This window comes from Plectrocnemia conspersa, unplaced genomic scaffold, assembly GCF_051122295.1.
Source record: "Plectrocnemia conspersa isolate PC_06_02 unplaced genomic scaffold, ASM5112229v1 ptg000013l, whole genome shotgun sequence".
In the NCBI taxonomy this organism is placed as follows: domain Eukaryota; kingdom Metazoa; phylum Arthropoda; class Insecta; order Trichoptera; family Polycentropodidae; genus Plectrocnemia; species Plectrocnemia conspersa.
The window spans coordinates 13,015,664-13,069,450 of record NW_028277177.1 but is presented as its reverse complement, the minus strand read 5'-3'; the positions used below and the strand labels follow the sequence as shown (position 1 = coordinate 13,069,450).

The window sequence follows — 53,787 nt, the reverse complement described above, 5'->3', positions numbered from 1 at the left end:
ATAACTGTTTTAAGTGAAATATACGAAAAAAACCTAACAAGTAATTTATTTTAAATAATACAAAAGTATTTTATATCAACAACAACAGTGACGAACTAGCAAAAAGATAACTAGTTTTGCACCTCAGGAAAGGCAAAAAATATCCTGTTTTGCATCTCATCTAAACTTTAACCTTGACTTTTAAAGCTCCATAACAAATATACAGACTAATACTTATACAAATATAGGTCAAAGTGGCAAATAACCACCTTTGCTTCTGAATTTATTACTCACAAGTCACGGTGGTGGTAGGAGAGGCATAACCGTGCGCGTCAAGCAATTTACAATAGAATAGACAAAGTTATTATTATGTATCTAGTTAAGTTGTTAGATTCCTTGAACACTAGTGGATAGTCTTATCACAAACACTAAGGGTTGGTAGCCTTATTATGCTACTGAGGAATTTAGATCCACAAAATCTCACAATGAAACATGGTTGGTTGTTAGGGCATTGAATTTGAACATAAGCTAACACTCAAGGTTGGTAGTCCCATCATGCTACTGGGGAATTTGGACCCACTAAAAACTATGTAATGAAACGTGGATGGTTGTGAAGCTATTGAACTCGTGTAATTGATGCTACAAATACAATGAGGTTTATACATAATTGCCCAGTAAAGTGCGACCGTCATACAAAGGTACATTGCCAAACAAAAATACAACTGAAATCGTTATTTCGAAAACTCAAGTATTTTAAGAGCAAGTAAATTCATAATATTATTCAGCAGGCGTATGGTGACGGATGGCAATTAAACACAATAGAAGTTTATTGAAAGACGAGGCTCTGCTATCTATCGTTTTCTCATCGGGATAGACCAAAGAATCAGGAATGTCATTTAGAGGGGAGCAGGTGGGGGGGTATTTACCCCCCCCCCCTTTAATTTACCCAGAAAAAACGCATGTCATTTAATGATATACTATGAATTTTAATAAATTCTAAATAATAATAAAACGACCACTGATCCCCCCCCCCCTTGGAAAATCCGAATTTGTCCCTGATTCTAAATCTGAAATTCTTGAGTTATCCCTCAAATAAACAGCCCAGCCTCGAATTTATCCCGAAAATATTTTTTTTAAATATGGCATTTCAGTGAAATCATATTGGAATACATTTTCATCTGTAGATATATACTTGTACCAGTGAAAATATCATTTATCTGGCAGGTTCTAATAAAACTATATGATTTCAACTTTTCCATACGTAATAATATATACATTTACATACTTATCATAATTTAGTTAAATGCGATGTAATTAATATTATAGTGAATGTGTATTTTTCTGTGTAAATATATTTTCACTAGTGAAGTCCAAATACATTTTCATCACTATACATATATTTCTACTAGCGATAATATAATTTAACTGATATGTACTAGTGAAATTATATGCTCCTCTAAAATGATTATGAAACTCAATTTGACAGCTGCGAAACGTATTTGCTGTTCAAACCCAAACCTAATCTATACGCATTAAAAAAAAACAACTAGACTTAATGAGAGTTATAAAACAAATTAATGTTTTATTAGGTCAAGTCCAAAATATAAACTAAGCCAAATTAACTCTAAGTGGAAAATAAATGGAAGAAGAGGTACAGACATTGCATCTTGCTAGAAAGTTTGTCTGCACTTGAACGCGATAACGAGCGTTCCCATTGCAACGGTGACGACACGATTTTATTGCTTTTGACATGGATTTTTGACTTCTGAGAAGAGATACTTGTTTTTTGCGCTCTTCTATCGGTCAAAATTTGGTTTAGATATGCTTAATTCGATTCTCACTTATTGTGAGTCGTAATTTTGTTATAATTTTTTTATTGCTTTTGACGAGAATTCTAATCTGAGAGGCAGGTGGCGTATGTCATTTTATGAAATTAAAATATTAAAGAAATGACCATTGACTGGCCAATTTTTGCTGAAAAAAAGCCGTCCTTGCAAAGAATAAATGTTGCTCTCGCCGCCGTCACGTCATTGTTTCCTGAGTTCCGCCTAGTTTGTTGTCAAATAAATCGGGGCCCCACAGTTGCTTTTGATCTTTATGTGTATTAAACGTATAAGGCATATACAAAAAACGTACAACCTGATTATTTATGAACCGTTAACGCCATTAAAAAATTAAAATAAATTTCACACAATTCAAGTCCTCTCTATCAATATTCGTTTTGAATGTCGTAGCACAATTGTAATGTTAAACTATCGATGTTATTCAAAAATGGAGATAAAAATATTATTTTAAAGCATATTAATTGATAAGCATTTGTTTTGTATTGTTTTTATATGTGTAATTATTATACGGTGTTTAAAACAAATTCATCACCTAACATGAAAATTATTTTACTTTTTGAGACACATTTTGTAACTGATTTTTATAAAATATTAAAATTAAAAAAAATAGTAAGTCCAGCCTGTATATTACTTTTCTTAGCAGTTATAATCCTTTATAATGTTTCAATGTTTTATTCAAGTCTTCGAATTTGTATACCAATGCGCAATAACTTTTTACACATTAAGTACATATATTTTTTTCGTAGTCTGATGGACATTATGCCACTGTTAAGTATTATAAATTATAATTAACATACTTGTCTTAATCGAGTTCGACAAACTTTCGAGTTCGTTTAGTTCATTAAAAATAACGGAAGAGTGATATTAATACGAAAACTATCAGGAATTGTCCCAGTGACATTGTAAATGTCTGTCAGGGTCAAAAAGTAACTTAATTCATCACGTAATGTGCACTAAATCACCAAACGTCCTGTATGTTAATTTGATTACGTTCCAAATTTGTATATATTTTCTTCATTATTATTTACAAGAGTTGTGAATATATTAAGCAAGATAAAATTGTTATTCAAATTATTCATAGTATAATCTTTAGGTTCACATCACTCAAAGGCGATGAATGTAAAAAGATTACTTTGCCATAACGTTGGCCGCAAAAATGAAATAAAACAATTAAATTAATGAGCAATTAAATATTTTCTGAAGAAAATAATGATAGAGGGCTAGAGGCAAAAAATAAACTGCTTGATATATTAGTGATAACCAACCTTTTAGGTAAAGTTTTTTTAGGGTTGTAATAAAATATTACCTATATAACAAGAAACATTAACATTAGTGATATTCAAGTCGTAAATTAGTATTTTTCGAAAAAAACGATGAATTTATAATAAATATTATTTCAATAGAAACTTGACAGTTTATGAAATTTTAAACAAAATATGTTCCATTTACGAAAATAGTATTTTGTAAACGTTTTAACAATGAACGTGTCCGTGCCTTCGAGTCAAGTGTTTTTATTTTATAAACTCAAAGTTTGTTGTTATTTAATTTAATATGTTGTGCAACATTTGATAGGTGTTGTTCGTGGGTGCGTCCGTAGGCTGCAGACATATCCAAAATGGACTTGGTCTGGATTCCATACGTCGAGCTGGATCAATGAATGCGAAGAGAGAAGCGGTCGCTTCAGCGATCTTCGATGGTTTAAAGTCGAGTCAGCCTCATCTTGGTTGCAGACCAAGTTTAGAGGAAGTGTGAATGCCAGTAGTGTCAGGATAAATCTCTGAGAGGAAGTTCTCAGTCAAAATGTTTTAGCGGAAGTGATGAGAATAAGCGATTCTCGGTTATCCGCGTTCCAGTTTTTATATCTATGGCCTCCTCTAAGGTAAATTTTGTTTTCCGTCTTTTGCTCGGTGAGACGACCAATTACAGAAAGATTGCCGGTTTTATTTTACACAAATTGCTGTTGCCCGATAAACAAATTACGAACGATCGTTTTGAGGAAAAACCTGAATGCACGAGCTATCACAGCGATGGATATTTTAATCCTTTTCGATTTATGGCGCGTACCTTGTGACTTAAGCCGTTAAGAGATTTCCCACGGCGTTGTCCCATATTAACAAAGAAGCCCATTTTTTCTTATCATAAAGAAATATCGCTTCAAATCTGTTTATAAACATTGGGTGTTTTATGGTTACATGGCTTAAATTTCCATACAATATGAATCTGCTGTTTATAATAATTCCCATACCACCATAAACTCGCCATATTTAATTTGTTCAAACTCAGTTTAAGAGCTTATTTATATTTATAATAAATTTATATTTCATAAAATTTTCTAATGTATATGAATATATTTTACACACTAATGTTGTATTTTATATTTAATACCATGCAAATCCTACCGCCATTTTATAAGACATTAATAAAAAGATTATAATATATTTAGTAAAAAAGTATGGCGATAGTCAAATCGATAGAGATTTATTTTTTAATACATAATTTCTGTTTAGATACACAATTTTTATACCGATGACGAGTTTGGAGTTTTTTCCACAAGAACGATATTAATATGCAATTAGCTACAACAACATAAAAAGTTGAATATTTTTAATAAATAATATTCTACACTTGAAATGTTTTCGTCGTGCATAACGTGACTCGCCAAAAACTTGGTATTCGAGAAAAACACAAATTAGACAAATAAACACAATTGATCCATGATGAAAACTGACACATTTGACACTTGAATGCGATCAGACAAATTGATTATAGTTCAATCGCTAGTATAAAAATGCGAGAGGAGTTGGATGTTAATTTTTTTTTTATTATTTATCATTGGCGAAAATAAAATACAAAAAATAATCAAATAATAAATTATCGTTAAATGACGTATGATTGCATATAAAAAATAATAATACAAGTGTGTTTTTGAGAACCTTGCAGATATTCAAGGTTAAATGTTTTTAGGCTTTAGAGTAATGGGATGTTTTTCGGATGTTGACCGATGCAATGGGCGTAGAAGAAAATATTGAAAGACAAATAAATATCAATCCTTTACACCAGCGTGCTCCAAACTTTTTCATATCTCAGAATAATATTTTTTACTAATAATAAAAATAAGAAAAAATGGCGCAGCTTGTACCCTCCTCATAATAATATTATATTGTATACAAGTAATACCATATTTAAAGCATTAGATTAAAAACAGGAAATAGATAGACCTGATTAACAAATATTTATGTACCTATTATTACGTCATTTCGAGTTTTTGTAGAGTTCATCAATTGAACCAATCATCTATTCACACTTGGAATTAAATTATGCCATCATATTATAATAAAAAAACAGTTTGACTTTTGAACCTTTTAAAATTTGTTTTGTGTAAAAATGGGACACCATTGTGGGAAACATTATACCAGCTTAAGTTGCATAGTACCCAACATAAATCAGAAAGGATTGAAATATCCGTCACCTTGAGAAAATATAATGCGTGCATTCGGGTTTGTCCTCGAAACGGCCGTTTCTAATCTGCTCTAGTGGCCAACAACAGTTTATTTAAAAAAAAAACACTCGACTTTTTGTAATAGGTAGTCCTACCGAAAATATTATTAATAGTTATTAAAATATACAATAATTTTTAGCACAATTGTAAGACTCATACCTATTGATATTTTTTAGACATCTCAGATTGCTTAAGCTTAATTTAAATGATTTGTTTTATCGTTTATTAAATCCATATTTTACTCCTTTTAAAGTTTTACTACCCTTAAGCATCTAAATGCATTATTAATATTCTATATATTTTTTTCTCAAAAACTATTATTATATATAGTGGTGCGGTGAAATTTTTTTTTATAATAATTTAGTTTATAATTTTAAAACGTTTTATTTTAATAGTCAACGCGATTCACATTGTAAAAATATGTTTATATTCAATGAATGAGATATTAAATAATTTTTTAACATCACAGACCTTTAAAGAATCCACAATATTGGAAAATTATGATCAAATAATTTTTAGTTGAGATTAAAATATTTTTTGATCGCGGACCATAGTTTGGACAACAAGATTTACACACTACTCAAAAGCTAAAAAATGCAGACAATATAGGGGGACTTAAAAAGCTTCTGAGAATGGTTATTAACTGCAAAAAGTCCTTGCTCCGCGGTGTAGTCAATAAAGCCGCGATTGATATTTTTCTCCCAGGTGTCAGTTTTAACCTTCTACAGTCGTAATAATAAAAATGATTGTTTCTCAATATATGATTATTATTTAAATAATTATTAAATTTATATTGATATCTTAAATGCTTTATATCTCAATGATTAAAAACTAAGATATTGTATATAATGCAATTAACTTTTTTCTGATTTTATGAGGTTATGCTGAATTTCATAGCAAATTGAAATTTTCTAAATCTTCTTCCTCTTTCTTATAAAAAAGTACTTAATTGTAAAAAAGTTATATAAAAAATCTAAGAATAATATTTTTTCCTTAAATTATGTATTCACAGATATTAAATTTTTGTAAAAAAATACTCTTCTATATCAGCGTTTCTCAATTACATTTAGTCACGTCTATACGTTTTACAATATAAAGAAATATAAAAAAATGGGGCAAACAGGCATTATTGTTATATCTAATGTTTAGCTCTCACTGACATAGTCACTAAAACCTCGTCACAAATAATCGAGATTACCTCTCATTGGCATTATTTTTTAAAATACAAAAACTAAAAATGTCTTAGACAATATATGTATCAGGGCTAGTGGGTCCCATTTTGGGATCCTGGACTTTTTAAATCCTGATATTAGTAAACATAATACCGTAAACTTTAGAATTGTTTGTTTTTTTCATGAACAATGGAGTTGGTTTTTGCTTTTTAAATGTTTGATACACATGCACTTGTCACGTGCGGAAATACCGGATGCTTACAACTAAACAATAACTTTTAAATAGCGCATATCGCAATAATAACAAAATTATAAATGTGAGTGTTAAAATTAATTTTATATAATATAATATTAAATAGAAAAACCGACTGCTCATTAATTGTAATAAATATCGTTTTAATTTACTTTTGGTATAATGTAATATTATGTATTTTATTGCATATCCAAACATTGTTTACGTGCATGAATGTTTTAGAGCAAAAAAATTACTTAATTTATAAATATAGTTAACATAGTATATTTTTTACGGGATTGCAATATTGGCTCAGAACGATTTAAGAACGTAGTTAAAGTAAGCTTTTGCCCAAGTATATTTTTATCTTATTTTAGCTATTATATTTCAAAAAAATATGTGGTTGCCTCGATTATATTTTAATTGTGGGGACCACATAGAGCTAACTCTTTCTTGAAACTCGTGTAATTACTATGACCAAAAGTGATTATTTAACAATAGTGCGATTACACGACGGCTCTCGTTACGACTAGAACCAACACAATTCTTCAATCTTCTTCCGTTACACAATTCTTCTATTTCGGAGATGTCAATTAAAGAAATGTCGCTTTCTAAAGGCGTATACTTATTTCGTTTTTCTAAGAAGCTAGTGCGGCGATTGGCTGGATGATCGCCGCTTGATTGTGATTGCTATGCAAGCTTTGGGAAAGAATTTCACGTGCATTCGAGATGATTCTATCCAAACAACCGTTCGTAATCTCTGGCGGCTAATGGTAGTCTATTAAAATAAAACTACCCAACTACCATTATTTTGCCCGTTCCACCGAAAGGTGTGGAAATCAAAATTTCTTTTGAAAGGGGTCATACGGGAATGTGGACAACCAACGATCATTTTCCCTGACACTTCTATCGATATTCATACTTAAATCTCCAATTTGGACACATTAGTGTGTGGTTCGTACGAACCACACTAACGCCTGAAGACTACAGACACATCGAAAAACTAACATATAAAAACTGTACATGACGATCTTTTATTATTTATATTGTAACACTACGATTAAATGAGAACAAAAAAATAAACACCCCTGACACGAAGGTCAAAACTATATTTGAAACAAATTAGCAATGTTTAGCGAACTGTTTTTATTAATTATAAATTATTTTTTAATATTATTTTAATTAGCAAACGACGTAGAGAATCAAACGGGTTACAAGTCCAAACTTCTACTAATGCGCTATCACGGCCATATGCATATGTTTTTGTTGTTAAAATTATTAAAATATTGTTTCTATCAAATCCGGGATTCTTAGACATTATTATTCACGAAAATCCTGGATTACATTTCTCACTTTGAAAAATTACATTATAATTATAGGTACAACATCAACGCACAAAAAATTATTTACATATTAATATATGTAAAATAAATTTATTGAATATTTTTTTAAATGCCTCTTATAATGTACTTTTTTCTATTTTTTTTTTAGCAAAACGTTTATTATACTTAAATATATTTATCACCATCATAAGTAGTATTTGAGCAAAGTGATAATTGTAATTTACTGGACTAAATATAATATATTTTATACAACTATAACATGGCAATCAGGCAAACGAGAAAAACCTGATTGAGACATGATCAACCATGATCATAATATAAAGTCGAAAATTTGCTTGTCGTAAAAAGTAGATGGCTCATGCCGGGGTTTTCGATTCCTACTTACTATATCGATAGATTCTTCTCTCCTCAACGCTTACCGGTTTGTCCATTTTAAAAATCAAGGGCTCAAAGTTGGTATAAGATTGAGCATATCTAATTTATTTTGTTCTTAAAATCGATAACCCTGAAGTGATCCGAAAGACCACGTACCTATTACTAAAACTTTTTTTAATAATTAATAAAAATCTTAAATATAATTAACCCGAGTGGAAAGGGTTATACGTGTGCGACCGTGATAAGTTCAACCTGCAAGGCCGCCTTGTTTATTGTCCTTATAGCACCCTGTCTGTACCTTTTTTAAAATCTGCATTTGGAATGTAAAAGGCAAATTAAAATTATATAAATGTCTTTATTTTAACTCAAAACTCGAGATCGGCTTAACCGATTTTGATGTAATTTTTTATGGTATTGGTAGGCCAGTGATCTCCACTAAAATTTCATTACTACTAAGATAAATGACTCAGGAGCTAAAAATTTAGTCGATTAAAAATAAAACGACATACGAACGCAGGCAGATTGCTCGGGAATTTTATTAAGCATCGGCTCACTCATACACAGTTTAGTAACCTTTTCAGACTCATGAACTTCAAATTTAATTTAATTTGAATACAACAAAACATTTTTTCATCGATATTTACTTGTAGGCGCGAAGGCCGAGCAGCGAAAATATTTAAAATATTTTTCATTATACTTTTTATAAAAATGTTAAGGTGTAGAGACCGTACGAGATTGCTTTTTTATTGTCAATCTGTACTGAATTTTGTGTTTATAATTTTTTTTAAGTACATTGTTATTTTCACACTAGAAAATACCATAAAAGTATTTTAATATCTCGTGTATCGGAGAAAACAATAAACATCTCGTTAAATATCAGTTTTAACAACAGGAGTATGCGTTTGAATGGTTCCAGATATTGAGCTAAATGTTTTTTAATTATACCTTTGCCATCATCGGGAAGCAACCGCAATGGTTTCACTTATAAAACGCCACCCAGTAGTGTTTAAATATATATATTCTTGCTTCATTAAGGTTGGTGTACGTATAGGAATGCTTAACAGCACAGCCACTGGTCTAAATAAACATTTTCTCTTATTCTTTCAAGCTATATAGAACTATGCACTTGCTCGCTTCAGCGCTCGACTCAGTTTTCTAGACACTAATGATAATGAGCAGACCCACAGAGACCAGAGAAACTTGCGCCTTTCAAAAGGCACGAACAAGCACTTCATCAAGGACTTTCTACAAGCATCACCAATGCAAGGTGATGCTTGCTTATCCAACAGCGTATCAACTTGGACACTTCCTCATTCAACACCCTCACCCGATACTAACACCTGCATTTTATTCGTACATTGGTTTAATTTATATGTTACTTAGTAGACTTAATACTTTTATACAATGCGACCTGATGGCCTTTACTCATTTTTTATATGTATTTGATACTCATACGTATGTACTACACATCTACACATATGTCTATACATATGCTAAAAACACACAACTAAAAGAGATGTGCGCCATTCCATATGAATTGTTTCAGCTCCTTATAACTATCACCGATAAACATCATAGTGTTGCTTTTTGAGAAGCTGAATATATTCGAGAAAAGTCAATGAGTATTGGATTGTCGACACCGCCCCTCAGCAGCACAAGTACACGTTATTTCGAGAAATCAATGAATTGAATCTCAACGCTCCTATCAAAATATACGCTAAAATACATTCTCCATTTTATATATGTATATTTATATCTGATAAATTTCTAATGGATTACTTCGTCTCGCTGGGATTACAAACAGTAGAGATAATGACAGAAAGATATTTTTAAAATGTCATTTGATAGAGAGAAAGACAGTTAGACAGACAATATAACAAATCTGATCTTAGTACATAAATATTTAAATATAATAGCATGGTGCAATACAAAATTTGATTCAAGACTTATATTTTATATGTATACAAAACAAGACTAATTTACGATTTTATTAAATATTTTTTTTTACTAAAATTGAGATTTCACTAATATTTTTTTTAAGAACAGCAGAAAGGCGTAGCTGTCGTGTGAGCCACTGCCACAAACTTGTACTTTTTTTATAAAATAATACTCATGTAATATTCGTGACAAAGGCGCATATATTATTTTAAGTTTAATCAAAATCGTGGCGAAAGAGCGACTCTTGCAAAAGTATAGTTTCAAGATTTTCTCAGACATTGGCCTAATTTTTTAAATTGAATTTTTAGAACGCTTATCTTAATTTTAATGATTTATACTCATTATGAAATTAAAAATTTTGGCTAAATTCATACTAGCAAAAATGTTATTTTTCTTGATCAATTAACGTTGCGTACGTTGATAGAGCGAAACAGCTTCGTCACAAAATTTATAGCATGACGTAGATCGGCGTGACTTAGTCTAAACAAAATACGTTAGTTAGAGCGTAATTTTTTATTAACAGGATATTGGAAATTCTTTGGACGTAGTTTTTTATTACCTTTGGACGAAAATTGAATAGTTAATTCGACTTAATTCGATACATTGATTTTTTATTTAAATCTCTTTATGAATTGACAATAAAGATTAATTAAAAAAGATATATTACTATTTATACCTAATAAAATTTATTACACATAAATATTAAAAAGCGTAGAATTTTTATTTTATTTTGATCAGTAATTTAATTAAACGGTTAGTAATTATTTAAAAGTCTGTTTCTTAAGTAAAATACAAATATCAAATATGTAATGTATGTACAATTAATTATTTTTGCTAATAATAGTCGCAACCGGAGCTTTAATGAACGTTTATGAACCAAAAAGTTTCTAAGCGTTTATGACAAAGTTATTGGCCATTTATAATTATTAACTGCCCATTTTTGAATTATTTTAGTGCCCGCTTTATTTAAAGGTACTGACAATATGTTTTTAAAAAAAACTTGTTACCAAATAAATAACTCATAATTTAGTAAAAAAAATATACATATGCCAATAAAATCTTTACTTCAAATTAAATGAAAGAAGTATGCCTAAATTTTTCCATTTTTTTTAAGTAAATATTTTCTGCTGACTTGCTGATCACGCGTTTATTTTTATATATGTAGAAGAAAAGTGTATTTGTATTTTTAATAAATATTAAATTTCTGAAAAAATAATATTTTGTCCAGCCATGAACTTTAAATTTCGGAGCTGGTAGCTGGACTTGAAGTGAAGTGGGAAGCGGCTGCACTTTCGGTCAAATCTCGCTCTCCTCTCGGTGTAGCTCTGCTTGATGTAAGTTCGGATGAACTCTCGTGTATCTCAAGTCAGGAGTATTTGGTGGAAGTTCTTGATGAAAGTTCTGACGGAAGTATATTTTGAACGGAAGTGAATGGTGTGCGCTATGTATGGGTTTTTAAGATGGTTTCATTTGTTTGGCTCTAGTTTCTCTCGACATTTGCACCAATTACCACAGTCTAGGGATGGAATTAGACTTGCCTATTTCCGTTATTTTTCTTAAAAGAATCGTTGTGTGACTGTTGGAGTTTAAACAGATTGAGATTTGTCCACACTGCATTTGTCGTTCCGGGTAGCATTTTCTACAGGTTGTCTGCCTTGTTAATGCGGAATTATTACTTTGTGTTTATAAAAGTCTCTCAAAGCTTAGACCATTTGCAACGGTTTGGGGGTAGAATTTGATTTGTCATTTTCTGCGTTTGAACAGCTGGAGATTTTGCAACACTGTAATGCATAGCTTTTCATCCATTTTTACATCGGCTTTAAGTTTTTGTCAATACAATAGTTGTAAAGGCATCAAACGGCTTTTGTATGTGGTCCATTTGAATGACTCCTAACTGAATCTCCGATCGTCACGTACGTTGCCATAACAAAGATGTGCGGCAAGATGTACTATTGAAAATTAAAATATTATATTTTTTATATATAAGTTAGCGTTGTTGGTAATGTGCCAGAACTCCTGAGCCTTATGCAATTACTGAATGGAGACTGGCAGAAAAATATACGCAGAAAAAAACTTCTGTTGATTTAAATTGATTTCAGATTATTTTTACTTTATTTAAATTTGTTCCTATATGTATAAAATAAATATAAAAATGTGATGATCATAAAATATGATCTACCATGATTACTTAGACAGTTAGGTAAGAGACTTAATGTCAAGGAAAAAAGAAAATAGTTATTGATGAATAATATTAAGTATTTTCACACGAACTTTTTTCCTATATAAATTAATTATTTTCTAGTGAAGATGTTTTATTAAATTTAAATATTAATATAAATATAAAAAAAAAGTTGTTTAATAATGATTGTTTCGATATAATAGCAAAAAATCACTTGAGCGCTTCTCAAACATTATCAATATATCCAAAATGCATGTGCAAAAGAAACTTTACTATTGTTTAATGTTTAATTTAATATCAGCGTCGATTGACCACTTTTTACAAGTTCGGTATACATACATACATATACATATGTATACGTGTATTCGTCCACACACAAAGCGTGCTTTCGGACCCGTGTGATTTATATATAAATTGAAAACATGTAAACACAGTCCTTCAGTCGTCGGTCAGAACGCGGGGCAAGTTTACGCCAGCTTATCCGCTTGCCTCCAAATATATATACATATACATATATATATATATAAATATATTTTTATGTATAAATAATAAACACACGATAAATTACAAATAAAATCATCATTATTAATAATAAATAAAAGATAATAATAAAAATGATTCGCAAGGGAACGATATGTTTTGTAATGGTGAATTTGATAGTTTATGTGACGAGTGCTGCACTACGTGAGTAAAAATATTTATTTTAAATAGTTAAGTACGTTTTAATACAACTGTGATACATTTGAGAAGAGTTAAACATATTTTATAATATGCTAGTAAATCCGACGGTATTAAGTAAATGTTTATTTCGACCTTAAATGCTTACTTCGAACAGTTTTTTTATTTATAAATTATGAAATTTTAAGTGGATTTTTGTCAAGTACATATATTATAATAACCATAAAAATCAACCTTCAAAATTGATTATCGCATCCTACATAATCAAGATTAACACCATTACATTTTTATGATCTAAATACACATGGAGTATTTTCTATCAATCCCTAGGTCGAATAAATCACCAGACTCGATGGCCGAAAACCAGTTTTAAAAGCCATCGAATTAGCATGTGTTAAAACTATACGCGGCATTGGTTCATTCATGTTATTTTTATTTTAATTGTGGGTCAAAAATATTCCGTTTGCAAGATTTATAGAATCAAAAATTATGTTTAATTTAATAAATATCATAGACAATTTGTATTATTAAGAAGCCTATAAGATAAATAGATGGACTTGAACTTGAAAACACAAAATATAATCTGTTTTTAATAGATTAAATAAATAAGCTTTAATAAATATATTTTATATAAAACATATAAATACTACACAAATATTTACTTAGAAGATTTTATTTAATTCCTATAAAATACTAACAAATTTATGCAATGATTGTTAATAACGTTTTGACGCGATAATATATTTTTAATAAAAATATATGAGGCACACTATACTATTATACATATATTTAGGACTTTTTATTATCGTAGAACATTAATATCCTATTGGCTTTATTATGTACCGTACATATTAAGAGAAAGAATAAATAAATATATTTTTCTTTTACAGCTTCAGCTATAACACCATGCCACAGAAGCGACCCTCAAATTGATAATTGTATATTGGCCGAAAGTAAAAAGATGTATAAATTAGTATATAACGGATATCCACAATTAGGCATTCCGGGCATGAACCCTCTGGAATTGCACGATTTTACCATTAACAATGGTGCCACCGGTATTTCAGTGAATGCCACCGATGGATTAGTACTTGGGATCCAACCAACTGACCTCAAAGACTTTAAGTATGTATCATATTTTTTTTATGTATATAAATCCCTTGTTCGCATTGAAACGAATGACCATTTATTTTCTTATGATACAAGACTTTGATATTTTAATTACTCGTTAACTTCTAAAAATTCTAAAAACACAAAAGAATAAATGTTATATCTATATGATTGTAGATCGAGCTTAAGCTATAATGTATAGATGGTCAATAAACATGATAATTTATTATTGCGGATGTTATGAACAGAAATAAAATAAAATAAGAAGTAATATTATATAACTACACTTAAGTTTTTTCCAAACCTAAAAAACTGACATTGGAGTCAATCAAAAAAAGGTTTTTATTATTACATCATGTATATAATTATACAGTTCTACATAGGATGATTTTTTTTATATGATATATTATTAATTAATGAATATATTCGTTATCGTATAACATCATCTAACATTCACGAGCTGTTGTTGTGTTCCATTTGAGGTATTATAAATACATATGTACTATTCATAAAAAATAGCTTATTATTTTATTTTATTTCTTAGAGATATAATTCAAGGTTTAATGAATTAAAATATCTAGATGGGTTATATTATATTATGGATTCGAGAATTTTTTTTATTTATATTTAATACATAGATTCTTAAATGTTATCGTAATTATAAACATAAAACAATAAAATATAATAAAATTTTATATTGGCACACACATACCAAACAGGTTTACGAATTATATTCGACAAAGTATTCTGATTAGCAGTTTGATATATAAAATACAAGGAAAACGTCATTTTTTACTGAATCTGTTTTTTTTTTTGTGTGAAAAAAACATTGAAGAAATTTGCAATTTAAACGCAATTAATATTGCGAACAAAGTTCTTCAAGAATAATATTTCAAAGTACGATAATATTGTATTTTTTTTACTTTTTTTATAGGATTAATTTCGAGAAGAAGACTATTAACATAAGATTGGTGCATAGTATAAACTTGGATTGTAAATACGCTACAGCTGGAAGAATTTTGGCTATACCTATCGTTGGAAAGGGAAATCTTCGAGTAACAGCAAGTAAGTATTATATAATTCACGTAGATAATACACATTCAAACGTATATTAAAATATTATTACATCTTAAAGCTGACCTTGATTGGAACATGTCGTTAAAATGGGAATTGACAAAGGGAAAAGACAATAAAGAACACATGAAGATAAAGAAAAGCAAAATCAAGTATGAAGTTGCTCTGGCTCAGTTTAAATTCGACGGTCTGCTGAATCATGAAATTGGTAATTAAATTAATAATTTTTAACCTTTATAAATGCAATTTGTAAAACTTTTTAATAAACTTTGCAGATGTCGCTATGAATCAGTTATTGAACGAAAATTGGAAAGAAATTGTTGCTGAATTAGGTGATCCAAGTCTTCAAGTTTTACAAAGGAAATACACAGACATAATCAATCGATTCTTCAACAAAGTTTCTTACGACGAACTCTTCCCTCAATGATAGAGAATAACCCCATTGTTACTATTATATTTAATAAAATGTGATTTCCATTGTTGTAATAAATTATTTCATTTTTATATATTTGTATTAAGTGTATATTTAATAAATATTGACATAGTAATATTAACGATTTCGTAAATTATTTCGCTGAATGTATGGCACATATTCATATGCATACATTCAAATATATAGTATATATTTTTTTTATAAAATCAATGCTAACTGCTTAAATTATTCAATGTTGAATAAGATTTTTTTGCTGAATTAATCTTCTAGAAATTTTAATATGTATGTATACATATACATACTCGTTAATATTGCTAGTGAATTATAATTATACAAAAAATAAGTTGAAGTTCCTGTTTAAGTTTTTATTGTTATTATTATCATAAAACGCATCAAGTTTTTTTATTATTAATATTATATAATAAAACAAATCAAAAAACCTGTGTAGTGTTTACTACCATTATTATTGTAATTATTATAAAACGCATATTAGGTATGTAATCATGTATAGTAATAAATGATTTATATTTTTAATAAAAAATATTTACATTATCACATATAGATATCAAAGTTGCAAACCTTTGATTGCAAAGGTCTTTATTCATTGATTCATATTTATATTGAAAAATATTATATTATATATTAATATTTATTTTTCAATTTTATAGAAATGAACCGAAATCTTTAAATTGTGTACGTGGATCTATGATATTTATATGAAAATATTGAAAATTTCTAAATTTCTATTTATTTATACACTGATAATTTAGCAAATAAAATCTATTGAGAGTCGCGATCGCGTCCCTTATTCTTACCCGTTGCGGCCAGGAAGTCAGCGCTTGAGAACGCTCCTCATGCACAAGCCATCCAACTTCTCAAGTTTACTAAGCACAGGGATGTTTTTGGTGACAGTTATCAGGAGCTAGAAAAAATTGTAGGACGGTGAAAAATTGTAGAATTTTAGTCCTTTCCGACAAGAATTTTCATCAAGAACTTTCAGTTACCCCTAAATTATGGCACACGAGAGTTAATCCAAACTCTCACCGATCAGACTTCGATCCAAAGTTTAAAGAATTTCAGACGCATACATGGCTACGAAAATGTAGTGTTTAGTTAACTCTATGTGGCCGTTATCGCCAACCAACCTCCGTTCCGCGAGTTGTTGATGTTCAGCGCCCCGTTGTCATGCCGCCCCCGTTGGCCCTAAGTCCACCCCCGTCAGCCTAGTCATTACAGAAAATATACAAAAAAAACAATAATTTAATATAAAACCACTTTATCTTATTCAAAAATAAACCTGTCGAAACCTAGTACCTTTTTTGATTAGGTAGATTGTATATAGTGCAATGTATTTGCACAATTCTGGTCACAACAAATAGTTTTTATTCAAAAACTTGACTAACTTTTTGAATAAAAACTATTTGTTTTCGAATGGATAAATGAAAAAATCAAAGTTTCTTGTATTATTAAAATATAATTAAGATTCTCAAATTCAGTTTCATTAAAAAACTTTAATATTTAGGATGTCCTTCATTTCAAAAAATTCGCTTTACAAACAAACCGTTTAGTAAAATCATCATATATTAACATACAAGAGCCGAACGTAAACATTGACCAAAAGAGACTATCCAAAACCATAAACGATAGTTATCGTAACAAAAACTTTTTAACTTCCAAGCAAATACTATAATATTATTGTTCTTTCATTTACATTATATGTTACAATTTATTCCTTGCTTATTTTCTATTGCTTGTTTTAGACCTAATTGTACTAGCGAAATATATTTTTTGGAAAAGTAAATTATTAGCAAGTAATACAATTGTGTAGAATTGGCAGGGTCATCCAACTCAAGTTTCATATGTTAACAGCACTGTAAATCAGATAGCTGTCAATAATGACGCGTGTTCAAAGTGTCAAATGCAGGGACGTCGTTTCAATTTTTCCAGAGAAAGTTGGCCAGACAGTGGTAGTTTTTTTTAATATTTCGATTTCGTGAAGATTCATAGTATTTTTCATTCAATGAAAGAAAAAATAAAGAAAGTTATAAAATTTAAATTTAGTTGGGTTTGGTTAATTGTATGTTAGCAAATGTACGTTTCGCAATTATAAAATGGAGTTTCATAGACTTTTAGAACAGCATATAATTTCTCTAGCGCCTATCATTTAAATTATATTTTCGCTAGTAGAACTATATATATATCTACTGGTGAAATGTATTTTTACTTGAAAAATACACATTTACTATAGCATTTCCACATGGCATGAAAATAAATAATGATAAGTACGTAAATGTATGTATATATTACTATGTACGCAAAAGTTGAAAACATATAATTTTACTAGCACCTGCCAGATAAATTATATTTTTACTGGTAAAAATATATATTTACGCGTTAAAATATATTCCAGTGTAATTTCATTGAAATGACATATTTAAAAAATATTTTTGCGATAGATTCGAGAATTTTTTTAGATTTTCTTTGAGGGATAACTCGACAATTTCCGGTTTATAATCAGGGACGGCATTTAAAGAAGGGGATAGCATTTCAAACAATATGCATTGTTTCGCCTAAAAAACAATTTATCATCTTTTGGATTTTTTATTGAAGCGACAACAAAAGTTTCATTTATAGAGGTTGACCCGGGAAAATTCTCATATATTAAAAAGGCGGAATTTTTATTATATTTAATTTGTTATTTATTATTTTTTTAAAAATGGATTCGTTCAAGCTTTTGTAAGTGAATATATAAAAGGCTTGCCTCTTAACCAAAGAGAGCAAAGAGTATAAACGCAGAGAAAAAGGGACTCACTTCGATGCATATTTATGCTTTTCTAGAGGTACCAACATCAGTTGTTCAAATACTGCTACGACTTCTCTGCTACTGTAAAGACGACTCTATATCGTACTTGACTATCTGCTATCCATCTCTTTCGCATTCAACACCGCCGCCCGATACTGACACCTGACTTACATCTGCGAATAACCATAAATAATAACTTCTGTAATAAATATATGTAAATACTCAAAAATTACTTCTACAACTTTACCACTGCAAGGACGCCCTTACATCGTACTCGACCGCCTGCGACAACCTTTTTGATCAAACTGGACACTTTTGAATTTGACACTGCCTCCCGATATTGACACCTGGATTACATATATATTTAACTATAAAAAATAACGTGAAAAATAATGTGTTTATATCAAACATATTTCAGGCATTTTACTAGCTAATAAAGTCACACCACTCTGTATTAGTATTTAGTACACTTTTTCTGATATTTTTTATAAATAAAGCAACAAAATAACATACAACTATTTATTAATCATGATTTAACTGTTGCTTTTCGAATTATATATGGCGTGGTGATGATTTATATGTAATTACAGCTTTTAAAGGTAAAACATATTTATTTTTAAGTTATATTCTTACAGAATACATAAGCCTAGCTGCAGCTGTAATCTCAAGGGAGCGCATGTCCTTTCTATAAGGCAGATTTTTCCACGCCACTCTGATGAGTTAATTTTGCCTTAACCGACCAAGGGCGAAGCCCTGAAGGTGAGGCTTACTTCTACATTGGTCCTTGAGAGTGATTCAACTACAACTGATTTCCTTGAGCAATGGTTTCATCAGAATTGTCAATAATAAGTCATTCTTTATCTTGCCGCTCATTGGAATTACATTATTTTTTCGACTAAATGACACGTGTTAGCCGCCATAACATTATAAATAATCGTTATGGCATTGCATATATATTTTTCAATTTTGTATTCTATTTTTTTGGCCCATGAGTTGCAAATTAATGGAAAGTATATTTGAAATTCAACATATAAATCAAGTTTTCGTTTTGTTTTACTATCTATGATTCCAAGTTATACAAGATTATGGCACATTATTGAAAATTTCATGACTTTTTACGCTCATGTAAGCAATAATATCATAATTTTTAAGCTGTTAAAATTTAATATATTGAGTATGGACGTTATAGTAAACCTAATTGCTATTGAAATATATAATATAGTTTGCTTCTATGTAGAAGCAATAAATTAAATTTATAAGTAACGATAATCAATATGTTGTTGCTTAAAAAAGCGAAAAATCTTATACATTCAGTTTGTGAATAATAGTTACTTTAAAAATATATGTTAAAAAAATAACAATGCTATTTACATTATTAAAAATATGAATTATTGTGTTAGGTAATTATCATGACTCAATTTCAGGGAACACTGAAACTGGTTTTTGCGAAGGTGATGTTTGCAATTTTTCTTCCCCGCCATATAAAATGTTTGCATTGACCGATTTTCCGTTATTTAACTTCAAACTCAGCCGCGAAACGGACAGAGAGATCAGTCGTCATGAAAAGCTCCATATCATTTTTTGTCGTATTGTCACTGGCATTTACTGTGGGAATCTGTCAAAAATTACGTGAGTGAAAACATTTTCATACTAAAGTGTATTATGTTTAATTGTGTACACTTAATATAATTATAATTTGATTAATAAATCATAACATCAATATTTATATGTTTGTATATACATGTATAAAACAATATATTTAATTATTTTAAATATTATATATATAATTGTTTTTATACAATAATTGGTACAAAAATGCATTTATAAAATTTAATTCGAATGCGTTTAAACTTTCATTTTCAAACGCAACTTGTTTTACTAGATTGATAAATTAATATTCCTCTTAATTTCCTCGATTAAAATAAAAAACAATTACATAATGTACATGGCCGATTTTTAACTTGTTATAAGCAATAAGTGTTATAAACAATATGTATAACGATTTCATTATTTTATCTCTATTATTAAATTTTAAACCGTCTCTCAGTTGCAATACAGGTTTTTTTGATTACTTAATGCTCGCACATGAAGCAAAGGCATTTCGCGAATAGTGCCCTATACACTTTCAAAGATTAAACCACTTTCGCGAAGTTAGCTTTCTTCTTCCGGAAGATGTAAGAGATTTGTAATTACATTTGACTGTTGAGTAACAGTACGCTATCCTTACATAACATTGACACAAACAATAATGATGTTTTCAACAAAATGTCAACTCGGTCCTTTCGACTTCGCAACTTCACAAAATATTCGTAACATCAAAAAATACTCGTTTGGTTAGGAAACTAATGGTTGTCATGGTCATTATTATCACAATTTCAGTAGCACATCATTATCATATTTGTGATTGTTAAGATGAAGCAACTCATTAATCAAACATATATTTTTTAATGGCTGTTTGTTTTAACATTAATCAATCACATGTTGTTGCTATATTTAATTCATTCAGAGACATGTTGCTAAATTATATTTTTTTTTAAATGAAAATCTTAGTATTTCTTAAAATTGCTCGCTGACTTTATAGCAAGGATAATATTGAGACATTGAAATTGTGAAATTGAATATCGTAATCATTATGCATTTGCACGCACGATAGCGTGAATGTTTATAGTTGACATAAATAATATTAATAATATGTATTTTAACAATTAATGGTTGAATACTTTTAGGTCATAGCGTGTATAAGTCAAAACGTTACTGAAATGATGTATTTAAAAAAATAATAACACGTAAAATATTTTTCACGTATTGTACTTTTTTATAATTAAATATCGGTTGTAGGTAAATCTAGTAAAATAAAATTAATCACCATTAAGAGATATTATCAATACGTATTTTTAATGAAATTATGTAAAAATACTACAAAATAAGTTTTTTTCTTATTTTAATGAAAGATAACTGCATTTTCATAAACTTTTTTATACTATTAAAAATTATAATTTTTTGTACAAAAGTGAAGAAGACATAATAGTTACATATGTTTTAGTAGTTCTATCTGCGCCGGTGTTGCGAGGGGGTGATTCTAGCGAAAACGTTGATTGTGATAATGGAGATGAAATATTTCATGGGAAGCGATATCAATTTTTTAACGACCAAAATTTTGCAATGAAATAAATAATAATTCTTATTTTAGTGTACATGTGTTTTGAGTTTATGAAAACTTCTTCGCTATAATGTTCTAATGTTATTCAAAGGATTTTTTTCTATTATTTTAACAATTATTCTATAAACGACAGATTTATAAATTTGTATTAATCTAATAGTAATAATATCATTTTATTTATTATTTTTTTGTTATTTGATATTCCTGCTTTCATAAAACGCATAAAGTTTTACAATGGCTATCCATAATAATAATATAAGACAGCTACTTAATAGTACATAAAATAGCCGGTGGAAAATTGAAAATAGCATTTAATATATTTCATTCATTTCTTATAAGTTACGTCTAGCTGATTGTTGGAATTTACACAGTAGTTGTCTTCACTGGTATTAAAACGTTAATCAAACACAAACTCATCAAAATTGCTTTTTACAATTTTTTTCACTCATCTTGAAACATTGATCCGATATTTTACTCAAATGCCATATCTATTGCTTCAAAGTTGCCGAAACACATTTTTTTATTATTTATAAAGCTTCAAATGCTGTCATAAGATTTATATCCTTTGTATAAAATTAATTTAACGACATATTTATTTTTGATTAAATATTTAGTAGAATATAGTGTTTAATCATGCATAGAGATGTTAATTCAAACAGTAAATTCGCTGCTGAACATTTTTTTAATCCACAAAATAAAAATGTGTATTTTTAACCCATATATAATATTTATTTTATTTGCATTGAAATTTTCGTCATGCAAATAATAAAAATACACATAATTCGCGAATGTTTACTTCTACATGATGTGATAATTTTTGCGTTCCAAATATTTTGCCACATTGACATACAAACATCGCAATATTGAGTCAATAAATACAATTTAAACCTTTAAATATTATATCATGTTTATTCTAATATTTGAAAGTAAGTCGAATTTAACATTTAAAAACGTATTCGTTAATGGTTTATGCAACGAACTTATTTACATAATTGTGACATCGAATTTGCAGTTAAACGAGTTTTAACGCGTTCAGTTAAAGTTTAACGATTGTACAAAAATATTCAAGGTGAACCGCATCGGTTTCGTTGTAAAATCATACTTATTGGTTAATAAAATAATGATTGAATGTTTCAGCTTCATTTTTTAAGCCATGCAGTCTAAAGGATTCGAGATTGACTAAATGTTTGACTGAGGCTGCTCAAAGTGGACTGATACCACTCAAGAATGGCTATCCTGATATTAACTTGCCTTCAATGGATCCATTGAAGGTCGAGAACATTAAACTTAATCAACCATCTTTGAAAGTTCAATTTGAAAACGCGAAAATTTACGGTTTATCGGCATGCAAGATCAATGAACTCAGGTAAATATTTATGAATATAAAATATTACTATATTTAATCTGGCATAAGTGTGCACATTACAATACATCTTATCAAGTTATTTAGAAATTTGGTGTAAGAAATTAGATATAATAAATCAAACCTCTTCAATAAATCTATTAAAAAATACAAAGTTCATCATCCTAGACAATAAGATTTAAGTTGTGTTGAGGCGTCTGAAGGAAACATATTACTAATGTAAGTGATTCAGTGAGACCGTGTTCCAGCTTATATTCCCCTTCAGAATTGTAGGAAGCCCAATGTCTGTCCTAGTTCTCAAATGTCTAGCCAGTCTGAATGTATATGTGTAATGTAATTCGAAAATCGACAGCGTCATAATTCTATGGGATATGAAATTTCTCCTTTAAATTTTGCCAGAAAAATGCATGCTATTTAATGAAATACTATGAATCTTAATGAAATCTAAATATTTAAAAACGACCATTGATTGGAAAAGGCTGAAATAATGTCCCTTTCTATGCATAAATCCATGTCATACAAACATGTTTTCTTCAATGATAAAAAACACGCGAGATTCTATAGAGCCAAATTCCAAAGCACGTTTATGACAAAAACATAGTAATTGTGTATTTTAACACATTTTTGCAATAAATAATATATTTGTCTCTCATATAAAAGTAATTAACATATATTTCACTATCTGTTTCTACTATTTTAGTCATTTTGGAGCAATATGAATTCATTAAAAATTGTCTAGTCATGGATATAGCCGTATAAAGATTTTTTCATTTAGAATTTCATTATCAATTTTAGAAAGTCATCACTACCTAATGATTGTTTTATACATTTCAAACAACGATAAAAAAATAATACTTATAAAATAAAATTTTAATGATAATAAATCAAAATATTTTTACTTATTGCAGCATAGATCAAAGTAAAAATAAAATATACTTTAACTACACTAAAGATGGCTATTTTCAAGCGAAATATCAGATTGATGGTCGTATTTTGATTATACCAATCAGAGGCGAAGGAGAGTGCAAAATTAAATTCAGTAACTACCATATTTATTTATATGTACTTACTTCTTTCATACAATTTTTTGACATATTTTTCTTGCAGCAAACCTAAACTATTACTTTGTTATGGATTATGAGGTCGTAAAAGGAAACGATGGTAAAGATCACTGGAAGATATCTAAGCATCAAGTGAGCTATGAGGCTGATAAAGTAAACTTCAAATTCACTAATCTGTTCAACGGAAACAAACAGCTAGGTAAATATTTTGAGTCTTAAATAATAATATACGTGAACAATAAATTTATTATAAATTTCAGCTGATACGGCACACAGAGTGGTCAACGATAACGGTCTGATTGTGTTTCAAGATTTATCACCCCCCATAATGTCTAAAGTCAGCAAAAGCATGGTCAGCTATATCAATAAGTTCCTAGAAAACGTACCATTAGAAGAGTTGTTCTTACCTTAAATTAATTAAGATGTTATGATTACGAATACAAGTACAATTATTGATAAATTAAACGTAAAGTGTAATATAAACATATTTTATTTAACATATTTTCAAGCAATATTTTTATACAGATATTTTAGGCGATGTAACTCTTTATATAATATGAATTCGGCACTCGTAACAGACACGTAGTACTGCGTTACAATCTTTAGCTGGATCAAAAGACACTTCAAAAATATACGGCCTATATTTTATTTCCATTTTTTTTAAATATAATAATCTTCTATCATAAGTTTAATTTTTCAGTCGTCCCGGTCATAGCCAATACTTTTTATTGACCTTTAAGGTACAGTTTACTTTGTTTAATTATACATATATTAACAAAAAAAAACTATAAACTTAACAAAATGACTTGTTTTGTTGACTCAAACAGTTGTAAAATGTCGATAAACAATATTAAAAAACGCACTATTTTTAAAAATGTTGACTAGAACAATGTACTAGATTCAAAAGTATTCAGTTCACAGAATAAACAGTAATAACTATATAAAAACTTTAAAAAAGAAGTAATGGCATTTCCAAGTTTGTTAAAAACGAATTTATACATAATATAATTTATTTGGTTCAATGCAAACGTTACAAATGCTCGAGTAATATCAAATGCATATTATATATAAATATAAAACTAACATATTTCTTTTAGTAATAAAAAAGATGGAATAAATAAGGAAGTATTGTATATAATGATTTTTTCAGATGTGATATAAATTAATATTTTTTTATTATTAAAAATATATGTATTAACTGTAGAGAAAAGTTTTTTATTTGTAATACTTCTTATGCATAAGAAGGTCATACATAACAAAAAAACCCTGTCTATTTTCTAAAAAAATGATAAATACACATTCATTAAAAACATAAAATTAGATACTAATAAATTGGCATTTGCCTATAAAAGCCCACTCTTACTAAACTATTGCTTTAGCATTACGTCACATTATACAGAACATTATATTTATTGTATAACCATCTTCTAATAAACATATTTTTTTTATATAATCGTCTTCTAACAAAAAATATTTTTTTTTATATATCTGGAAATTTACAACAAGCAATAAAAAATAATATATAGATTTATTTGGAAAAAAAATATATCCATCTGAACATATGTTTTTGTAAGTGAATAGGAGAAGAATATATATTATTACATATGTACATATGTACACTTAAAAATTGTATCACATTTATTTAATTACATGTAAATGATTGTTATATCAAATATAAAATATCCTTCATACATTTAAATACATTCGCCATATGACACTAACGCAAAATAATACTTCAGTAGATTTAACCTTCCGTCGGGCGCAACCGATCTGACAGGCACAGCTCCGCCGCTATTTGGCGTTGGCGCCTGGAACTTTTAGTAGCTGCCTCTGTTGACATGCTCTATACAATCTCTCTATTTATTTTATCCTTAACCTTCACTACGGGAAGTTATTCAAGTTTTGTTCAGATAAGCTCATTGTGCCCGAACTTGTCACATTTTTTAAGGTACGCATTTTCGAAATACTTGCATAAAAATCAATTATCACCTTCACTATAAGACTAAATAATATAAGAGTACAATTGGGGAGATGAGCCGAAGAAATTTGAAAACCATTAGAATACCGACCAACCTCCACAACAGGCTGAAAATATTTCGTTCTTCTTCCCATGAAGAAGAAAACAGTCTTCTCAGGAATAAGAAAATAGTCTTCTCCTACCCCCTAAAAGAAAACTATACTCATGCATCAGCGAAACTCGTTTAAGAAGGCTGATAATTCACGAATGCAGGAAATGCGAGACTCTTATCTGCTTATCTCATACAAATATGGTTTGCAATCGGCGCTTTACTGAAGAAGGTACAGATCCTCTCTCCAAAGATGACTAAATAGATATTAATACTGTTAACGTTTTTAAAATATATTTTAACTTTATGATTTTCTAATTTTATTTTATTTACAGTATTTGGTAGTAGGTAATATAAAATTAATTAAAATTTGTTCGATTAATTTCATGTCAAATATTACAGATATAAATATTTAGAGAGTTGTTTAAATCAACTAAATTAGATGTTTATTACGTTTTTTGAGCGTGTGCCCATCAAGCACGTTGAGCTCGATGGAAGGTTAATAAAAAAATGGTCTAAAATACTGATTTGCAAATAACTACATACTATAAATCACAAGATTCAAAATTCATCATTTATCAAGCTCATGTGGCTCATTGAGACCATTGTTCCGGGAGCACAATACTTAAAATATTTATTCTTTACCCATTGCACAATGAAATATATAAACATACAACTTGCGAAGAATAAAGCGATGCAGACAATGTAACCGGCTATATTCAGAAGACTTGTGTTTGAGACGATTTTCTTATGCAAACATTTCTCTATCAGATCTTGTTTATCGAACATTAAGAAAGGACCCTCCAATGAGACATTCGGTCCGCAGTCTGACTTTATAAAGCCAACCGTACGAGCTGTTCTGTTAAATATAACCTGGAAACCCTCTAATGCTATAACACCGAGAATTGTACCCATATCGGATGGTTCGACCGAAAATTTATAGCAATATTTTCCTTCTTGGCTATTTTCGTAATCCATTCTAATGTAAGACTGAAATCATACAATTTTATTAGTATATAAACAAATAGTTTAATCGATTATTTATCATATTACTCACTGATGCTGGAAGATTAATACGGAAAGACGTATCTGTCCCACTAGCTATTTCAATATTTATAACTGGCATGTATTCCCATAATTGTGGCGTTTCCCAACACGCCGACTCCTGCTCCAACCAAAATTCTTTTGAGAAGTTTTCTTTCAATGCTTTGTATTTAACTTGTAATTTTTCCGAAATATTTTTTCTCATAGAATCGTTTTCCAAATTAACATACGACACTGAGAAAATTAGCAGTTTTACAAGTTCCATAAAAACATCTCTAGGCAAACGGATGTTAGTCGTTCCACTGTCTACGATAGTTTGTTCGATGTTTAAACTGCGACATTCGACTGGTACAAGAATTCCATCGACAAATAACCCAGTCAATATAATTTCATAATACCACTCTCTAACTACCATTGCTGTTTGGATGTCTTTGTATGGCACTAACATATTATCTATAAAAATAATTGAACAATTAATAGTACTTGATCAGCGTGTTTTTGTTATGATATAATTTAAAAAAACATACTTAGAATTTCAAATGATCCAACATGAGAATTTTGTCCCACTTTTTGAGGACCGCACAGGGTTAGGGAGAATGCAATAGTTTTGTCTTTGTTCTTTTTTTGCAGAAAGTCTATCCAAGATTTTACATTGGACGTGGGACGAGCTATAGCCGGATAAGCTAATCCCAAAATACCCTAAGACACAAATACATGGTTACACAAATACAAAAATGAATTAAAATAAAAAGAATTACCTGCCAATCAGATCCATTCATAAAAATGTCATGAGATTGAGTAATCAAAGCAATGTCACAGGTAACATTAGGTACAGAATTCAACATTGGGAATTTAATGACATCGTTTGCTAACTTTCCCATCCACGTTCCTTGTGTATAACTCAAGGAAACGTTTTCTTCTAAATCTTTAAACGTCGTAGAGACATTTTTATAAAAGTATTTATGAATATTATCGTGCGGCCCGCCGGCTATGGCAAAATTAGTACTGCCCGTATCGACCAAGACGTTGAACTGTAAATATGATACATTTATAGCATACCAACTGTTTATACTATTACAAGTCGTATTAATAAAAAAAGGTTGTGTACAGTTTGAGGCGGAGTGCCTACTAGCACTTGCACTATATATCCAAGGCCAGGTTTGCCGGCAAGGTTGTCGCCTCCGACAAAGGCCCAACCCATTAACGTCAATCTGAACCACCACTGCATGTTTTTGCGAACAAATCCGATGTTTACATTGCACCACGTATCACTGTAAATTTTCTACTTATTCAGTTTCAAAGATGATGCAATAACATTATAATCCCTGACTCCACTGTTAGCAGTCTTGACGGAACTATTTTTTTATTTGGCCTTAAGTGCGATTATAAAATCAATAAGTCAAATTTATTGTAAAATTATTTTATAAAATTAATAATATTTTATAGCAAATATCTTATCATTTAAAAATATTTAATATTTATATATCTCTTTAGTTAACAAACGGCAAATTTAATTTTATGAAATAATGAACATATCATATATACAGCCTTGACCATAATAATGGGGCACCCCTTAAAATGGTGTGAAATTCTTTACAAGTGCATAGTCTAACCGAAATATATATCAATATTACGCATAAAATAAAAAAATAAAGCGCTTGTTAAAGGACCCACGGGCGGGCAAAACTTGAGCTGACCACCAATGCCGCAGACCCGCCGGTGGGCTCCTGGCTGTACGCAAACACGACACGTCATATTTACATTTTTTTTAACTGATACCTCTTTGGTTCCCTTTGTGGAACTAGAAATGGTTTTAAGCATTGGTATTTATTTTTTAATTACGACGTTTTGACAGCATATGCTACTAGGGGTGCCACTCGAGTGTTTATCGAAATATCACACTCAACAATGCCTGATTGCACTTTGTCCAACTAAGTGCTTCAAATACTATCACACAAAGGACAAGTACTAATTATGATTTTAAGTTCTTAGTGACAATCCCTACATTTCATTGTGATTTTTTTACCATAGTTTTTTTAATTTACCATAAATTAATTATTTAAAAAAATACTGGAAGTGCCAACCCTGATAATAAAAAAAAGTGTGTTTTTCCACTAAATTTGGATTCAATTGATAGAGCTTGTATAGACATGTTAGTATAAATCCATAAATCTTATTTTACTTTATTTATAAGGCTTTGTTTTTTATTTTAAAACGTGCGTCATTGAGGTGACGTTTAACTTTGAACTCGCGGCACGCAAGTGGTTAAAAACATTTGCGAAACATATTTTTTCACCGGTAGATATATATCATTGAATTTTAATATTTTGTGATAATTTTACCATCGTGGCACAATCTGTTAAATCACGATAGTCTTAATTAAGTTTAAGTAAATTAGTAAATAGATAACTGAAAATATTAAAAAAAATATTTTGTATATGTATAATGAAGTCCTTATTTAATTTTTTTATTGCTTTCAAAAATATATTTTGTTTTAGCATACAAGCATTATAAAGAAGTTTATTGTTTGTTGCAAATTTATTACTTTTAGCGACAACATTACTAATAATAAGGTAACCGAAATATGTACGTGTTACAAAATGAGTAACAGATGCAAGCTGTCGTTACAAAGTAGAACATCACTATAGAGTGATTTAGCTGGCGTTTAATTGGCGTTGGACGAGCGTTGGTCGTCTGCACCTCGCTTACGACTTTCGCCGGCTCGATAAAATCCTGGAATTTCCATCCACAACTTTCGATTCATGTTCGGGACGTTCGTCAGGTGAGAGCGCTCCGACCGGACCTTCGTTACTCGCGGTTCAATAACCGGAATCTTATTAGAATTCATATCGCTAGCTCGACTCTGCTCGTTTAATTTGTGTAATAAAACTTTACAGTTACCCTGATGGAATACGTTTGGGGAGTTGATGGTCTCCGAAATGGAGACTGAATCTGTGCGATCTGATCTCAGCGGTCGATCGAGAAGATCTCGTGGACATAGAGACAGACACAATACACACAGGAGTACGCGGTGAGATAAAATTATGCTTTATAATATTACTGAAAATAATTCATAGATAGAAAGCAGGTATAAAAACATGTTTACTGACATAAACATAGTTTTGAGATATATTTTTTTTATAATTTATAATAAAGATACAAGGTTTTAGTTATTGTACTTCTGTTTCAATAATGTTCAGTGATGGAAATAGTGTTTTGATTATTTTTTCATGAATGATTTTGTTTATTATGCAGTTTCGTAATATAATAGTAAGGTTTTTTCTTGTTTTATAAACTATAAATAATAAAGGCGTTGTGACACTAGATTGGCTTTAGTGTTTCATTTCGAGGATCAGAAGTGACTGTTTTGGATGTTAGTGAAAATGTTCTTGGAAGAGACGCAACTTTGTGATTTTTCCTGTTTTGTCTGGGAATGTCTCAAAGTGTACAGATAATTTTACTTAAAACGAATCAAACGAGAGGATTCAAAATCCTTTTATCAGGCTGTTCTGTAAGTTTTTTTTCAGCTTATTTAACCTGCACCTTAAAACATTTCTTAAGGTGCAGGTTAAATAAGTTGAAAATTAAAATGTAATTATTCTCCGCATGTTCATTTTTTTATCTGATTCAAAAAATACATTATTTTTAGAAGCAATAAATTATTTATTGTCGTTTTTATATCTACTTTTTTCACCTAAAAACTATTTCAGGGATCTAAATAGATGATAATCGTTCAGAGCAATCTCTAAAAAATACAGTGGGTGAGAAAGGAGTTCTCAAGAAAATCCATTAATTTTTCTATCGTCTTCTTGGATACATGAAGGCGAGCACTGTCTTGGTGTAAAATTACCCTTCTTTAATTCATAAGGGAAGGTCTTTTTACGGTCTGAGTCACTGAATTAGCTCAGTACATTGTATGTCTGTCGTAATTGTCTGCTTATAATCCAACAACTCATAATAAATATGTCCTTCATATCCAGGGACATCATTTGGGGGGGCAGGTGAGGGCATTTGCCCCCCATGAATTTGGCCAGAAAAATGCATGCCATTAAATAAAACACTATAAATTTTAATGAAATTGAAATATTAAAAATATGACCACCAATCTCTTGCCCCTCACCCTGAAAAAATTTGAAATGGTGTTCCTGATTCTAAACCAGAAATTCTTGGGTTATCCCTCAAAGAAAATCTTTAAAAAAATAGTCTATCCTGAAAATATTTCCCAATATTTGTCTTTTTAGTAAAATCATATCGGAATACATATTGAACGGTAGATTTATTGTATATTTATACCAGTGAAAATATAATTTATCTGACAGGTGCCAATAAAATTATATGAGTTCAAATTTTCCATACATAGTAATATATACATTTACACTTTATCATTATTTATTCACATGCAATGTATAAATGTTACAGTGAATATGTATTTTTCAGTGAAATTATATTTTCACTAGTGAAGTTCAAATATGTTTTCACCAATAGATATGTATATATTTCTACTAGCGAAAATATAATTTATCTGTTCAACTTTTGCAAAAACAAAAATGTGAAATGAAACTGTTCATATCCCACCAAATGCATAACATGATCATATTTGGGTGTAATTCTGTTCCCAGGGTTGGAATTGGGGGTGGATTAACATCCAACCACTATCTTTTATGTCGCGTGTTATAAATAAAGGATCCACTTCTAATCTTCAGTAACAATTTTACTCGAAATAAATCTTTCTGTTCTAGAATCATTAATTATTGACATATTAAGATTCGCTTTGTGAGATTTTCCCTAGACAGTTTATAAGATACCTATACCACCTTTCCTAATTTTTTAAATCTCTGAACTGATGTAGGCGACACGTTGCTTGCTTCTGTATCGTTAATCTCAGACCTGCTTTGATGGCAGCCCTAATATCCTCACTAACAACCCCTAAGGATTACACGTCCCTACATAGATGTTCAATGTCAAAATATTTAGATCCACATTTGACACTTTCTAAATAATTGCCCGTTGCATTACATAAGTTTTTAACTGATATTACCGCATTATGACTAAATTGAAACTCATAAAGCATAATATAGCTTAATTGAGATTATTTTATCTTTACTACCATTATTGATTTATGGTTGAAAATATCGAAATAAAAAATATCCCGATACATTGATACGACTACTGTTAACAAACACTGAAAAAATAGTGAAATTATCGTTAATTTAAAAATTAAATTAAACATCAACATATTTATTATTTCAGGAGCAGTAAATCTTCGAGAGGCAAAGACATCGAAGATGATATGGCGCCTTTCCAAACAAGTGTGAATATAAACCCAGACAGCGGACGTGAGGGCCAAGAAGTTATCGAAGTTCAAATATTACCACAAGATGAAAATTGGGGTGAAAATACGACTGCTATCACAGGAAACACCTCAGATAATTCCCAATCCATCGAAGATGTTAGCATTTGGCCGCCTGACGAAGGCCAAGGCGTCACTTACCTATGTCGACAACATTTCGCGACTGCCGTCACATTGTTCCTATGCATCATAGCGTTTTTGAGCCCGATTGCTATGGTAATATTGCCGAAACTGGGCATTTTGGGCACTTCAGAGTCATCCATTTTAGGTGTACAAGAAAGGGCCGCTTTAGCTGCTTGCAGTACTGAGTGTCGCGGAGCCTTGGCGAGCTTAGCTTGTCGATTAGCAGCTTTGGGCGCCGGCGGTTGGGCTTTATTATTCCGCCCGCCTTCTGCGAGAGTTCCGAGAGCTCCTTTAGCTCGTGTAGCATTATTACTTCTATTAGCTCTCTGTACTTTTACACATTGGTTGTTTTATTTGGCTGCTGCCGAAAGAGAAGAAGATGGCGGCGAATACCGCGCTCACGTCAGCTCAGCTAGCGCATTAACTGATACACTCTTATGTGTATTGGTTGCCACGGCTCTCGTCGGAGAAGTTAGACCTTTACAACCTGCGTATTGTATCAAAGTAATAAGATCACCGGATGGAGTCAGTCGCTCCTTTACGTTAGGGCGTTTGAGCGTACAGAGTGCGGCCACAGCTTTATTAGCTAGATACTATACAGAATTCCCAGTTTATAACCCTTATCTTGAAAAAACTCCACTTTCTAAATCGCAGAGAAAAGCACATCAATCTAGCTTCAAGTTTTACGATGTAGATGGAACGAACGGGACTTCGGTTCAATCCAGCCAAACGAGATCGGTCCTTACGACGTCGACGCGTCGGAGAGACTCAGCTCACAATGAAAGGTTTTACGAAGAACATGAATATGAGCGAAGAGTGCGAAAACGAAGAGCTCGTTTATTAACAGCGGCCGAAGAAGCGTTCGCACACGTTAAGCGCGTAAGATCGTGTGGAACGACATCCGGATCGACGAGACCTTTGGAAGCTCACGAAGCTGCTCAAGCTGTATTTCCGTCGTTATCGAGAGCATTACAAAAATATCTTCGTGTCACGAGACAACAGCCGAGACATTCGGTCGAATCGATTTTAAGTCATCTCGCTCGATGTCTAGCGAGAGATCTTTCACCGAGAACGTTCCTAGAGCCGTTCCTCAGCGGCATACCAGCTTTACCGACGAGTAATAGCCCTCAATCGTGGGCTCTGGAAAGCGCCGTAGCTCCCACGACTCCGTTGCGAGACGGTCACATTTTCCAATTGCGGCAGGGAGACGTTTGTTTGCTTTGTAGTGTCAGATGCTTACCTTCGTTAACTATCTCTGAAGAGCTACCGGATCCCACGACCGAACGTTTCGTCATCAGAGTCAATTCGGAAACGTCCGTCTGACCCTTGCCTATGGTTCAAGAGCCATTTCACCGATTAGTATAAAAATAATACATAATCATTTACCAGTGTCTTTTAATAATAGCCGTAGTTATTCAATGGTTATTGTAAAAAATGTGGTAAAATTTTAATTACTTGTAAATTATATACGGTAGCTAATTGAGCTTTAAATCATAAAATATTGAATGCATAAGATTTTTTTTATAGTGAAAGTTGAACACATTTTATCAATGGCATATCGAAATTTTTATATCAATTTTTATAAAATCGATTTAATGTTGTATTTTGTACATACCTCAGTTGCTAAATATTAGGATTAACAATACTTTACTATAAAATATTTTTTTATTTAATAAATAGTAAATATTGTGAAGAATAGTATCATATTTTTTAAATATGATTTTGTACATTTTTTATATTTATATTATAATATAATTTGGTGTTGTGATAAAAACAATTCTAACTGAAATGTGTATTAAACATGTACATAAGATTTATTAACATAAGTAAAACTAAATAATATCTAACTGTACAACGATTTTGTACTTTTTGCCATAAAGATAACTCGATTTGTGAGGAAATTACATGTTAATTTTAAGCTGCATCATTATTTTTCCAATTTGTGTTTTTGAGTTAATGAAATGATTCTCTTTATTCGTTATATATTATTATTAATTACATATTAGCTATATAACAGTGTCTCGGTTTTTAGATATCATTTAGTGACGGTGTGTGAGTTGTGACTTTTAAGAAGTGGTGTGTAAAATATTGTAGCCCTTATTGTTAATAATATACATATATGTATATAGAAAATGTCAATACACATCCAGCTATACCATGCTCCTTACTGTTTGCTCGTGCTATAAAAATCGTTTTTTACAAAATTAAAATAGTATATTTTGTAAAAAAATATGATTAATTTGGAATATCTAAAAAAAACACGACCTTATTGGAAAAATATAATGGAATTAATCGAGCCATTTTATCTTTGTGGTAAAAATCTTGTTGTGCAATGTTTTTAGTATATTAAGGTTTAATTAAAGATCTGAATGATTTGAGAACCATGCAATAAAAATGACTCAAAACAAATACTTTAAAATAATATAGTTTCCATATCATTCTAAATTGGATTTAAATACGCTTTCGTTTTAGTGTATTTCAATTAAAAAAAATATATTTACATTTAAGATTTATGTGTAAGAAGACTGTACTTAAATGATAAATTGATATTGTTTTGTGTTGTTGATCTTTTTTACATGTTTCGATATGTTTATAATTATTTATGAATCAGAATGGATTTTGATCATTTTGTTTTTATACCAAAACGTGTACGTATTCGGATTAGGATCAAATCCTAGATTAATAATTTTATACCTATTTAATATTATATAAATAGCCTTAAATATGTATTATTTTCTTAATTCCATAGATGTGATATTTTAATAGCCACAAATTTGCATTTATTTCTTGTGTCGAACCGTACTTAGTAAAATATTTATTTAATATACTCAAATGTACTTATAATTAAATCGTATGGAATTGATATTGCGTTATTGAGATTGAACATATCTTTAGCAGTAAATAATTTTTGGCACAAAGCTCTCTATTTACTTTTGTGTAAGCAAACTGGAATTTAATGCTCAAATAGTGAATCTCTGCACAATAAGTTAGACTGAAGATACGCTTTTGATACAATCTGATGTTACATTATTTCTTGTCTATATCTCGACTGAATTGTACATGCGTGCGTTTCTTGTGTATTATGTCCGTGCCTGGTAATTATATGACTTAGATATATTATAATCCAAAGTTTGTATACTAAATTAAGCGCAGATGTGTGTAGCTTTTTATATTGCATTTTTTATTATATATATATATAAATAAAAAAGTTTACACAATTTATTGCTTTTTAAAAAATATTAATACAAATCAATAATGTTCAGCTCTGTTGGGTTCAATTGTGATCTCTGCATAAGCCGATTGAGAGCTCACCGATCTCATATTCGAATTCCTCTTTGGCCATACGTATACCAACCACATTGCCAGAGCGGAGAGCAAGGTGCACATTACTATTAGACCGTTGACTATTAACCAGCGTAGTACTTCCAAGTGCGTTGGACATGAGAATTTTTCTTCTTTTGCCATAAACATTTGCTGATATTCCAATTGGACTGGATAGTAGCATCTACAATAAAAATAATAATATTGATTTAATAAATTATAATTTATGGAGGCATTTTACAATCTACATATCTTTTGAGTTTTGTTTTTGATGAAATTTGGCTAAAGAAAGTAGCAAAAAAGCTTTTTTGTAAGAATAAAATATAAGGTGAATAATACGGAATCTGATAAAATAGTAGGAATCCAACATAACTTCGCGTTAGAAATCACCATCTAAACAAAATACGATATTTATTTATGTTCTTCCGTTTCAATACAGCAGGCGTTAGCCTACGGTGGTAAAAACAATCAGCCACTACCAAGTAAGAAGTGAGACATCCGACTGAAATCGATGTCTGTAAATCAGTGACATCTATTTTATTAATTATAAGCGATTCAGCTTATAATCAATAGGTATCACTATGCACGATTTAGCTCAATTGACTTAAATTATTCATCCATGAGATTAGAAAAATAAAATCTGTAATGATCGATAGGAATTATAATTATATAAGAGCCACTAATTCCGATCTCTCAGACTTAGTACGATTGACTCCATTGGTCTATCGTGCTGGTATAAAATATGAGAACACTCAGAAATAGAAATCGCCAAAGCCTTAAAAATGTAAACAAATGACGTTTACTAGACCTTTTTGAAAGCAAAGCAGCAAACGTTCAAATCATAAATGTTAATCATTGCATACAGTGCAAGAATAACCGCTTGTGTCACGCGTGAACAACATGATTGTTTTCATTCGAACGAACGGTTAATAAATTAGAAATGCCAGAAAGATTAGTGGATTTGTTTAATAAACATAACCAATTCTAAAAAACTTTGATGCACATTATACATACAATTGAAGTTTAGTTGAAAAATATTACTAACCTTATATTTTCTTTAAATTCTTCATTGATATTAAGTCTTAATATCCATGTGATTTTACAGTCGCACTTCCAAGGATTTCCTCGTATATCGAACGTAGTCAAATTCCAAAACAGCAGCGATAAATGCTTTTCTAGCGTTGTTAATCCCGAACCGAGGAAGCTCACGTGTTTCAACGTTGTATTATATTCAGGGTAATATTCATTCTTCAATTTGACGCCAAAAGAGTATGGATTAAAATAATTAAAATTACAATTTTCTAATTGGAGATTCTCTAATTTATTTAAAGGTAAAAATGTATTGTTTTTGATGTCATTCAAATACAGCATGTGATTCGCTATCAAGTGTCTGAGTAATGGAAGTTCTTTGAAATCGTCAGATTCAAACGTTTCTATATGGTTTGCCGATATATCCAAATATTCTAAGGTATCCGGCAAAACTGGCAACGATGAGAAGTTATTATAAGAAAGATCAATTTTCTTTAAAGTATACGCAGAAGAAAAAAATTGATAGCATAGCCCGGTAATACTATTGTTTTTCAAGTGTAGTGTTTCCAATTTATTATTGACTGAAATGCCTTCAACATCAAACACATCAGCTCGGCTCCAGAAAAAAAATCCCAAATCATTATCGTTCAAATTTAATTCTTTCAAAATTGGCAAATATAGAAAAGTTTGCCGGTCGAATTTCTTAAAATTGTTATCTGCTAAATTGAGCATTTTTAAATTAACGACACCATGAAAAGTAGCTAGACTCAAATTCGCGATTCGATTCTCACTCAAATCTAATAATTCCAAATTCGGTAAACCTTCGAAAGCGTTTCCTTCGATGTACTCAATCTTATTTCTATTCAGCATAAGACTCTTCAAAGTCGAACTCGGTAAAAACTTTACAACTTCTTCAATTTCATTTCTTGATAGATCAACGGTATCCGCAAATAGTGGTAAAGATGCATTTTCAAGCACTTTGATTTTTCTTCCAAAACAATTCACTCGAACAGCCAATGAATTTATCTTTGAACACTTGCAATGGTAAGGCGATTTAACATCACACAACGATACACTACCTTCATGCGCTAACACCGCATGGAAACACACTAAGGTTAATAATTTAATAACACTAATTCTGCACATCTTTAATCATGTATTATAAAATGAAATAACTTTTAAAAATATAGTATTATATACTGTACCGTTCTTATCAAATCAATGATAAGATTATAAAGCGTATTTTTTTAATAATAATATCATTTAGTTCCAATAGTAATATCAATTCAATCAAATGAGCCAATTTTGATATAGCGTTATCTATATATTATATTAACACAGTTCCCAATCATTTACTTACATATATATATAGAAAAAATATATTAAACATAAAAATTTATTAATAAAATTTATTACATTTGTATAATTAAAATCTTCTTGCGGCTTGCGATTGGGCATTTTTTGTACTATTATCTTCTAAAACCTGAAAAATAATGTAAGTGTTTAATATACATATATACAAAGTATTATTTAAAATAAGTTTAATTTAATATGTATTAATAAAATAAGAAAGTCAAAAAGTGAATGTTAGTACCAATAAGATAAACAAAGCCATTAAAATCAGACAATAATTGTGTACTTATAGATAGAAGAAAAATCTTTGCTTAATCACTCTATATTATAATATATGCTGTTATTTACTTTAGTTCTACTTTGAGACTCCAGTGGATTCCTAGCCCGGGGGCCCAGGCTCGCGAGAGAGCTCGATACTGATCGATTTTATAAAATTATTTTTTCACTATTTGTCACAAAATCGATTAGTTTTGTTCGTCTTCGTATTTCAGAGTTAATTCGATTTGTAGTAAATTGTCGCTGTACCTGCTATGACCGAACTTCTTATAATTGTTTTGAGTCGCAAGTTTTTATTATATTGTAAACTTAAAAATATTATAATTTTATTTTGTTAGACTAAGTTTATTTTAATTAAAAAATATGTGTTTTTTCACATTATCGTAAAATTATAGTAGAAATTATATAAAAGAGAATGAAAATTTAGAATGGTTATTTCAACCTGAATTTAAAAATTTTCATATTATTAGCGAATACAAATTTATACTTTCGGTGAAAACTAACTATGAAGAAGAAGCAAATATTACATATGACGATGAACAAAATAGAAATGTAACACCTGAAGGAGGAATGACTTTGGAAGATCATAATGCAATTGATGATTTAGACACTATTCTGTTGACAACTCTAATATATATGATAACCCTCATATATGGCCTTGAGTAATCTTAAATAAGTTGCAACAAAATATAGTACAAACGATCAGCTTTTGAGAATTCCTAAGTATTTATAAAGATTTACCAAAATATATTAATGGTAGAGAATTTCAAGATTCAATGATTTATACTAAAATGAAAGATAAAAGATTAAGAGAGCATTTTTCACGAGAATGGTCAACGTGGAGTAAACTAAAAGAAACTCTTTATTGTCTACCGTGTAAAACGTTTTACAATAAAAATAATATAAATTTAAGCAATTTAGCTAAAGATGGATTTTTACCCAGAAATAAACCTTGGAAAAAGTTATACTATAATTTGCCATTTTACGAAAATAGTGTTGAGCAAAACAATATTTGAATTAGTAATTTATTTTGGAATTGTTAAAAATATGTGGCATCGATAAACATTTAAAATGGCAAATTTAGTGAGATGACCAAATGGAAAGAAATTTTACAATGAATTTTAAACGTAGTATTATTTTTATCATTTAGAAGTTTAGTATTTCAGGGGGACAGCACATTAACTGGAGATCTTCACAATGGGAATTTCTTAGGAGTATTAGAATTAATTGGTAAATATGACGAGGTAATACGACAACATCTCGCTAAAGTTAAAAAAATATCAAGATATGACAGGACAAGCATATTGGTTGTAGCATTCTCAAAATGAGTTTATTAGTCTGTGAAAAAGTACTTCAAACTATTCTAGAACAAAGAAAAGAAGCGATTTATTATGGAATAATAGTAGATGCAGCCCCAGATGTTTCACACAACAAACAAAATGTCTTAATTCTCAGATTAATATCACAAAATCAAGATTCCAATGAATTCAAAGTTACCGAACGTTTCATAGAGTTCATGATATTTCAGTAGACTAGGGCTGTTCGCTGAAAACGAAAGAAATTCGATGACAAGAATGGCTCAATGACTTATCGATCTTGTGAAAAAATCAAGAAAATGTAATTTGAAATGATTTACAATCAAGTACATACATATGTATGTAAAAATAATTTGTAAATAATTGTGTAAATAAAAATGTAAATGAAAATATAAATAATTGTTTTAATAAAAATGTAAAAAATTATGTAAATAAAAATGTAAATAAATATATAAAATAAAATGTAAATAAATATATAAAATAAAATGTAAATAAATATATAAAATAAAATGTAAATAAATATATAAAATAAAATGTAAATAAATATATAAAATAAAATGTAAATATTATAATTGTGTGAATAAAAATGTAAATAACTGTGTTAATAAAAATGTAAGTAAATGTGTAAATAAAAATGTAAATAAAAATGTAAATAATTATTGAATTATCATGTGAATTGTATTTAGCTATTATTTTATGTGAATTTAATTGTTATTACAACATATACTAATAATATAAATTTTGTGCTTTTATAATATTTAAATTTCGTGGTTCTGGTGCTGGAAGAGTTACGATTCATACCTATTGGCAACTTTGATGAATTCTTGCACTGTTAGTATCTTTAGATATGAACGAACTTTGGAAACTACTGCCTAAATTATGTATCACAATACTAAAATGTACATATCAGTCCGATGTTTCTGACTGAGATTCGAAAATGGTTATTTTAACATCAGGAAAATGTTAGCTGCAGTCTCGCAAGGCAGTGTTTTTGGAACTATGATATATCGATTGTATGTCCAGAAATTAAAATTGCAATATTTGCGGATGGTACTTCAATCATGACATTTTATTTACTCCATTCTATTTATTTTACTTTTGCAGGATAATTTTCTACAGAACTTCATACATTGATTTTAGGTATCACAATTTTTAAAAATGAGAACATGGAACATATATAATTAGAAACCGCTACGTGCTTCTATATAAAAATAATGATCCTCATTTGCCTATTCCTATCACCATACACCAAAAAATATATTAATTCAATAATTATTTTTTTAAAAAGACCATATTTATACTAATAAACAATTTTACCACATGATACAATCATATCTACACAACGCATTAAATTATTATTAAGCGGCTCTATCTAATCGAGTGTTGGTTAGCAATCTGTTTCATTCCAATATAATATAAATGTATACATACATTAATAACATACCTTTACGTTGAGAGTATGTCTTGGACCAGTTCTCCACAGAACGCCCGATTCATCTAACAAAGCAGCTTCTACTGCGACCAAAACGTTAGTTCCTCCACTTCCGCCGCCTTGATTGGTCGCCCCAAGGAAGCTCACTAGCAATTGTGTAGAAAAGAAGTCGTGAGCTGGTTTTAATCGTTCGGTTAACGTAACAAAAGGTGCGGTTTGTTCTCCCTGAAATCACACAGGTAAATAAGATTCAGTGCGTCAAAATTGAGTCAAAATATTTAAATGAAATAAGCTGTGTTGTAGTCGTACGCTAACAAATATTAACGAGCATACTTTGGTTTCGGGCAGCTTTTGAATGTGAGCTGTAAGAGTGAGTTGAACTGTTGCTGCTTTTCTAAAGAGTCCTGCTTGTGCGCCCATTTGAATTACTCCTTCAACCTATAAATTAATATTAATTATTTATTGACTGTGATTCATTTTTTGTCGAAGGTCGCTCGTAGCATAACTAGTTCTGGAATTAAAATATCTACCTTGACAGTCAAATGGTGATTGTGTAACACGGAATGGTGATCACCAGCCGATTTCGGTTGAGCACTCACAGCCAATCTAACAGCAGTAGTTTGCAGCGGTTGGAAGAAAAATCTTGGCATTGGAAGCGGAGCATGGCACAAGGTCGCTGCTTGTTGCCACACACATTCAATTTGCTATAAAAAATATGAATTATATCAATATAAAATATAAAACCTTTATTATAATAAATAAATATTACTCTATGCGTAATGATTGGTTTCAAATCGTTAGATTCCATCATTTTTGTGGTGATTTCGCTGATCTTTTGGCACGTCGCTATCAACAATTGAGATTCGAGGCAATAATTCGATAAATCTGTATTTGTACATTATAATATAATCAATATATAAACATAAATGCAAACAAAATTATATTTAGAATCTACCTTGAGCTTGAATGATATCTGAGATACCCTGATCTTGTAAATTGGCAGTGGATACTCGTTCTAAAGATTGAGCAATCAATGAGCATACTTGTTGAAGTCTAAGGATTAAAAGATATATTAGTATACATAGATCGGATGTTAATTTGAGATTTAATTTAAAAAACTACATTTGCAAGTGATCCAAAGTTGGAGGATCAGCATCGAAACTAGTTTGATATAATCGGCAGTAACTTTCGGCTAAGCCTTTGAATTCGATGGATGCTTTTCTCAATTGTTGTGTGATGTGACCACAACGTAAGAACTCATCTCGGCTTGTCTATAAATAAATTAAATATAAGCGTTAGTTTATTTAAGTTATTTCTTTGATAAAAGTATAATAAAAATAATTAAACCTGTGCTTGCGTAAGGGCTATGGCTGGTGGTGGTTGAGCACAGAATGCACGGCACGCAGCCAATACTCTCGCTAATGCACCGAGCATCTCTCCTCTGACTCGAACATACTCCCATTGAAAAGTGGCACATTGACCACCAGACCATCCAGCCTATACAATGGAAGAAATGTACAGAAAATATCGCTTACATCATACTTTTAAGCATCAGATATTTACCTTCAACGATGCCATAGCTTGATGATACAAAGTAGTCGCCGTACGAAGCGATTGTTGGAGGTCCTTAGCAGTAGACGCTTGTAGAGTTGCTTCGGCCTTAGCTATCATATGTATAGCACCCAACCAATGATAAGCTAATTCACTTCCAGCTCTTCCTGGTAACTCAGACATAAAATTTGCAGCTACACCGTGTTGTCCATATCTCATAGCGGCACGAGATACTCTAAAATGCACCCATAGATTCATCGGATTGACGGCTCCTTGAATAACGTTTAAAACGTGTGACGGCCAATCGTGACCAGCTATGACTTGAAATAAGACGGTGCATAATATGACAATAGCGTCTGCTTCGATGTTGTCACTCTTATTTTCTAAATTATTGCTGTAAAATAGATAATTATATATTATTTAGTATTCTTATGATACTGCAATTATCACTTCTCAGAAGTCAAACATTCACATCAAAAGCAATAAAATCGTGTCGGTGCCAACACATAGTTTTATAGTAGCTGGTTTCATTATTACGAATAGATAATACGTGGGTTATATTCATATAAAAATAATCTGTAAGCACTTCCTTCAATTTTTTTACCTGAGTTTTTAGCCTCTAGATTTTCGGATTTCGAATTTTTCAACCATTTTGATTAATATAATATTAAAAACATATTCGGCTAAAGCGCTAAGTAAATACTTTGTGTGTGATTTTGTTATATAAAAATAGAAATGTCGAAATGCACAAATTTGTGCATACGGTATTCAACGTGTTAACAAAAAAATATGGATGTAATTAAAAAGAAAAAAAACACGTAGATTAATTCAATTCATAATACACCATGTGCTCATCATAGCACAAGTAATGAGGGCTGTCACTCAATGTGACAAAAATTTACTTGAGAGAAGAACAGGGCACCCAAAACAAGCAGAGGAAAATAATTTATGTTGAAGGATACGAAAACTAGTTTTTTTTATAAAAGGATTGGAGCTCTCCAAGCGTTATAATAACTCACATTGTAATATCCATCATTTCAACATCAGTCGTTCCTTTATTTTCCTCCTTTATTTTTGGAGTTACTGAGTTTAATCTTCGTACAACTGACGGTAAAGCATTTCGAACGTGATTCGGATGTCTTGCGCCCAATGCTCCCAAAGCTGATATGAGAGCAGTCGCTCGTCTACTTCTCGCTTCTTCTATTTCATGGCCTATCAATTCGACGAGACGCTTGCAGTCATTTTCGCACCATTCGCACATTTGGACCTTAAATCATATACAAATAAATCAATACAAAAATGAATTTTATATAAATGATCTAAATATAATATACACTCACAACACATTTAAGTGTAAGTTTCAATTGGTAGAGCTTTTCTTTCGAATCTTCTCCTTGTCCTGTGATAATGATTAGACTCTCTAATCCAATTATTAATTCTTCAATGTCGAGTATAGGCAGATTTTCTTGGAAGCTAAGAGTAAATATATAATATGTATAAAATGACTTAAAAAAATATTAAAATATATTTACCAATGAACAGCTATCATTGTCAATATATGAGCCGATTTGGAAGCAATCAATAAATTATGGCTGTAAATACTCTGATTGCACAACTCTCGAACTTTTGAATTTGGATGCATGTTAGCTTTGACCATAACTGGTTCTTTCATCAATAACTATGAAAATATATAAGTATTTATAACGACAATAGTTTTATGTATTTTTAATAAATTTTACCTCAATAACACTGAGACAACATGCTAGAGTTGTCGGGTCTGATTGTGTCAACGCAAGTGCTTCAGAAGCGAGCTTTTGAGTTGCACCCGAAGGCCATAATTCCGCACATCCACTCTTTGCTAATCTTCGTAAACCGACTACAGCCGCATTTCTTATGGAAGCTCTAGGCTCCCCTACCTTTTCTAATAATAGATCCACCTAAATAAATTATTAATGTTAGAATACTATAATTACATGATTTAAATCTAATGAAGTAATACTTGATCTGGAATATCAATGAGAGTTGAAGCAGCAAGATCTGTTAAAGTGTGTAGCATGAGTCGAACGAACGGAGCGGCTGGCATCCTAGGTAATAGTCTTGTTAGAAGAGCTCGAACTGGCCTAGCAGCTGCTGAGTCGTGATGCATGTGCCTCAAAGCTGGTATGAGCTGAAGTTTCAATCCGGCAGGAGTAGCTTGTCCTCTGATCATCTCTGATATTTTGTTGCACATTGAAACAGCAAAAGTTCTATAAAAATTAAAATCAAGTGTCGTATATTGGTTACTAACTGTTCGATTTTTAGATGAGGGTGTGACAAATAAAAATATTAAGTGTCCTGAAAATTGACAGAAATGTTGTATAATAGGCGCATGAATTGTGAAGGCACAACAGTAATTTAAATAAATAGCCGCCGCACTTGCAACCTGCATCAAAGCGGAGCAACACTGTCATTTTTTTTTTTTTTGACAAATCGATGAATAAAAGTTCAGTATGGTGATGCATGTCTGTCACTTTATCAAGTGTACAAATGGACTTTAAAGTTCCTAAACGGCATGAGTTTTGTAGTGACATTAGAGTCAATAGTAGTAGTTGAAGACATCGTAAAGGAAAATTGTCGAGTAACAGTGAATGAAATAGCTTCACTTCTGAAGAAAAGTCATAGATTAACACTCCACATATTATTGATGCCTACCAAGCTTTTTTGCAGTTTTGTCTCGAGAGTACGAGCAAGGAATGAGATTCCTCTTCACATAGCCGCTTGGAGCATTTGGAGCAGATATATAGGAACAGATCAGAAGAAAAGAACAAATCGTCTCTATGATCTATGCAAACGTGTTCGCCCATTATATCATACTTTTAGAAATGAAGATGCAAGTTGACTTGGTTGTTTAACAATGTTAATCTAAATAATAGGAGCTAGCCGTTTATTGAGGCATAGTTGGTGCCGGCGATTTGACATTGTCGAGTTGAAAGCTCATGGAAATTTATGCACATCCATGGCATTACGCTGATGCATGTGCCAAGCCACAAAAATACAGACATGGCCTATTGTCAGCGCTAGCTGCTAAGAAACTGATAGATCTAGATAGATTTAATAATCGAAGCGTTCCATAAAATATATTTGCTGATCACTATATTCAATTTTCATTGATAACTGATATTTGCAAAAATATTATCTGTACTATTTTTTATTTTCAATAGTATACTATTCTTATTAATTGTATGTACTGCAATGCTAATTAAATAGAACATTGAAAATGATAATCTATTGGTAAAATAATCAAAATTTCCACTTTATATTGGTAATTGTATCTTGAGATTTTCTCAACGGAATATGGCAGCTTAAATTAGAATATTTAAAAAATCGTAATATTAATATGACTTACTTTGACTGGGCGGCAAAATTTGAAGCTGCATAAATCGCCGCTTCGACTTCTACGCTATCGTGACTATCCAATCCGCATCTAATGGCATGATGCACGTTTTGCTTTTCAGGTATGATTGCAGCTAGAGCTCCGAGCGTTTTGAGCGTTAATGCTCTCGCAACAGGGTCGTTAGAATGTATCACGCTAAATATCCTTCTCACTATCTCATCGACATTCATAATTTTGTCGATATGTTTTTCACTCTGTTGGCAAACACGCAACACCCATAGTCTCAAAAAGTTGTTTCCCAATCTAAATACATCACTCAATTTGAGAAATGAAGAGTTTATAATGATCGGAAAGGGGTATTTTTCAAACAGTCGCGGAAATCCAACGATCGCTTCGCATTGTTCTCCGACTTTACCCGATCGTAAGCCTGAAATTATTGTACATTGATTATTATTAGTTGTGTTGTATGTATATTTTTAGGTTAGGTACCTTTATCGAGATCTATTAAAGCTGTTTGGGCATCTTGTTCAGGTTCACTTAGTGCGGCGTCGCTAAAGGAGTTGAATCTCATGCCTAACATGGTTATTTTTAGCAATAGTCGCTTGCAAAATAATAAAAGGCGACACCCAAGCCGCAACTCTCAACTGACATACGTCAAACAACACTAGTGATGTGCTTTATTGATTTTGAAATTTTAGCGCATTTACTAATCGGTTACTATTTTATGTATTATGTAAATTAAATTATATATAATAATTAATAATTATTAATATTATTATATATAATTATATATAATAATTACGGCAATGATAATTTTAAATTATTATTTTTTAACAAATAGTATTTGTAAAAAATTCCCCTTTAAAAAAATAAATAGTTTTTTATAAGTAAATGATAATAAGTCATACTGGTGAAAACAAAAAAAGTGCATTATAAATTTAAGAAAAACAAATTAAACTATGTCAACTATGTAATACAATTATATTTTTTTTCATTGCACCATTTTGATCTGAGCGATAATTTATTTCATTAGAATCGTACCCAATAAAAATAAACAGAAAAACTATGTATTTAAAATTAATATACCTTGATTGACCTAATAAATAATTAGATAATTTAATTACAAGCATATGCCGTGTCTGAATGGATAATATCATTCTCTGTATTTTGTATTCTAAACGTACTAGAATAACACCTACAAACAAATATATCATATATGCACGCAACCATATAGGTCAGCGATTAACAATTTTTTGAGTCACAACCCACAAGCAAGCAATAAGCAAGGCTTAGGATATAATAAAGCTTTACACCCAAATAATATAAAAAATAAATATATCTAATGTAATCTTCAGAAAAAATCTAAAATAAAAATAATAACTGTAAAATATATATTAGAATATAAATCTACAATAAAAATAATAGCTATGTATTATATTTCAAAGAAGTCAAGCTAAATCATGTATTGTAACATCAATTGATTATAAGCTGTAATAATAGTTTATTTATAGACTTTGATATCAGTCTGGTGTCTCACCACTTACTTACTACATAGTTGTTGATTGTGTTTATACCGTTAAATTGGGCAAACGCTTGTCATATTGCAATGGAAAATTTATAATAAATAAATAAAATATTACTATATTGGTTTCTATTCGTAAACGATCTGTAGAAAATTAAGATTGATTTAGATATTAGCGTTAGTGTAAGTATATAATATATTTAAAGATGTGATCGTAGATATTTCTTTATAATGCTTATTTTTTAAGACGTGTTAGGATTTCTTTTAAATTTAGATTATAAATTATTATCAATATTGCTTGGGGTAAAAAATATTTTTAAAGAGAAATTTTAATTCTTCATAAATATCTTCATAAAAGTGAGGAGTTTTTAACAGTACACTTGTTTGCAATTCTTTAATTTCATTTTAGGTGAAACTTTTATTTAAATATACAGCGATACTTTTTGCCAAAATTGTTTAATTCAGTTTTATAATGTTTGTCTTCATCAAATTTATTCTGCGCAAGTCAGAGAAATGCCCTTTAAAATTATATTTTTATATGAGACATGTTTTGTATACGAAAATCTAGATCTAATGTTCATATTCTACTACCATTTGCTACCGCATTACCCACGGAACGTCTCTGATGACGATAATAATTTACGGTTGTGCCTTTATATTTATATAATTTTCCTGTTCGGAAGTGTTACAAGTCCTCCGGGTCAGTTGCTCGGATTGCCGTATCGCAAACGACATAACACAGTTTCCGAAACAGATATCGGCTCTGTGTGTCGTCTCCAGTATATAAGGTACAAATGTGTGCATGACAGAGTTTCCGTTTGTGCCAATTAACCTGGTTCATGTTACAAGCATATTTTGTTCGGGCGGCTGCACTAAAATGTGCTCTCTCCTGGAAGCGAGGGTTGCTCCTTGGCGCCCGTAGTGCTTGCTCTCTGTACGCCGGGGCCTTTGCTGTGTGCGTCGGCTGCTCGTTTACTCAGTCATTTGATCCCAAAATTAGAGTGAAATTACACTGGAAATGTCTTTCCTCCGCCAAATTAGACGGCAATTTCAAATTGCTTTGTGTACCGCTGCGAGTCGGCGCTGTGCGCTCGTTACACTGTCTTTGTAAGCTACACGATGCCAAAGCTAAATGAACGACGTGCTATTATCGCCGGATTTTAGAATCATTATCAATTAATTAAAATTTAATAATATCACTACATACACTATGGCCTGAAGAAAAACGAAAGATATTATTAATGTTACACATTTTTTAAAGTGTGACTATTTAATTTCTAGAGAAGCAAAATGAAAAGAACAACGAAAAATATTCTATATATGTATATTCAAAGTAGTTTCTATACATATACCCACATCCTTTGCTTTACTTACGCCTTTATTACCGGAATTAAAAAAGATAAATAAAAAATCGCTTTACGAAATATTTTTTAATTAACTGATTAATGAAGGAGTTACATTTAGGTTCAAATCATATTAGTTAAGATTTTAATTATAATACTGAACGGGGTAAATTCAAGAAATAATTAACGAATCACAAGTGGAAAAATATTTGGCCAGAGATTGCAATGAAAGATCAATTCGAACCGCTAACGAATAATTATCAAAATATCATAAGCACAGGTAACGAGTTAGGCTTTACTGAATAGGATCTGTTTTTGCGCAATAACATATTATAAATTGATGAAGATTTCTTCAAATGAACTTTTGTGTGGTATGGATCAACTCTTACGCATGACGGAAGACAAAACAGAGATCTTACACTAAATTAATTAGCTAATACTTCTTAACACTTAGTTAAGGCGATTCAAACTATAATTTACAATTAAATCTTTAAAGAGAAAATTGCAAAAATATCTCAAAAGAAAATTAGCGAGTTTCAAAAGAAAAAGAAAATTAATGAATTATTGAATTTTCTCAAATATTTAATATATTATTTTTTCATAATGTATTTACTATATATGGAAAAAAAATTAGAAAGGATTTTTTTGAGGTGTACACTTTAAATGGTTGAATTAATTATTTTAATACTTGTTAAGCAAAAGGGATAAAAATACAAAATAAAGTAAGCACGGAAGACTCAATAAACACATAAATAAAATTGCACAAAAAGTACTGAAGAGCTTAAAGGATTAAGCACAAATTGGTTATCAGAGTAAGGAAGAGAGAGTCTTTTCTTAGTTTTTGAAGTAAGTTTTTATTTCAATAACTGCAAAGGCAGCTAATGCAGATAAATAAGCTTAAAAAAGTTATTAAAGTTTGCAACAATATATTACGGTCGGAGTAGCATAGCCCGCAAGGTCTGGACTGGCAACCTAGAGGCCGCGGGTTCAAGTCACGGCAGTAAACTTAAAATTTTATTTTTAGAAAAATGCGCTATAGTACTAGTGTTTTAATGGAAAATCAGTAATTCAAAATAAAAAAAACATTTCTTGAGAATTCTCGAGAATTTAAATTTTTTCGAATTATGAATAATCATTATTTTGCATTTTTCTTGAGAAATTATTCAAAAATATTTTTTAGGAATAACTATATTTACAGATCGTTAGTTTGAAAAGACACCAATAACTTGTGTAATGTTTATACTTATGTCTTTTAATATAAGAGTGCTGATCAAAGTATATTTAAACCGAATTTTGGTCAATAGGAGAGCGCAAAAACAATTATCACTTCTCAGAAGACAAAAATTCACGTCAAAAGCTCAAAATCGCAGTGGGTTAAATGTTTTTTGCACTCTCGTATTGCTCAAAATTCGGTTTAGATGTGCATTATTCGATTCTCACTAGTAATATTTTTATAAAAAGTCTTAATATAAATGCTTGATAATCGAGCGTTTTCACCGCGATGGCACGATTTTATTGCTTTTGATCTGGACTGGAAATTCATTATATGGCAACACTGAGCAGTAAAGAAAACAAGAATAATTATAAAGTAAATATTATGAGTAGATATTTTTAATAATTTTTAATGCATAATTAAAATATTTCACATAAAATATGATTTCAAAAAATATGTGGCTACGGTAGCTAATTTATTTGTAGCATAGAAAGAGTTAACTCGTACCTTTTATTACTTATTCAAGAAATTATATTACGATAGTATAAAATATATAAAATGCCATTTTTGTCATGAGGCCCGGAATCATTGTTTTCCCATGGCCCGGGTTTGCTCTCGGCGGCCCTGATCATAGTGTCGTTTCACAATATATTATTTGAGGACAGCGATTGTTTCTTAAAAAATAAATATATTGCCTTATTTCCAGCATCAATCATGAAATATTGAAGTCTTCATTGTTCTTTAAATGTTCTGCATTCGCTGTCTATTTTAATTTTCTTCTCCATCTATTAAAATAAAATAATTAAATATCGAAATAATTTGATATATATTACATGTATTATATAATTTCCATTTAGGTATTTGTTATATAAAAAAATCGCTGTGCCCCGCCGGCCTTCAAAAAGTTGGTAATCCAGCCCGCCGATCAAAATTGTTGGACACCCCCTGCTTTAGAGTAAACCAGAATGATAAAGCAATGGATATAAATTGATTTATGAACTGAAGGCTTTGGATTCCCGAATCGTTTATAGAAGATTAATATTTATAATTTATATTAAGGTATTATTATTTACTTAACTACTTTTCACAGCTTCTGAAGAATAAACCGCTAAAGGCACGTCAAATTATACAACCGCAAACAATATTCTGGTTGCACAAGTAGCAGAAAACGGAGAAGAACACAATGATGTGGGCACCAGCGTCGGTCGCCCTTGTTTGTGTTTTATTTCAATTTTATTTTATGTTTAAGTACTACGTTCAACAAGATGTTTCTTCGCATTCAGCGTTCGCACAAAGGCTTTTGTGCTGATGTGCGCGGTTTAATTGATTTATTCCCTTTTTTTAATTCATTATCTTTTGAAACGGGAGTTCTCTTCGCCGCTGATCCTCGGTAACCTCCACCCTCGCCCAACCACCCCAACATCTATACGAGTCTCTTGTTCTGTGGTGTCCTAAGCGGATTATGTAGCTGTTCTGAGTGACAGGTTCCCCCTTCACCGATTTCTTCCTATAAACACACCACAGCACGCGCGTACATCTACCTTGTATTACGACTGAGATGCTCAAACTTTCCGGATAACCTAATATTTTATAAACGAGGGATATTCAGGATAGTTTATGAAATACTTCGGGGTTGACTTATAACACTTTAAGAAAATCCTTTTTGTATTTTTTAATATGGTCAGTAATAATTGGTCCATTTATCGATCTATGAAATCAAAATATTTTTGAACAAGTTTTAACCATAATTACAGAATAATTAAATGAATAAGGCATCAGTAGCTAAAACTGCAGGATCACACAGTCGTATTATTCGCGGAGCATCCTGACTCTTTTCGCTGTTCCATAACATTCGCCCATCTGAGACACAGCGCTACATATCAATGCTTTAAAATATGCAGTGCTAGATTATACCATAATCCTATATATCTATGAACTGCTCGAAAAGAATTTATTTAATAAATAGACGAAAAATATGATGGATATTCTAGAAATATAGAAGCAATTCGTTTGCTCGGCTGGAGATACAACGTTTTTGTTAGGATCCGCGTGACGTGATAGCTATTTAGAGATATTGCTTAGTGAATTATAAGAATAGGCGAAATGTACCAAAATGATGTGAATTTTTAATGTGAACGTAAATAAGTAATATTGCTAATTAAAAAATAATCATTAAAAAACATATTTTGACAGCCCTTAAACTATCGATTAATATTATAAGTCCCGGAGAAGCTCAAGTTCATGGTAAAACTTGCGATGAAAAGTGTCAAATGCTAAGTGAGAGTGCAAAATCTGTCCAGGCCCTTGCATGTGCTAAATGGTATTCAACATACATCCTGTTTAACATTGCCCTGGAAAAATTCAATATAATAAATAGTATTTATATGTAATAAATATGTACAAATCTTCGCCTTTGCAGATGACATAAATATTGTAAAAAAGGCAAAACATACAAAACTGTCATCAACCAGGCAAATTTGTTTAAGAATTAACGAGCAGAAAATAAAATTCATGCTTGTTATGTTTCAATGAGTATCCAAATAAATGAGTATTATTTTGAGTGTGTCAACAGTTTTATATACCTAGTAACTCTGGTAACAGCCAAAAAGAATATCAGTGAGGAGATCAAAAAACGAATAGTGTAAGCAAATAAACGTTTTTTTGGTCTAATAAAAATGACATTACTTACTTAGAAATGTCCAGAACTGTTATTAATGAAACAGTTTACGAAGGGTGAAGCTATAAGACACTCTGTGCGAGTTGGGCGCTAAAAAGGAGCAGACATGATATATTTATGGCGTAGAAATTTCAGAAATCCGTTCTGAGATTCATTGATTATGTATCGTGTAAATCCAATAGTAAATAATCTTTTGATTATTTTTACATATTTATATGTACATATGTAGATATCTATCAATGTACAAAGAAAAATATTTAGCTATCATTAAAACTATTGATCAATTTTTTTACCTGCGATTTACTTCACAAATTAATGTATTTCTCATCTTGTCTAAATTGATAATGTTTTAATATTTCGCGAGAAAAAATAAATTGATGATATATAATTAATAAAAAAATAATGTATCAAAGTTTTGGTATCGTCAATATATCTTTATAAAAGTATATTCTCTACCAATATTCTCTGATATCTCAATACATCCTTTTCTTTCTTTAGAACGCAGCGTTCGCCTAATGAGACGCCGAGATGAAGACAAGATTGTGTCAATATCTA

General features: G+C 30.5%; 6 protein-coding genes across 10 annotated transcripts; 3 read left to right on the top strand and 3 right to left on the bottom strand.

The window, feature by feature from the left end:
- The first annotated feature begins 13,001 nt into the window (after positions 1 to 13,001).
- Positions 13,002 to 15,977, top strand: LOC148227330 (circadian clock-controlled protein daywake-like). The gene is made up of 5 exons (XM_088202694.1): positions 13,002 to 13,245; positions 14,130 to 14,364; positions 15,284 to 15,414; positions 15,485 to 15,631; positions 15,699 to 15,977. The coding sequence occupies exons 1-5, from the start codon at positions 13,176 to 13,178 to the stop codon at positions 15,848 to 15,850; spliced, it is 735 nt and encodes a 244-aa protein (XP_088058820.1). The 5' UTR covers positions 13,002 to 13,175; the 3' UTR covers positions 15,851 to 15,977.
- Positions 15,978 to 20,148: 4,171 nt separating this feature from the next.
- LOC148227329 (circadian clock-controlled protein daywake-like) lies at positions 20,149 to 24,794 on the top strand. Its single transcript, XM_088202695.1, has 5 exons — positions 20,149 to 20,288; positions 22,957 to 23,185; positions 24,091 to 24,221; positions 24,290 to 24,442; positions 24,504 to 24,794. The coding sequence occupies exons 1-5, from the start codon at positions 20,219 to 20,221 to the stop codon at positions 24,653 to 24,655; spliced, it is 735 nt and encodes a 244-aa protein (XP_088058821.1). The 5' UTR covers positions 20,149 to 20,218; the 3' UTR covers positions 24,656 to 24,794.
- Positions 24,718 to 28,728, bottom strand: LOC148227328 (beta-secretase 1-like). Its single transcript, XM_088202689.1, has 5 exons — positions 28,462 to 28,728; positions 28,112 to 28,384; positions 27,881 to 28,052; positions 27,367 to 27,806; positions 24,718 to 27,299 (listed from the first exon to the last, which is right to left on the bottom strand). Exons 1-5 carry the CDS (start codon positions 28,579 to 28,581, stop codon positions 26,871 to 26,873), a joined length of 1,434 nt encoding a protein of 477 aa, XP_088058815.1. The 5' UTR covers positions 28,582 to 28,728; the 3' UTR covers positions 24,718 to 26,870.
- A 1,266-nt stretch (positions 28,729 to 29,994) lies between these two features.
- Vang (Strabismus domain-containing protein Vang) lies at positions 29,995 to 34,194 on the top strand. The gene is made up of 3 exons (XM_088202688.1): positions 29,995 to 30,135; positions 30,251 to 30,384; positions 32,604 to 34,194. Exons 2-3 carry the CDS (start codon positions 30,281 to 30,283, stop codon positions 34,147 to 34,149), a joined length of 1,650 nt encoding a protein of 549 aa, XP_088058814.1. The 5' UTR covers positions 29,995 to 30,135; positions 30,251 to 30,280; the 3' UTR covers positions 34,150 to 34,194.
- Positions 34,195 to 36,029: 1,835 nt separating this feature from the next.
- On the bottom strand, positions 36,030 to 38,424 carry LOC148227326 (uncharacterized). Of its 2 annotated transcripts, XM_088202691.1 has the most exons (3): positions 37,998 to 38,424; positions 37,193 to 37,463; positions 36,030 to 36,331 (listed from the first exon to the last, which is right to left on the bottom strand). In XM_088202691.1, the coding sequence occupies exons 1-3, from the start codon at positions 38,320 to 38,322 to the stop codon at positions 36,076 to 36,078; spliced, it is 852 nt and encodes a 283-aa protein (XP_088058817.1). In that variant the 5' UTR covers positions 38,323 to 38,424; the 3' UTR covers positions 36,030 to 36,075. The 2 variants fall into 2 exon arrangements, with proteins under 2 accessions (XP_088058817.1, XP_088058816.1); XM_088202690.1 differs by having other exon boundaries at positions 37,193 to 38,420.
- A 134-nt stretch (positions 38,425 to 38,558) lies between these two features.
- defl (Integrator complex subunit 7) lies at positions 38,559 to 47,151 on the bottom strand. 4 transcript variants are annotated; one of them, XM_088202685.1, is made up of 17 exons: positions 46,967 to 47,151; positions 46,490 to 46,904; positions 45,104 to 45,350; positions 44,844 to 45,041; positions 44,637 to 44,782; positions 44,445 to 44,577; positions 44,124 to 44,371; positions 43,117 to 43,498; positions 42,901 to 43,050; positions 42,676 to 42,824; positions 42,509 to 42,606; positions 42,323 to 42,438; positions 42,084 to 42,257; positions 41,887 to 41,991; positions 41,553 to 41,778; positions 40,303 to 40,350; positions 38,559 to 38,659 (listed from the first exon to the last, which is right to left on the bottom strand). In XM_088202685.1, exons 1-15 carry the CDS (start codon positions 47,055 to 47,057, stop codon positions 41,554 to 41,556), a joined length of 2,877 nt encoding a protein of 958 aa, XP_088058811.1. In that variant the 5' UTR covers positions 47,058 to 47,151; the 3' UTR covers positions 38,559 to 38,659; positions 40,303 to 40,350; position 41,553. The 4 variants fall into 4 exon arrangements, with proteins under 4 accessions (XP_088058811.1, XP_088058809.1, XP_088058810.1 ...); XM_088202683.1 differs by having other exon boundaries at positions 41,566 to 41,778; XM_088202684.1 differs by lacking the exon at positions 40,303 to 40,350.
- Between the last annotated feature and the right edge of the window lie 6,636 nt (positions 47,152 to 53,787).

What these genes read in the sequence shown, in the direction of transcription:
- defl (XM_088202682.1), bottom strand. Translation starts at nt 47,057, where the DNA reads ATGTTAGGCATGAGATTCAACTCCTTTAGCGACGCCGCACTAAGTGAA. An exon ending in ACAATGATAGCTGTTCATTG is followed by an intron (nt 44,578 to 44,636) that starts GTAAATATATTT and finishes ATTTACTCTTAG; the next exon opens with CTTCCAAGAAAATCTGCCTA. An exon ending in AACCAATCATTACGCATAGA is followed by an intron (nt 42,258 to 42,322) that starts GTAATATTTATT and finishes TATTTTTTATAG; the next exon opens with CAAATTGAATGTGTGTGGCA.
- LOC148227328 (XM_088202689.1), bottom strand. Translation starts at nt 28,581, where the DNA reads ATGCAGTGGTGGTTCAGATTGACGTTAATGGGTTGGGCCTTTGTCGGA. An exon ending in TAGGCACTCCGCCTCAAACT is followed by an intron (nt 28,385 to 28,461) that starts GTACACAACCTT and finishes TCATATTTACAG; the next exon opens with TTCAACGTCTTGGTCGATAC. An exon ending in TGGATCATTTGAAATTCTAA is followed by an intron (nt 27,807 to 27,880) that starts GTATGTTTTTTT and finishes TTATTTTTATAG; the next exon opens with ATAATATGTTAGTGCCATAC.
- LOC148227329 (XM_088202695.1), top strand. Translation starts at nt 20,219, where the DNA reads ATGAAAAGCTCCATATCATTTTTTGTCGTATTGTCACTGGCATTTACT. An exon ending in GGGAATCTGTCAAAAATTAC is followed by an intron (nt 20,289 to 22,956) that starts GTGAGTGAAAAC and finishes TGAATGTTTCAG; the next exon opens with CTTCATTTTTTAAGCCATGC. An exon ending in AGAGTGCAAAATTAAATTCA is followed by an intron (nt 24,222 to 24,289) that starts GTAACTACCATA and finishes TTTTTCTTGCAG; the next exon opens with CAAACCTAAACTATTACTTT.
- LOC148227326 (XM_088202690.1), bottom strand. Translation starts at nt 38,322, where the DNA reads ATGTGCAGAATTAGTGTTATTAAATTATTAACCTTAGTGTGTTTCCAT. An exon ending in GAATTTAAAGAAAATATAAG is followed by an intron (nt 36,332 to 37,192) that starts GTTAGTAATATT and finishes TTTTTATTGTAG; the next exon opens with ATGCTACTATCCAGTCCAAT.
- Vang (XM_088202688.1), top strand. Translation starts at nt 30,281, where the DNA reads ATGGTCTCCGAAATGGAGACTGAATCTGTGCGATCTGATCTCAGCGGT. An exon ending in AATACACACAGGAGTACGCG is followed by an intron (nt 30,385 to 32,603) that starts GTGAGATAAAAT and finishes TTATTATTTCAG; the next exon opens with GAGCAGTAAATCTTCGAGAG.
- LOC148227330 (XM_088202694.1), top strand. Translation starts at nt 13,176, where the DNA reads ATGATTCGCAAGGGAACGATATGTTTTGTAATGGTGAATTTGATAGTT. An exon ending in ACTGACCTCAAAGACTTTAA is followed by an intron (nt 14,365 to 15,283) that starts GTATGTATCATA and finishes CTTTTTTTATAG; the next exon opens with GATTAATTTCGAGAAGAAGA. An exon ending in TCTGCTGAATCATGAAATTG is followed by an intron (nt 15,632 to 15,698) that starts GTAATTAAATTA and finishes TAAACTTTGCAG; the next exon opens with ATGTCGCTATGAATCAGTTA.